Here is a 72,089-nt window from a genome sequence, read left to right as displayed (position 1 = left end):
TGGAAACATCCTGTTGCTAGCGTTTGACACGAGGAACCAAAACCAGCAGGACGTCCATTACGGTGCCGACGCCATGCAGACCTGCGTTGAGTGTGTAATCTGGTGGAGACACTTTTCAAAATCATCCTTACAGAATGAGATCAAAGTGCAGATTCAGCTTGTCTTCATCGGAGGAGCATTAATAAACTTGACAGTCTGGTCTGATGATGTTTCCTTGTTGTTCTGGCTATAGGTTGGTTGTTGATTGCGTACATGAGCAAGACTGGAAGGAAACTTAATAAACATGCAAAGCAAAGCTTTGATTTCATCCTTTTCAATTGAGTTTTGCCCATTTTTTGATGATGGCATGACAACATTTAGAAAAGTTTTCACCCCTGCTGTTCGCAAACAAACGGACGTTGCAAATATTAGAGTTTCCTTTTCGGCCAAAGTAGTCATTATGTAAACGAACATACTTTTTGTATACCCCACATTCATTGGCTCTGGCTAAGTAGTACTTCTCTTTTTGTGATGCAATGCTTTCCTGTCTTTCAGTCGGGGTTCCACTCATAATTCGTTGCCGTTTTTCTGTCTTGTTCCTGCTGCTCAAAAACATGAAAATTGTTGGCACAGTTATGACACTGTAAAATTATATTAACTGGGAAGTCCATGTATATTTATTTCTTCTCCTAACAGCAGATCCCTTACGCCTTATTGTTCACGTGAGTCCTTCTGTCAGATGCCCCGTGAATGTCTGGGCGCCGTGATTGGTTGGGCACTTGATTGACAGGTAGTGGGTGGATTTGGTGACAGTGTGAGAAGTGAGCTTATACAAATATATAGGTGGGGAGATACTGGTTAAGTTGTAAACCTGACCATCTGAAGTATATCTGAAACGCATGATTATAACAATATATTCGAGAGAAAAAGCATATTGTTTTGCCTCATTCAAATCATGCAAAAACTGTCTATCACATCTTAATATCTGAACATTTAAATATGTAAACTAAAGTGCAATCACATTTGTAAATGAATGGTGAGTGGCACCAACCTTTTACCGAGAACCGATATACTTTTCTCCAGATTGTCGCTACGTTTCTCCATTCTCTGTTATCTCTTCTCTTGTTGTCTTCTCTTTTCTTTCTTACCTAAACTATTTTTATTTTTCTTCTTCACAGGGATTCGCTCGGGCCTGGGGAATTAAGTTCAGCATTCGCTGAAGATATCTGTCGCCATCTAGCGTTGTGAATGGGTATCATGTCTAGACCCTGAATGTAAGACGACCCCCACTTTTTCAGTCTTAGTTCAATGCAAAAAACCCCGTCTTATATTCATATATAATACAGTTTTCAGTTTCCTGTTTTATTGTACTTTAAACTTGTTATCTTTGTTTTGACCTTCATTAATCATTGATTTTTCCTCACCTGTGATGATTTTTTTCCTTTTCCCCATCTCCCCTCATTACCCCTTCAGGGATGTGAACAGTGCTTTCTGCCCATTGCCAGATCATTCCTCACATGTTCTTTTTTGTTTCATCTTTCAGTATAGTTTTAGTTTACCTTGCAAGTCCCCCCCCCCCTAATTTTGCTCCGACATATTTGGGGCATCCTTCACCATCTGGGTTTTGAACCGTTTGCCTGTTTTCTCTTACTATGTTGTTCTGTTTCAATATGTGTTACTTGTTGGATGTGTGTGGTTCTTCCTCTACCAAATTGCTGATATGTATTTTTGTCTCCACCTCGTGTCTGCACTTGTGCTCTCAACTTCACCAAAGCCTAAACAGATCAATACCAAGTAGACATTATTTTTTGGGAAGAGCTCAATGTATGTTTAATATTTTGCTATATCAAACATCTCATTGTGATGTGAAGGAATGTAAATGTGTATAAAAAAACACATGAATCTTTTCTTTGAAAGATTGCCTAACGGGTTGTTTTCCAGTTCTTAGAAATATCATCTGTTATCTAGAAGCAAATTGAAAACAATGGAAATCTGGGACAGCCTGAGGCATGATGACCCAGATGTGTGATTTGTTATTATTAGAGGAAGAAAAATTACGATTACTGTACGTCCAATACTGCTGAGAAAGCGATGAGGTAGTGTGTCCCAGAGAACTACAACAACCATAGCCTTGATTGACAGCAACACAAAAATTCTAATTCTTAACAGTAACAAATTTTATCATTACCATTAATAGATCACATGATAAAAAACTTTGGAAGACCAAGAGAGAAAAACACAAGAGAAAGGAATTTCACTTGTAGCTGACTGAATGACTCAAGACCGGAGACCATGGACATGGACTGCATGTGACGCCTTAAGAAGAAACACCTGATGTCCTTTACTCAGATAAAAACAATGTGCATTAAAACTTTATAGGCTCCAGTTGTGCTGTGGTTGGAGAGATGAGCTGTAAACAAGCTAGCATGACTCAATGATTAAGTGATCATAGCATATTTGTGTAGTAAGACCAAACATTTGAATATGGCAATACTTATTTTCTGTGACAATAAATACTGTAAGTATAATGTCAGTATTTCATTTATTATTATTTGGAATATCTATACTTCATGCTATGTTTGCTTACTTTTACACATGGACCTAAAAGCCTCCACGTTTAAGACTGAGGCTCTGACAAAAATCAATGTTATTGAGCGGAGAGTGGCCTTAATTAGAACCAAAAGGCTCTAAAGACTCAAGTGTTTTAAAGCTCTACCTCGCCAGTCCTTGGCATCTGTGAGGTCAGCACAAGCTGCAGTTTGTGTGTCTTCTGCACCATTGGAGAAACATCAGTCCATACATGAACAAAATAAAACAGCAGGCATCCAGAAAATCACCAAATGGTGTTTCACTCTGTTTAAGCAACACACAATAATAATATCAATCCTCTATGCATTATGAAGATGTGACCTACATATTCAGCTTCAGTGCGAGTTATTTGAACTCAAAGGGATGCATTTGTATTCCCAACCATTAGGAAGCATGTGATAATAGTTACACAACAGGAGTTGGGATAGAAACGCGTGTAAATCAAGGAAGGTCAAATCCATTTATATTGTATGAGGTATTTGCCAAGACCGCATGCCAAAATGCGGTTGTTTACAGCGCATAGTAAATTAGATCTGGATTCGGGGAGAACGTGAGTGTTGTGTCCCTGCTGACACACGGGTATTTTTAGAGACTTTTTTATTTGATGTGTTGTGAAGCAGGGCACTTGAGGACTTTGTACCCAACAAAAGTTGGTATCTGAGGTTGCTTTGAACTTACACTCCTGTTGCCCATGCAAAAGGCGACAGATGTTTTAATATCTTGCATTAGAGAATAGTCACTTTGTCATTGTGACTTTAGTTGAAATACGTTCTAGAAGGATGGACCCTTTGGCCTGTTTACACCCTCTCTGTTCTGTAAAAGGCAAACCTGCACATGTCCAAGTTAGTTTTACTACAGGAAACGCCTCAGGTGATGCTCTCCAAGTGACCTGTGGAATTTCACTGTGATGGTACAACAACATGTTGCTCAGCTGAGTCATACCTGACTGTTACTTAATGCTGTTCAGCTAATGAAAAATTCATGTCATTCCTTTTCCAGTCTTTCCAGGGGCATACTGTGTGAAAACTGTTTGAATATCAATCACTGAGAAACGTATTGTCAGGATTGGCAGTTGCTCCTTCTCTCTCTCTCTCCTCTCCGGTGTCCCACCTGGGTCCCACCTACCTGGGCGTGGCCACTCCTAGCAGTAGAGCAGCACACCTGTCTTCCATTTTCCAGTTTCCAGACCTTCATGAGGACCAGCTTCCCACCAATCATCGCCAGTTCGTTTGTACTGCTAGTCAGTATCATCACCGTGGCTCTCGTGACTCAAACCTTGACTTGTGATAACTTTGTTCTCTCCATGTTCCTAGTTCCGGTCTGCTGCCTGTTACCTGGTCATTTTTCCAGCCTACCTACCTGCTTCAACTACCTACCTCCTGCCAACTCACCTGCTCTGCGTGGTCATCTGGTCCACCATCTCTCCACATTTGTTGAATAAATTTCTTTTTTCACTGACCTCACGTCTGCGCATTTGGGTCCTAACAATGACACGTATGTGAAAATGCAAGCCGGTGGAGTGAATTCCAATGATTATTGGAAAGAATTATTGGAGAAAATTTTTTTAGAGTAGCATTTCATTTTTGTTTTTTGGTGGCAGTCATTTACAAGTTCAAAATATATTGTATTTAGTACAGACTTTGTGTTTTTTTAGATCTGGCAATAAAGCCTATGAAGTCTGTCCATCGTGGTATTAAATTTCATCAAATAGCTTCTCCAGAAAAAACATTGCAACATCTTAGTGGAGTTTGACTCCTGATGAGTGCATGTTAGAAATCAGTGGGGAGCTTTAAAGTTTAGCAAGAAGAGGTTGGATGATTTATTAATGTAATTTTGTAGTGACCATTGCCAAAAAACAATTAAGTGAAACCATTTCATACAAGTATGTCCTTTAATGAATAAAACGTACACATATTATCTGTTTATAAAATTGCAAACAAACTTTTTTAGAGACATATTTAAATTTTGATTACTGGAAAGTTTTAAAAAGCAGAAACTACAGGCATTTTAAAAATATTGGTCAACGACATAAAATTTCTATTAAAGTAAATGAATACAGTGAATCACTCCTTTTAATATTATGATCGACATGAGAATAATTCATTTGTGCTAGCATTGAATAGCAATGATAGTTTATGTTAAATTGTTTTTTTTCTATGCTGTTATTGAGTAATGAGCATGGTAGTATTGTATCTACTCTTCTCCTCTCGGCTTTTCCCGTCATGGGTCGCCATAGCGAATCAGTTGCTTCCATCTAACCCTGTCTTCTGCATCCTCTTCTACATGAACCTCCTCTTTGGTCTTCCTCTAGGCCTCATGCCTGGCGGTTCAAAACTCAGCATCCTTCTACCAATATATTCACTATCTCTCCTCTGGACATGTCCAAACCATCTCAGTCTGGCCTCTCTGACTTTATCTCCAAAACCTCTAACATGTGCTGTCCCTCTGATGTACTCATTCCTGATCCTATCCATCCTGGTCACTCCCAGAGAGAACCTCAGCATCTTCAACTCTGTTACCTCCAGCTCTGTCTCCTGTCTTTTCCTCAGTGACACTGTCTCTAGACCAGTGGTTCTTAACCTTGTTATATATATATATATATATATATATATATATATATATATATATATATATATATATATATATATATATATATATATATATATATATATATATATATATATATATATATTATATGTTTTACTGGTGTATTTAATGAATTGTTCATTAATGTCACCTTTTTCAAAGAACATAACCAAGACAGTGCATGAACTCACATGAAATGACCTACCTGCAAATCAGTGTAACTTCTGCTGTTGTTATTGAGTGACCAGTTTAGATATGCGTGACTTCACCTTGGCAAGGGCTACTCTTATGTCAGTTTCACAGCAAAGTCTGTTTCTTTTGTTTTCCATGCAGCCAAAGGAAGTGTTCCTTTATTTTTGCTAGTGCGAGACTAGATTTGCTCAACTTGACATTGCAAATTATGCAGAACGGTGTCTCCCATCACGTTCCGTTATACAGTACATGTAAATTCACGTTGTACATATTTGTCCGACCACTTTCTTTTTTTGCTCAACATAGTTAGTATGAATTAAAATACAGTATTAAGAAAGCAATCAGATGATGTACCATCGTGACAGGCATAAATTGACTACTGTGTGCACCAAATCCCATGTAGCACAGGTAGGCTAATCGATGTAGCGTGATCACCTGCAGCCAGTGATGGCTAAGGGGAGTGTGTCATCATGAATTGACACGATGTGTCAAACATACACAGTGATTCGTGTATGTTCGGCAAAAACCCCCAACACATTGTGTCAGGTGTTTTGTCTTGACCTCCATCTCTGCCGAACCCCTGAGACCGACTCACAGAACCCATAGGGTTCGATCAAACCCAGGTTAAGAACCACTGCTCTAGACCAAACAATATCTAAAGACAATATATAAAAAGATATACAGTATGTTATGGGTGAATCTCGAATTCCCAGCACACTCCATTACCTCAAATAAACATAGAACAGTAATAGCATCCAACAAACACTGCAGCAGCAAGAAGCCCAAACCAGCACTCCAGCTTGGTTACCAGCTTTTATCCTGAACTCCCTCTCATTTCCTGATCTACTTGAGGGACTAATGTTCATATGATTTTTTTTCCAGATCGACACTTACCGTATTTATTTACAGCCAAACATAGACTAAAAAGTCAGTGTTGACCGTGAGGCCACACACACTTAGGAACCTCCTCTGACAACACAAGAACATTTAGCTCAGTTCATAACACAATTTCACATTCTTATATAAATTATTACGCAGCACAAAAAAAGCAATTCATGCCACAATTTAGCTACTTCTGAAAAACACTCTGGGCCAGCATCTTTTCACTTAAGCATCCCGTAAGAAAGAAAAATTTTAGTTTAAAAAATTCTTGTTGATAGTTTGTCACTTCAAGGGGGGCACCAAATCTTTGCGTAGCCTATGATGATGTGAGTGTTTAGATTAGAGTGCAAACTTGCTGCAGTGCAATGTGAAACCTAAGCCTTTGTTTGTAACTTAAGTTAGGAAAGTGTCTTTAATCCAGTTGTAGTCAGTGAAAGTGTTTACACTTTAGTCCTTTCAGAGACACTGGGATATTATGACAATTTCAGTCCAGAAAAGCCAAAATCAATATTTTAGTCATTTTTACTCTTAGTTCACTTGTTTCACACAAAATATCTCATTGCTATCTAATGAAAAACAGATTGGATGATTAAGAAAGCAGCCTTGGAGTCTGGTGTGTGGAATTCAATTTAAGTAACATGCAGAAGTGGAACATGTCCTGATTTTCATAATTCTTTTGAACCATGCCTGACTTCAGGTCAGCAGACCGTGCTTCTCACTCTGTCATGAACCTCGTCTGTCAAGTATTTTATTTGCTTCCCCATTTTTCTTGTCTTGTCTTCCTGTTTTATTTTGTGATCACTCACCCCTGTCCCTGTTCCAGGTTCCTGTCTGCCCTGCCACCTCCCCGTCTATGTGCACCTGATCCCTGATTGTGTCTCCTGCACTCCTGCATCTAATCACTCCCCATCAGCCCTGCATATATTTACCATTTGTGTCTTGTCTTGTCACCAGTTCGTTGATGTTCTTTGCTCACATCCCAGCCTTTTTTCACAGCCCTTGTCATAGTTTATCGTGTTTGAACCTTGCTCATTTGTTGACCTTGCCTTTTTGCCTCCGGCCTTGGATACCTCTGCCTGGTTTGACTGCCTTTGCTGTGTACACATCCTCGCTTTGAATAAACTGATTACTGGTCCTTGTCGTGCACTTGAGTCCTGCCTTCCTGTGTTATGTTCATGACACACCCTTTAAAACTTTTTTAATGTAATTTTCTCTCCATTCTCAGTTCTTTCAAGCTATTATTATGTGCTCCCTCCATCCTCCCTGCACCACCCATCTTCACAACAAATTATCATTGAACCCAAGAGTGATCAGCTGTCACCACTAAGGCCAGTGTCTGGACGACATGGGGGAATTTATCTCCCTGCTGTTTTGAGCAGAGGCCCTTTGGTCACAAAATATCCCTGAAGAGTAGAAGTGCCTTTGACTTTGACAGCTTTAATTATCACACCTCACTGACAAAAAACCTTTATCAGTTCATTTGTTTAATCTAATTGAGATAGTGCTATACACATTTTGAAGGTGTGAAGTCATAGCTATTATTTAACCTTTTTAAACTTATTTCAAACACATCTATATAAGAAATGTTTGCATCAAATTATTGCCATTAGTCATCAACTGACCATTGTGATCAGAACGTTTAAATGGTTCCCTCTGTGATTCAGAAATCTGACCAATGAGGTCTTAAGCAGCTTGAACTTATACATTTCATCATCCTAAGTGTGTGTTTTGACTCACAAGAGATTTGCTTTAATCTTTTTACTGTAAAACTAACCCACACATACTGATGCCAGTCCTATAAAGTCACCAATTGGGTAGAGTTTCTTATATTATTCCCCTTTCAGTCCAAAGTAACAGGCACACAGTTCTCAGTTTGCAGTTTAATATGTTATGGTACGATCTATCCATTAAACTTTCTGGTAAACCTAATAGTTTCAGAAGAGTGGCAAAGATTTATTTATTTTGCCAGACAAGAAACAGTACAATAGTAATCCTTGGACTCAGCAGAGAACCATGTAAGGACATAACAGTCTGAGGGAAACTGATTGAAAGCACCTGGTGGTTAAGTGCAACAAAGAGACAGGTTGTCATGCTGTTGTGGTCCAGAAAGCCATCCAGTAATCTCACAAGGTGCAGCTGAGGCCTGTCTAAATGCAGACAAGATACATATTTTAGTCTGCAAAAAATGCCAAATTTAGGGGTGGCAGTGGCTCAGTGGTAGAGCGGGCGGTAGTGCGGGTCGTCCTATGATTCAAGATCGGCGGTTCCATTCCCGCTCCCGCCCAAAAAAATACCCGGAGGTGAGCTGAGAATTGGAGTTGTCAGCTCACCTCCGGAGCACTGCCGAGGAACCCTTGAGCAAGGTGCCGTCCCCTTTACAAATTGCTCATTTGAGGCGCACCAAGAAGGAGCTGCCTGCCACTCTACCTCCCTTGCATGCCTACAGGCCCCCTTGTGTGTGGTTGTGTGTATTACAGGGGCCTGTACAGACTAATAAGCATGCGTGTGATTTGATTGACTAACAAAAAAACTAGAGTGTGCGTTCTTAATTTCCCTTCGGGGATTATAACAGTGTATACTGTTTTATATTTTAATTTAATTTTATACTGTTTATATTTTAATTTTATACTATTTATATTTTAATTTTATGCTGTTTATATTTTAGTTATAGTTTAGTATATAAGTCCTGTTAGTGCTGCATGTGTCTGTCTGTTAGTGTAGTGTATGTCTTGTGGTATGTCCTGTGATGTCAGTGTTTCTTTTTCTCCTGGTGTTTATCCAGTATTATTCGTTATGTAATGCCTGAGCAGTGGATATATCCAATTTTCTCTGGGATTAATAAAGTATCTATCTATCTATTAAATTAATTAAATTAAATTAAATTAAAATTGGCAGAAATGGAGTTGAACAGAAATACTTCAATTTGTGTTAATCAGTCTCATATGTTTTCTGACAAACACAGCATTAAGTAAGTACAGTTGCCATTGATGGGTACAATGTTATAAACAGGAACTTGTTTAGAAAAGAAATGTGCATTTACTGCTTTTATCTGATATGTTGGCTGATGTGTTATCCCAGCAGGGGAAACCCAGTAACACAATTCATTATTTTGAAGACAGGAAAGGTATAACGAAGTAAAATTTCTTAACTTTTATGCCAACAATATTTTAAATATTGGCACACTGAAAGGCAGCAAAATGATATCTACAAGTTCACAGGCTTGTTAAGTCATGCTTTTGTGCTCCCACCAATAATGCCATTTGTTAAACTTGTTCCTGATGTTCCTGTTTTGTTTGTGTAGTCTGCTGTATTAGTTGAAAGCCCTGGCTGAACATCAGCTTGCTGAGACTTGAACAGTATGCACGACAAGACACACACACATCACACACTGGACCATTGTGAGAATAATTAAGATGTATTGAAAACCTGTTTTCTTTAAACAATCTAGAACCACTGTTTCTCTCTCTCTCTCTCTCTCTCTCTCTCTCTCTCTCTCTCTCTCTCTCTCTCTCTCTCTCTCTCTGTCTGTCTCACACACATGCACGCGCGCACACACACACACACACACACACACACACACACACACACACACACACACACACACACACACACACACACACACACACACACACACACACACACACACACACACACACACACACACACACACACACACACACTAAGACAAAGGGCCATAACTTTTTTTTTGGCACTTAACCATACCAAATACCATCAAATACCACATTCACAGTAATTGACTGGCAACAACAAATTAGACTATTTTAAGGTTCTTACTGTATTGTACAATTACAGTATATTACTAAAAATAAATAATTCAAGCAAGAGGTATCTTCTTGTGAATTTAATTTATTGCAGTATGTAAACTGTTTGAATCTACAGTCTATATCTTACATAATACTCCATAATATTACAATATTAGCAATAATTACCCATGTACACACTCTTTCATAGATATAGATTTTAGTAAGCATCATGGATTAGTTTCTCCTGGTATTTCTGGTATAAATACAGAATACTGATCAGATTTGGTGTCGGCAGGGGAGCAGGATTATTTAAATCCATCAAATTATATAAATGTTGTAGATTTGCTTCACAGGACATGTGATGTATTTGACTCTCAGTGGATGAAAGTCAGTCTGATTCATAAAAAGCACAAATAAACATCAATCCAAGAGTTGTTGAGAAGCAATAGTCTGGACCACAGTGATGGACCAACCACAAGCAAACATTGACATTCCTAGAGCCATGCTGCTAATGGCACTTTAAACGAGAGCTATTGAATCACGTGTTGTTCTTCCATGTTGTAAAAATGCAGCTGTAGCTCTAAAATGTCCATTTTTGTCATTCTTGAAGGGAAAAGTATGTGCTGGTGCTTATGTATTTGTGTGTGTGTCTGTCCTGAAAGACAGCACAGGCAGGATGACCACACTTTGCGCCTGCAGTTCAAAGCAGTGGGTGTCTCAGGATTCAGTGTTTAGTTTCTGAATGTTGGAGGAACTCATAAAACCTCAGCACCCTGCAGTGTGTTACTCAACCCACTCTGCTGGTTTTCTTCATAAAGCAGCGCCGTCTGGATGTATGTACTTATTAATGCACCACAACAACCCTGCTAGCATGCCAAAAGGCAAGCCATATTTTAAATATTTTATTTACAACCCTGAAGTGTAATTCGTCATGCTAGCATTTTATATTACCTGCCAGGTAAGTAAAGATTGCTTGTGGTTGGTCATTAAAGTGATCTCAGATGTCTGCGTTTGCACTCAGCAGGACATAAAAACTCACAGGTCAAATCAAAGAGACTTTTATGGCATGCAGCAGGGGATATGTGCCATACAGTAATACTTCAATCTATCACATCAAACGCTCACATAATGTATGTATGACTCACAATTAAACAAAAAGCACTATATTATGTAAACTTCTTTAAAGGGGACAGCTGCTCATTAGACCACATAAAATTCATCCTGCTAGTTCATGCTGTTTAGACTGTTGATTGTGGTTTCCTTTTTTTCTGCACGCCCTGCTGTTGTAATATGAAGTACCTGAAATACTACTTATAAGATATGCATAGATACTAATCCCCATGTTGTGGTATAATCAACTGCAGCAGTAAATACATTTTAATGCGGAACATTTTACTTATTGCATTATAAGTGAAGCCATCATCTGGTGATTAAAGACCACAATGTACAAAGGAAGATTGATGTTTAGTCAAAGAAAACCAATGAGCACATCTATATTCACTGCTTTTTAATAATTCCAGTATCCATAAAATCAACTTTCTCAAAATTTCCACTGCTATCTAAATGCGAGGGTGGCAGCAAAGACGAGCTCAACTCTTGAATCATGTGTTGTTGCTACAGTTCAACAGGGCCCAGCATTTTAACCCCCGGGGTTCCTGCAAGCTGACTCACAGCCACGCTGACATGGAGTCATTGTCACGTCACAGCAACATCGATACATTTTTCCATAGCTTGGCAGACAAACAGCCATTGAAGCAAGAAAACTGCTGTCTGCAGACTTCAGGATATCTAGACCACGTTGAGATTCTGTGACACATCGTTTCAGGACCAGTTATCATACAATATGAATAAAGTCACCTCTCAGAAATCACCAAGTTGTTTTACTGCCTTTTATTTTATAGCAATGAAATCTAATTTATTTTTTCCGTGTGGCTCGGAGGTGTGATGGCATCGCACCAGGAGTGTACCCCACCTCTCATCCGTTTGTCCGTTGGGATAAGCTCAAACAACCCCCGTGATCCGTCACATCGGCAGCAACATTTCAGAAGACGAATGAACAAATGACTGAAATCTATTTTTTTAGTGACAAATAATGTAATGTGCTACTTGTTTTGCTTCCCATGGTTTAAAGGGTCTAATACAAAGTGGCACATTGTGAAATGAGGCTGGATTTGTGGAATTAGCCTGTAACAACTCCAAAGTGGACATTTTAACAGGCTGTGTTCTCTTAGTTAACAATCATTCATGAACTCATATAGTAGAATCCTTTTTGTTTAGGGGTACTAGAACTACATGTTAAACACAAAAGAGGTAACATTTAGACATCGAGGACACAAGTTGCTACAAGACAGTTTTGTAAGAGCTTTACTGAGTAAAGGGACTACGAAGTATTTCTTCAGCAAATAGTAATGTTACCACGATTTCACGTCAAACACAGACGGGGAAACATAAAGACTATCTGATGGACACACACACGGACACACACACACACACACACCTACACACACACACCTATACACACACCTACACACACACACCTATACACACACCTACACACACACACACACACACACACACACACACACACACACACACACACACACACACACACACACACACACACACACACACACACACACACACATTCATACTGTTTAATCTCAAAGGGGTATTACCATATACTCACTCATTTCTATACTGTTCCCGGGATATGTGCTGACTGGAATTCCAACTGGGATGTAGATGACAAGATTTACACCAACAGGTGGGATCTGACAGGTAGGGGAACCCTAAATTCCACTGTAGCAGCAAAGAAAATGTTGTTAAATACGCTTACATTTTATTACACACTGAAAATATGTACAGTGAAATTCAATGATTTACTCTGACATAATTATGACAGACTGATTCCAGCCCCGATGGACTCACTGGGAGTGTTCCGATTCAGGGGCCGCATCCTCGGAAGGCTGCATTTGTGACAGGGGTCTGCCCTATCTCAAGATTCATTGGCTACCGGTGATGTTTAGTTTTCCCCCTAAAAGTAAAAATGAATTAAATGGATTTAGCAACTGAGACAGAAGAGGAATACACTTTCAAATGGAAATACTCCAAGTTATGTAGAATGGTCATCTATAAAACTGATGGAAGATTAGCCTTGAAAAGACCTTGTGTGAAAATATAACTGACTGAATATGGGCCTGATAGGAATGATAACTCCCCTACAAGCAAATAATAAAAAAGGACCGCCTAGAAAAATTTATAATTAAAATTGTTTTAATGAAAAATGAATTACTACCCCACCTGTCCTAGTGGCCTCCAGGGATGCAGCAAGTACAGCAAAGGATGAGGACGTGGGGGAAGATGAGGAGGAAGAAAGTCAGCCAGATTAAAGAAAGAGGAGAGGAGAGGAGAGGTGGAATGGTAGAATTTTGCTCAGTCTCCTTACTAATGCCGAGACACACCTTAGGAGCTGTAGTGCATGGCACCGATCGTTCACTCCTTCTGATGAGATACCTGGTCACCTCTCAATGCCACAGCAACAGTAATGCCGTGAAATGTACACACACACACACAGACACACAAGCGCCGTTTTCCAATCAGGATTGTCCTTTCTTGATGAGAAGCCCAATTATTGGGATGACTTCAAAGCCCCTTATTGTCTTCTGTGGTTTGAACAGACCACAGGAGGGAGGAGAATCATTTGAAGCTCCACTCAAACCTTTGTAGCCCCCTTTTCATATCTCTGTAGTCCAGAACAGTCCACCAGGATCTGTCTGATGATTACACTTTGTCCCCATCAAAAATAGACCAAACTGCTATTCTGCCATTCGCCACACTTCCTTGAGTACCCCACGTTGACAACTCAGCACTGATTGGTCTTTTAGGCTGTCTAAACGGTCACTAGACCAGGCACACTAGCCGGGCACACTGAACAAACAAATGTTCCAGGTTTCGCAGCTTCCAAAAAATATACACCCCTCGCCCAGCTCAGGATCAAGGTGCACCCTGTATCTGTTCATGGCTATAGCCCCGTGTACAACCCTCCACTGGAGGTTGGCTGCCCGTTTCTCAACAGGCAGCTTGTACAGCTTGTACAGGCAATGTGGGCTATGTTAAACATCCTCCCGGCTTGACTAAACTGCCCTTCGGGGAAGAATATGGGCCATAAAACCGGGCCCACCTCGACTCCCCAACACCTCCCAATGTCCTAATGTGTGAAATCTTTACACAAATCTCATAGAGGTTTTTTGCTTCTTGAAAACTGCCAATTATGGGTGTCGTGATGGTCAGGAGTTGGTCTCATCCTTCCCTCCACTACCCAACGGCTGGGGTTATCATCACTGAAGGGAAAACGTAAATGCCTTCCTCGCTCCACTGATTACAGAGTTCCCGGTCCCTCGCAAATCTTAACGAAGGGGGTAGGATGGCACAGATTTCATCCACCACTCTCTCAACCAGTCTGATGGAGTCGATGCCACACTTCTCCCTTAGGGCATCGACTGTCGTCCCCATCAGATGCCCCAGTTTAGTGCAGCCAGCTCCCCTCAGTTAAACCCTCAAGCTAACCGATTGCAGTGTCAGTTTTTAAAAAATCATTAAAAAAGTAGAGGTTCGTCAAATAGCCACAGCCACAGTCCCGGTGTTTCAGGCTCAGTGTGGGCTATGTTAAACATCCTCCCGGCTTGAATAAAAGTTGCATAAAAGGAAGACAGCCAAGAAAGGTCTAACTCCTCCAATAGACCAGACGGTGGAGTCAAAGGAACCAGCTTGTGCCGCAGAGTCGAGGCAACCAAGTTATTAGCAACCAGAACTCTTCCCCTATATGACAGCTGGGGTAGCAACCATTTCCATCTAGACAACTTGGCGCACGCTTTCTCCTTCACTCCCTCCCAGTTCCTCCTCTGGAAGCCCTCAGTGCCCAAAAAAACACCCAAAACTTTCAGCCCCCGATTCCCCCACTTAAGCCCTTCAGGCAATGTAGGTAACACTTGATCCCTCCACTGCCCTATCAACAATGCCTCACTCTTTCCCCAATTCACCCGTGCAGATGAGGCCCTTTCATATAAGGACAGAGTATCCCTCAAATTCCGAAGATCGCCCTGTGTTGACTGTTACGAGTGGAGGTATGATATGTTATGTTTATGTTGTTTCCCCTTGGTTTGTGTTTGTGTTCACCAGATCCATCCCTTCTCAATAGGTTTCACCTGTGTGATCATTCTAAGGCCTGCACAGCTGAAACCAGTTGCTCTCCAATCAAGAACTCACCAATCATCTCTCCCCTGGTTTCTATATCAGTTCAGTTGTTTGCTTTGTGGAGGGAGGTGGCGGCTCTCATTTTTGGCTTGTGTTGTTTGTGTTGTTATCTTGTTTTCCCAGCCTTGTTACAGTTTTGTTTTGGTTTTGCTTATGACCATGTGTTTGCCTTTTTTGATGTTGATCTAATTCTGTCTTTTCTTCTCTCCTTAGATGGGGCCAGAGCCAAGAGGTAGGGGACTTAGCTAGACACCTGCAGGTCTACATCATGTTTCCCACCTCACGTAGCCAATCCTTTATTATACACACTAGCTAGAGTGCTGGCACTAACCTTTGTATTTTTTTTGGGGCACTATGGTGCCTGTTTTGTTAGGGATAGTTTGGGGGTTATTTTTGGAAGAAGTGTTTAGTTTCTTTTGAGACTCTTATTTAGTGACCAGTGCATAGCTTAGGGGGTTGGGGTTTATGTGTGTCCGTGCTCTGTCTCCCGTGGAGAAGTTTTTTTTTTTCATAAATAAATCATTGTTATTTGTAACATTCATTGTCCTTCCTCCCTCATTCGCACCCGCGCTGTCTTATGTTACGGTGGCGGCCTGACCATCAAAGGAGGGCGTAACATGACACAAAAACACAAATATCATCTGCATAAGCGGATAAAACAGGAGGACGCTCAAAACCAAGTGATCCAGGTAAAACCACTGAGCCGCCCTCGCAATCTGCACAGCAAGGGCTCTCTGGCAAGGCTGTAGAGTCGTCCTGAAATAGGACAGCTCTGTCTGATCCCTTGCTGCACAAGAATCGGCCGACTCAGCCCTTCCCCCGTCTTCAACATACACTGTGCACCATTATACAATAAACTCACCCAAGACATAAACCCATCACCAAAACCAAGAGGTTTAAGTGCAGCAAACAAATATGAATGATCTACCCTGTCGAAAGCTTTTGTCTTGATCCAGTGACACCAACACCAACCAATACCAACATTAACACCATATTCCCGACACAAATCAAAAATATCTGCCACGAGGAAAATATTGTCCATGATGCTTCTGTCAGGGACACAGTAAGTCTGGTCACGGTCCACTATTAAAGCTAAAACATCTTTTAGCAGATTGGACAGCGCTCTGGAGAGCACCTTGTAATCCGTACACAACAGAGCAACCGGTCTCCAGTTCTTAATTAAAGTCAGGTCTCCTTTCTTCGGCAGCAGAGAGAGCACTGTTCTCTGGCAGGACACAGGAAGAGACCCAGTTCTAAAACATTCAAGGATGACCCGGTGCAGATCCTGCCCAAGGATATTCCAAAAATGTTCATAGAAGTCAGATGAGAGGCCATCAATTCCTGGTACCCTTCCTTGCGCCATTTGATTAACTGCTGTAGTCAGCTCCTCCAGAGACAACTCTAGATCCAGAACAGCTTTCTCTTCCGGATTAAGTTGAGGAAGACCATCCAAGAGCTCCTCACGACTCTCGATGCTGCAATCTTCTGCGCCAAAGAAGTCCGCATAAAAGTCCATTGCGTGCCGCCTCATCTCTGCTGGATCAGTAGATAGAACACCTCCTGAAAGCTGCAGGCAGGTCATTCTCTTCCTCTGCACTACTGATCTCTCCAGGTTGAAGAAGAAAGAGCTGGAAGCATCCATTTCCTTCAGTTGAAGGAAACAGGACCAGAGGAAAGAGGAAAGAGCTGAGCTCTTGCCTCTTTTCCTGCAGCAGGCGACCTGTGTTTGGTCTTGAGTCCTGAAGTAATCTCTTCTCTAAGAATTTAATGTCCGCTTTAAGCTCTTTTACAATTGTCTTACGTTTAAAAGTCGATAAAGCTGTGTACTGTTGGCAGAACACCGGATCTGTGTCTTTCCAACCTCCCACCACAACTTTATCGAATTGAAATCGACCTTTCTCTCCCTCCATCTCTGCCAGAAAACCCGAAAACTCCTACAGAAACTCCTATCTTGCAGGAGTTTGTTGTTAAAATACCAGTAGGAATTAACCCTCCCACCTGGTGCAAGGATCAAATCTGTACAAACAAAATGATGGTCCGTGAAGCCAACAGGGGTTACTTTGCTGTCAACTAGTGAGGAGGTGACAAACTGTGAAATGTACAACCGATGTAGTCTAGCTGCTCATACCCTGTTATTTTGTGACTTTTAACCACGTATACTCTTTGGATTTCGGATGCTTAACCCTCCACATATCCACTAGATCTGCCTGGCTGATGATGCCATTCAGGTTCTTCGGGGATAGCGGATGAGGCTCTTCGCCAGTTCTATCCAGCGTAAAATCCAAAGTACAGTTAAAATCCCCCCCTAAAATTATCTGTTCTTGATGGAGCTTTCTCAGTTCCTCTTCCAGAATGTTAAAAAAGGCTATCCTATCGGTTCCCTGGTTTGGAGCGTAAATGTTCAGAAAGCAAAACACACAATTATTAATTTCTGCTCTAACCATGAGGAGCCGACCCTTCACCACCTCAGAAGAGGATAAAACCTTTATGTTGTCCTTTGGTCTAAAAAGAACACTCACACCTGCACTAAAATTACTACCGTGGCTGAGGACAAGGGACCCCTCCCACCATAAAGTCCAATCTGTTTCGTCAGCAGGAGTGGTATGAGTCTCCTGGAGAAACATCACGTCCACTCCCTTCTGAGATAAAACTTCAGACACCAAAGCTCTCTTCTGCTTATCCCTCCCTCCGTTGTTGTTTAAAGAACTGATTTTAAGGGGAGAGGAGAGGAGAGGAGAGGAGAGGAGAGGAGAGGAGAGGAGAGGAGAGGAGAGGAGAGGAGAGGAGAGGAGAGGACAGGAGGGGTTTCGGTTTCAAAGAAACATTTATTTACATTTAACTAAACATCATAAGTCACCACATCAAAAAAAACCAAAACGACCAGAAAACAATAAAAGTAAAGAGATTGATCAAAAATTAATAACCAAAGAGTTTTCTTCATCTACAGAACATAAAACCTCCCCAACACCCTATATTTGGTTAAAAACCATCAAGTTGTCCGTCATTTTGTAGCAGGAGTGTTCAACCCTTAGTCTGGTTTTTAACAGTCCCTCCATCACAGGCACAACTTCTGTGCTACCAGCTCCCCGAGTCCGGTTCCTGCGTGTAATCCAAATCGCAAGTTTGGCAGTTGCAGACAAAAAATTGAGCAACACAATAACAGGCTTACTTACCGTTGAGTATTTAGGTCCAAAGATAAACAGATCAAAAGTAAAATCATTTCCAAAACCCCGAAACCACCTTTTTAGTAAATCAAACAGTGCCAACAACCGGGCACACTGAACAAACAAATGTTCCAAGGTTTCGCAGTTTCCACAAAATATACACCCCTCCCCCAGCTCAGGATCAAGGTGCGCCCTGTATCTGTTCATGGCTATAGCCCCGTGTACAACCCTCCACTGGAGGTATGCTGCCCGTTTCTCAACAGGCAGCTTGTACAGGCTCCGCCAACTGCCCTTCGGGGAAGAATCTGGGCCAAAAAAACGGGCCCACCTCGACTCCCCAACACCTCCCAATGTCCTAATGTGCGTGATCTTTACACACATCACATAGAGGTCCTTCTTCTTTGCCTCTTTAAAACTGTCAATTATGGGTGTCGTCATGGTCAGGAGTTGGCATCCTCCTTCCCTCCACTCCCCAACGGCTGGGGTTATGGTCACCAAAGGAAAAACGTAAATGCCTTCCTCACTCCACTGATTACAGAGGTCCCGGTCCCTTGCAGATCTTCTTAATGAAGGGGGTAGGGCGGCACAGACTTCATCCACCACTCTCTTAACCAGTCTGATGGAGTTGATGCCACACTTCTCCCTTAGGACATCGACTGTCGACCCCATCAGATGCCCCAGTTTAGTGCAGCCAGCTCCTCTCAGCTTAACCGTCAAGCTAACTGACTGCAAAATGTCAGTTTTCAAAAAATCATTAAAAAATAGAGGTTCGTCAAATAGCCACAGTCCTGGTGTTTCAGGCTTAATGCGGGCTATGTTAAACATCCTCCAGGCTTGAATAAAAGTTGCATAAAAGGAAGACAGCCAAGAAAGGTCTAACTCCTCCAACAGACCAGACGGTGGAGTCAAAGGAACCAGCTTGTGCCGCAGAGTCGAGGCAACCAAGTTATTAGCAACCAGAACTCTTCCCCTATATGACAGCTGGGGTAGCAACCATTTCCATCTAGACAACTTGGCGCACGCTTTCTCCTTCACTCCCTCCCAGTTCCTCCTCTGGAAGCCCTCAGTGCCCAAAAAAACACCCAAAACTTTCAGCCCCTCATTCCCCCACTTAAGCCCCCCAGGCAATGTAGGTACCAGTTGATCCCCCCACTGTCCTATCAACAATGCCTCACTCTTTCCCCAATTCACCCGTGCAGATGAGGCCCTTTCATATAAGGACAGAGTATCCCTCAAATTCTGAACATCCCCCTGTGTTGACACAAAAACACAAACCTCATCTGCATAAGCATATAAAACAGGAGGACGCTCAAAATCGAGGGATCCAGGTATCGAAAAACCACCGAGCCGCCCTCGCAATCTGCACAGCAAGGGCTCTATGGCAAGGCCGTAGAGTTGTCCCGAAATAGGACAGCCCTGCCTGATCCCTCGCTGCACAGGAATCGGCCGACTCAGCCCTGCCCCCATCTTCAACATACACTGTGCACCATTATACAATAAACTCACCCAAGACATAAACCCACCACCAAAACCAAAAGCTTTAAGTGCAGCAAATAAATATGAATGACCTACCCTATCAAAAGCTTTTTCTTGGTCTAGTGACACAATACCAACATTAACACCATAATCCCGACACAAATCAAAAATGTCTCTCACGAGGAAAATATTGTCCATGATGCTCCTATCAGGGACACAGTAAGTCTGGTCATGGTCCACTATTAAAGCTAAAACAAATTTTAACCGATTGGACAGCGCTCTGGAGAGCACCTTGTAATCCGTACACAACAGAGCAACCGGTCTCCAGTTCTTAATTAAAGTCAGGTCCCCCTTCTTCGGCAGCAGAGAGAGCACTGCTCTCTGGCAGGACACAGGAAGAGACCCAGTTCTAAAACTGTCAAGGATGACCCCGTGCAGATCCTGCCCAAGGATATTCCAAAAATGTTTATAGAATTCAGATGAGAGGCCATCAATTCCTGGCACCTTTCCTTGCGCCATTTGATTAACTGCTGTAGTCAGCTCCTCCAGAGACAACTCTAGATCCAGAACAGCTTTCTCATCCTGACGAAGTTGAGGAAGACCATCCAAGAGCTCCTCACGACTCTCAATGCTGCAATCTTCTGCCCCGAAGAGGTCCGCATAAAAGTCCATTGCATGCTGCCTCATCTCTGCTGGATCAGTAGACAGGACACCTCCTGGAAGCTGCAGGCAGGTCATTCTCTTCTCCTGCGCTACTGATCTCTCCAGGTTGAAGAAGAAAGAGCTGGGAGCATCCATATCCTTCAGTTGAAGGAAACAGGACCGGACCAGTGCCCCCTTCACTCTTTCTTGGAGGAAAGAGCTGAGCTCCTGCCTCTTTTCCTGCAGCAGACGACCTGTGAGTGGTCTTGAGTCCTGAAGTAATCCCTTCTCTAAGAAATTAATGTCCGCTTCAAGCTCTTCTAAAATCGTCTTAAGTTTAAAAGTCTGCGACCGCGGACGCGGACGTGTTCCCCTCCGCCCCTACTGCATCATCAGCCACCACCGCAGCAGAGGCGGCGCCGCCCTCCGCGGGTAACGCGGAAGCGGACGCCCGCCGCCTGCGCGGACACAATGCACGTTTATGTCCAACATCACCACATTCAAAACATTTCATCTGCCCCGAATTAGCGTACACCATGAAGGACATGTGAGCGTGTTTCACTGTGAAGGACACCTCCAGAGACTGATCGGGTGTGTCCAGAAACATGAACACCTGCCTGCGCAGGGACTTAACGTTCTTCAGTTTAGGGCTCTTGCAACCGAATTTAATTTCAGTAAACCCACTGGCAAACTTACCGAACCGACGGAGCCCATTTTCCAACAACTCATTTGGAATAAACGGCGGGACACCTGACATGGTGATCCGCGTGGATGGTGCAGACAGTGGGGACACCTGAACAAACAGCTGATTGATGATCACACCACACTCAATCAGCTGATAGACGTTCTGGTCTTCCTTTAGGAAGACACCGACGCCTTTGTTCATCCTTGAAGCATACAAAACATTCTCATGACCCACCTGGTCTCCTACCGCCAGCAGAACATCTTCCACCGACACGGTGTTATCCGGAGGGACGATCCGTACTCCCTACTGGAGTGACGGAGGTGGCGGCTCGGCGGGCGCCATTGCGCCCTGAGAGTCCTCACAACACCAGCAAATACACATTAACGATTCCCACACCAAAAAAAATAACAATAAAGCACTTACCTGACCATGTACATAGTACAGAAGAAAAAGAAAGAGGTTCAATTAGTCCAACCACAAGGACAGAAAACCATTCAAAACACTCGCGCCACTCAATCCGCCACTCGATCCACCACTCACACACACGCTCACCGGAAACCGGAAAGAGAGGAGAGGAGAGGAGAGGAGAGGAGAGGAGAGGAGTAGGAATGATTGGGCTATTCCGTCTCTACTGGAAAAAATTATAGGATGAATGATGAACTAAATACTTGTATAATTTAGAAAGTTATAAAAGTTGCTAAAAGCTTATTTACATCTCCTTAATTATTTACATTGGTGTTTAAAAGTTCACACTGTTGACAATATTGAAGCATTAATAACAGCATTTTGCAATGTACTCATGTTTACTATAAGAACAATGTAAATACTACAGTCTAGATATTTAATAGTGACATCACAATTGAGAATTTTGATCAAGTTTGCAACAATAACAGGATCAAAACTGTTGGTATCTGTTGGAACAGTTAGTGGACTGAATCTTAGAGAGCTGAAGATTCTTATATCAGGAAGAGATGACAGAAAGATTAAAACAGTGTGAAGGTGTTGAGGTGACATTCATGACAGCAAAACCAAATTGCTGCTTCCTGTTTGGGAGCAGAGATACTGAACACCAGGGGTGAGAATGGATGTCTCACTTAACTCTAAATCCAGACATCTTCAAAGGAATAGAAAATGAAGCAGGAGTTTTCTTCTGGTTTACTTTGACATCCAGATATTAAACAGCCTTCACAAAGAGTTTGAAATGTGAGGCCATGTGCATATATGTAGCACACTGTTTACTCTCAAAAAAAAGAACAGGTACCTTCCCTGAGGCCCTTTGTTAAATAAAGACAAAACCAAGAGCCTCAAGTCCTTATCCCACTTTGTTCAGTAGCATCACAGAAAACCTAAGGGGCTGACTTGGAGGATCTGTTTAAGTTAGACTGATTTATTTCTATTCTTATTCTATGCATGTTTATTTTCTTTGCTATTTTGCAAATTAGAAAAACATGATTCAGTTCATAATAAATATTAGTTAATGGTGACTTTTAGTGTTTTCCATATTACTGGAAGTATGACATATTGGGTAACACAAAATATTTCCAGTTACCCCTGTCATGTGCACGGCTCTGCAGAAGACTCGTAATTCTAAAGATGGATAATCTTCATCTGAATAAAATACATTCTAAACGCTCTTAAAACCTCGGAACTTCAAAGAAGAACTGTATAGAATATACTTTTAATAGTTAAAGGTTAGGAATATCACCATGACCCATCTGTTCCTGATCCTCCATGAGTTGGCATGTCTGCACTACAGACATCTTCCATATTGATCAAAGGCCTTTGCACCCCTCACAAGAGATCAGGGCTCTTTGTCACCCGTAATAAAAACCTTGAAGCGCTTGAATCTTTTCAGAGACACGAGGGATCCATCCTGCACCAAATTCAGTTCCCACTGTTTGAACTTTTAATGCCTGTAGGCTTTTGTCTCGTTGTGACTGATCAAAAAGAGTTCATATGGCTTCATTTATAGTGAGCTTCAGTTGAATGTGACCTCATTTTAAGATGTTAACACATGCAGATACAACCTATACAGATTTACATACAGACTGTTTTACAAAGCTTTAGAAAAAAACTGAGAAGATGGAGTCTTTGCGATCGCTTGAGTCATATAAATACTGTCCAGCTGACATTTTGTTATTGAAGAGGTTGAAATTATGACTGCCACTGGTAGAACAACCACTTTACACCTGTTATTTACCGCTACTCTTTTTCAGTTGGGAGTGTTTTTCCTGCACTGGATTCAAATGGCATCCACATGCAGAAGAAATTCAACGGAGGCAATGCATTAATTCACTGGACTAAATCTGGAACAGGAGCCATATGTGCACATTGCATACATGAAAAATCTAATTTGTGGCCATAGAGGTAGAGCTATTGTACAGGGCTTTGTAAAGAATGCAGTGAACAATAAATGTCACAGGTGTCGCTAAATCAACCAGGAAATTAAACATCCATTCATCTTTCACAACCGTGTATCCTCTTTAGGGTTGTGTGGGGGCTGGAGCTAATCCCGGCTGGCAATGGACGATATTTATACACCCAGAACAAGTCTAGGACCAGTCCCAATGACTCATGCTAATTTAGAATCCCCAATTTTGAATGCTTTTGTAGTCTGTGAGGACGCTGAAGCACACAGAGGGATCCCAGGCAGACAGGGAACATGGAAACTCCACAAGGAAAGGCTGAATTCAAAGACCCGTGCTGTGACTGTTCTAATCAGAACACCACCGTACCATCTTTGACTTTAAACAACTTTTTGTTCTTTCATAGCATGAACATTATAGTACAACATATGGAGAAATCTTAAAGAACAATTTTCTTATGTTGTGTAAAAATTCATATGGAAGCTGTTCTCCAAGCTAAACATTAACAGACATCTTTCCTCCCGTCCTGCTAAGTCTTTTACAGACTTAGCAGGAAGAAAAAGAAAAATATGGAACATGAATATTTACCTCCATGATTTCTGCACAGGTCTTCCTTGTCTTTCATTCAATGCACTCACACACCAATCTCCATTGCAACAGAACATCTGGATCTGGAACATAGAAGGGGAAACCAACATAAGCTCATGTCTATGATGCCACTTTTAAATAAGTGTGGGCACTGTAAAGTCCTGGGTGTGAAATCTTCCATCTTCATAAGAACGAAGGCTAACATGTCTTTCCATCTGCCCACATGTGCCTCTTGACCCTGTGCACCAGTGAACATACGACTAGTATTGTTTTATGACAGGAGCGCTACCATTTCTGAGTCTCCCAACACCTGTACAATAAATCACCAGCCTATACTCCTGTTGGTGTTACATAACTCCACAGAGGTTCACTGACACCAACTACAGAACTGCCTGTGGTGGAAGGCCGACATGAAGCCGGCAGGGGTCGACACATCTTCTGCATTGGTAGGTGACATTGTCGTACGTCTGTGTCACACTGGAAAAAACTGGTAAAATGGGTTATTTCAAGCCGCAAGAGGAACATATTCTTATGCAGTGTTTAGCTTACTTCTCGCCTGTCTGTGAATTAACTGTGCCTGAAAACAGTTTAAAGAATATCTTGATATAAAAACAGTCACAAATTAAAATTTTCTGTAAACTGTAGTTTACAACAGTTTTCAATGATAAAGCTCCTAAAAATCTGCCGTCACGCAAAGTGAACATCTAGCTGGTGAACATGTAGCACAAAAATAATTACACAACACAGCACTAAAGTTCCCCATGTGAAGTTGTTTGCAATTGTGGTCCATTTTTTCTAAACAAAGCCGTAATGGAGTTCATCTTCATAGTAGTTTAGTTCCCTCTTCTGGTAGGACAGCGCTTCACTAATCTGCTTGACAATCTATCTGTCTGTCTGTCTGTCTGTCTGTCTGTCTGTCCGTCCGTCGGCCCGCCTGTCCATCAGTCTGTTCGTCTGTCTGTCTATCTATCCATCCATCACTGAACAATTCTCACATGAGTCATTCTTTCACAAAGGACAACTACCTTCAGAAATCTAACTGCATTACTGGAGTTTATCTCGAGTTAGATTTCACTTTTCCAAAAACATGGCTCTAAAATGAATAATAATGCTAATGCTACTAATAATTAAACAGTTAAGGAGTTCAAATTGGTAAAGAAATGTGTGTTACTGCACACTTTTCTTTACCAAAAGAATCATTTGTACAAACTGTTCCGAGACATGAATCACTTTACTGAATGCATATGTTGGACCTTCATGAACTGATATGGAAATTTTATGATTCAACAGCTTGGATGTAAACCAGCTGCGGTATCCATAAGAACAAAACATGAGATACACAGAGAGGAAAAAGTTCTGCGAATGCAAATTTAAATAAGGTAGTCAAAATTTGAAAGTGTTCAGTGTTAGTATGAGCTCATGAGCTCCATTCACAGCAATCACAGTCCAATCAGAGGGAGATGTCAAAGTGTCAGAGACACTTACAAACTGAAGGGAAGCTGACATCTGTGCAATAACATGAGAGGAATCACTGCTCCGTACTGCATGTTTGGTCCTAAGTGTTTCTGCCTTGTTTGTTCAGATCACACTGTGACAGAGAGACATTTACTGAGGGCAGCCCAAGTTTCAGAAAGTCCTCTTTCGTAGAGCCAAGTATTAATGCAAACTCTTTGACTCCCCGGGAGGGAGGAATGAAACAAACTCTGGCTCAAGAGCAGCACTGCTGTTATTCACCAGTTCTGTGTACGTAGATGTACGTGATCACAATGAATGGCAAAAATACATCTGAATCATCTTCTGCCTGGAGGTCCAGCTGAGGTCATGTTTCATTTCTCTGTATTTAGCTTTGACAGACACAAGAACAGGCTTTGGAACCACTGCACACATGTTTTATTAAATCAATAAGCAAACAAGTTGCGTTCACAATTATAATCATCATTAGATTTAATTACCTGTAAGTATTTGTTGATATCCTGCGGTGCACTGGTATTATGCCCGGAGTGTCCCTCACCTCACGCCCTATGCCAGCTGGGATAGGGTCCGGCTCCCCGTGACCCGCTACGGTGGATACAGCAGCAGAAAATGGATGGATGGATGGATGGATAGATTTGTTGATATTGTATTGACCTTGTACCACATCTGATTTTCTTCTGGATACGCCTCAAAATCTAAAAACCTCTTTTAAGATTAATATGAAAGACTGTACATTGAAAACTCACAACACTGCCTCTGACTATCTCAGTTAGATTGAGTATTCCATTTCAGTTGCCTGAGAAAAAATGGCACAGGTGACAAAAAAACATATTCAAAAATTATGTCAGACACCCACAGAAACGTGGTCCTCAGTCTTGCTCAAATCCTGCAAAATGGTGAACATTCATGCACACATATCCAAATTTTTAATCTCATCAACTCTTTTCCATTGTGGAAATCAAACAATTTAATTGAACTTCAACTTGAAAGTTTAGATTTCTGTTACAATAGAAGATCTACAAAACTATTTTCTTTATACATATTACGCAAGAAATTCAGTTTGGCAGAGCTGACTGTTCTGTCCTGACATCACTGTTCCCTCTCCACCCAGAGCTTTTCAGCCAAATTTTCCAAATACTGGCATGCAGTTGACAAAGAGTTCTTTTATTTCATGTTACAGTATCAATAACATAATGTCAGTAGAATGTTACTGTGACAGACGATGAGGAGACAGTCCTACATGAATCTTGGCTTTGTTGTGTTTTTTTCTGTTTTATATCAGCTGCCTTCTTTTCATGTGTTGCATGTATCAGCAGGGTTTCCTCCCCCTTTTGTCCCTTCACACTCCACTCTGACGTTTGAAATTAGAAAGGCAAAATGCATCTTTTGAAGTCAAGCCTTATTTGTGACCGTCTGCAATGTGCTAATGTTAGTACGATGGTTTTGTCTGTGCAGCAGTGATGCACTCACGTCATCACCGCAGAGACTCATGTAATCCAGAGCTGTGCTTTCTTGTGGCCTCTGAAAGCAGACAGAGCCCTAGAGACGTAACAAGTGTTTCTCTTCTGTTTTGAATTAATGAAATTGTTCCCTTGAACAAGATTGCACGCTTCCCTAATAGATGTATGTGCATAAACCAAAATCAAATAATAACTGTATCAAAGTGAAAATTAAAATTAGCCTTGTCTTGGAAGATTACTGCAATATTATAGAACACAGTTCACATATAGACACTTCATATCTAAAACAAATCTTTATATTTATGTGATGAAATTCAGGTTGAATGAGATGCTTTCTTCTAGTGAATGAGATCACATGTATCAACAAAACATACTGTTAAGCAGCGGTGCCTCTTCTAAGACCTACTGCTGGTATGACATGGCTTTCATCTCACTGGAGAGTGGTCACAGTCTAAATCCGATTACAATGGTTTCCTAGAACTCCCAAAGGCCCCATAAAGTCATCAGACCTCATTTTATGCAGGTCAGTTGCCAAATGGACGTTTATGGGTCTTTTTTTCCCTCAGTCTCTGTATACAGATGCTCATTTCATAAATATTGCAGTTCGGAAAGAGGATGAAGAGTTCTAGTCTCAATCATCCAGCGTATGACAGAGCCTGTGTTCTTCCTCCGACCAGATCAGATGGTCAAGTTTATGTCTCCATCATAGATGTTTCATCAAGCTAGTCTGAAATAAACAAAATCAGCACAACACATTTTGGATTATAAAAAAGACAGTCAAAATAACCTTAAAATGATCATGAAAATTACTTTCAAAATGCAAATTATGCTATAAAACCATCAGTTAAACTCCAGGCCACCACCTTGGGTTTATTAGATGTGTGTGTATTTCTAATTACCAGTAGTTGTTTGATTTTTGTTAGCTTTTTCATTTATTATATCATTTTTGCTTTGTCGATTGCTCGAATGTGTTCCAGTCCAGGGAATGCCAACCTAACAACTCCACGCAGCAATGAGTCTTGAGAATGTACTTGGACAGAACCACAGTCAGAAACGATTCATATTCAGGATTTGACAAAAAACAAAGGGAGGTTCTGTGCTATGTCATCTCTTGGCTCACCAAAGTACATTTCATTGTTTCCTTATTCAGTATAAAACCTGCAATGTGCAAAATATACATCTTTGTACAGTTATGCCTGCTTCTATGCCAGGACCACATATCAGATCCTAAACTGCACATTGTATTATGTTAATTGCTGGTATGACAGCATGGCATGTGTGGATTCTCAGGATTGAAGCAAGAATATTAACTCGGGTCTGCATTCAATATAACTTTGTGAATAATAGCACGATTTCATCATCAGGTCCAACTATACTTATTCAAACTAAAAGCATTGTCTGACACTTATCACGCAACAGTTATTCTAAACTGGCACAATGCATAACTAAACTCCTCTTACTGCCACCATGAACTCCTCTGGGTTGAATTAAACACACACACACACACACACACACACACACACACACACACACACACACACACACACACACACTGTGTAAGACCGTTTACATAACCTCCATTTGCTCTCTGCATCTGTAGAGGACAGGATTCCTGAATTCAAGTCAAATATGACTGCCTTCACCAGGGCTGATAAACATGACCTCACACATTGCAAGAGAAATTACAGCAGCTCCACTCCACAATACCTGCTTTTAAGTGTAAAAAGTGTGGTGCATGTGCTGCAGTGGCTACTGAGAGTCAGTATTGTAGATTATATAGTGTATTCAACACATCCTCCCATTAGGAGCCAAACCAGGAGTCCTTTGGAAGCCTTATTACCATGGTGTACCTGTTTAAACAGAGAAGACTGAGCATAAACCCAGCCTTTGCCCAGGGCTTACATAGCCTAGTTATTAAAGTGACAGGTGGTGTCACTTTTTACACTTCCTTTGAGGTAGACCCGGTAACTACAACCATGTTTAAGAAAGTGTACTGAGGGGAGTGAAAAAAAACTTTACAAGCATGTTTATAATGTTATATTTTGCAGGGTACCATTCTCCCGATCGTCAGTTCACAGGGAAAAAAGAGAATTTCACAGACGTGATTCGTTTCATTATCCTGAGGCAGCTGGTGTCAAGAAAATGCAAGGCAATCTCTGCATGCAAGATACTTCTCTGAAAAAGCATACCAACATAGCAATACCAACATAGCATTGTCAGCACCTTAAAAGTACACATAATGCATGTTGGCAGATGAGATGAGTGTAAACGCACTCCAGAGATGTTTTGGTCCAGAAAAAGAACATATTTTACCTTACATGGTTCGTTGAAGCTCTGCCGTGAATTATTGAGATAACAAACAGCACATTTTCCCTCTTGCATTCAGATATTTTGAGTCAGAGTTATGATTATAGGTTTAGATTATGTCAGATTAATAAAAAAAATTAATCCATTCCTTTACAAATGCCAAAAGTTCTCAGGACAACCTATAAAACTCTGGCTAAACAGAAACAGAAGGAATGTAATATCCTCTACAGCACACTCACATTTGACAGTGTTTTGGCTTCTCCTTTAAAAACAGCCCTTGTTAGCTGTAAAACATTTTAAAAACAATCAACATTTCTGTTTCAGAAAAGATGTTTAAGAAGAAATCGTTGAGATGGACATATAATGGTTTTGAGATTGATTAGAATCCTTCAAAGTAGGACAGACAGGACCATCTACAAAAAAATTATGATAATTCTTTTTGACTTTTCTTTAACTGTGCTCTTTTATTGTGAAATACTGAGAGCCATACATCATATGGACTTAATGATACAAGAGCAAAACAATAACTCCCCTCATTGACCTGCAATGAGAGGTTAGGGCTGAGCTTTGCTTGTCTATAGAATATCAAAAGCTAAACATACTGGAAACCAGCAGCATAGTTTGTAGTTTCCCTTCAGATACCAGAGATCAGTCCCTGGCGGATATCAGAGTGAACTGTTGATAGGAGAACGTCTCTGAATTATGTCTCTGCTGTTTGCTGTTGATGTGGTTCTTCTGACTTCATCAGGGAGGGAGGGACGTAGGTAGGCAGGCTTTGTGAAGTGAATGTTTTAGTGTGTCCACCTTAAATTACAACGTGATCAGTTCTTTGCTCATATCCTATCGGGATATCGCTCCTAAGCTTTGCCTCTCCCAAATATGGTCTCAAATAAAGATGCGAATGTCTGTAATATTAATTTTTTCTTTAGAATCATAGTCCATTAACCAGGGGGTGTTTACATAATTGGTTTATGCTCATTTTTGAATGTCAATGCAATAATCAGGAGTTGTAGTGTCAAACTACAACCTAGGCAGTCAGAGATGCAACATCCCACAACACCTCTGAATTAAAATGTCACTCCGACGTACTTTCATAGATCAAAGCACTAGCTTTGCTCTATGGTCTTACTGACACTGGCCGTCTCTCTTGTCTTTCTATCTTATTTGGTTCCTGAGTGTATGAAAATTTAAATTTGACATTGACCTTCTTTTCTCAAGGTAAAGGTTGTCATCTCATTTTCATCCCTTTTGCCGCCCGAGCAATGTGCGTTTTGTTTCATCTTACTGTCTGCAACTGTTGCAAAGATAACGGAATAACTAATGGACGGACAGACAAACGGACGAACACATGAACACTGACATTTACAATATGTCACATTTCCGCCTTATCACAAATGACTTTTTAAATCTCATAAAACCTGAGAACATTTATCCACTTAGCAGTTTCATTTCTGTTTTTTTCCTTCACATCACTCCATCTCTCTGACCTAAACTGCTGACCACACAGGCAAATAGAGCTGGACAGGGGCAGAGTATAGGATAGAGGATTGCAACTGGATCATTTTACTGCTGGTTTCCACAAAATATGATCAGCTGAGTTTTTGCAGTCTATGTAGATATAAAAAAGGCACTGGGGCGGTGTGTCTCACTGCACATCTGCACTGTGCCACAGAGGACACAAGACTAACGTGATCCAGATTCACTTTTCACTTTAATAGAGTCAGATGCTTGACCAGCTGGGCATGCTTAAAGCAAGAGATGTTGCTGCGTTTCTGTCATATTTCAACTTTTTTGTCAGATATCACATCTGCAACGACTCAACTATAATCCTGTTTTTATTTACAGTCTGGGATAATAGCTGCAAGATGGAAAAAAAATAAAGGCTTCTCTTGGAATACAGATGTAACACATACACACAATGTTGGCTGGTGATCCTCCTCTGCTATGAGAAAGCACTGCATCTGGGAATGTGTGCACAAATGCACACGAGTATGTCCATTCATTTTTACAAGATGGAATTCCCCCTTGAAACCTACTCACCTAATGATAATCACTGCAACTGGTGGTCGACTTTTATAAGATTGCTGGGATTCACTGTGGTAAATGAGTGAAGTGTCATACATGGCTGGTGTCCCAAATTTTCATTTACAGGACATCAGGTTGGGGATTTTTTTTTTGGTAACATGTCAGGATTCCCATACATCATCAGCCATATGTGATGATAATGATACTTGTCTTGATGAGCTTCAAGCAAATATGACACTAAAACGCTGCCTAAGACAACTTTCCTTATGGCCAGGAAGCAAATGGAACATGATGACTTCAAATACTCATTTGTATATGGACCCTTCCCACATAAGTTAATTGAAAAGCTTTGACATTTACTTCATAAATCAACACCATGAACCAATCCAGATTCACCTTTAAACAGAGGTGCCAGAAATACACATTTTTTTTACCCAGGTAGAATTATAGTTAGAAGAGATGCTGACAGACTCAACAGCTACACACACATCAAAGTGGAAATGTACTTGCTAGTATTAAAGTAAATTTGAAGTTGACAGGCATTTTTATAATTATACAGCTGATCTATGCAAGCCTGACTGAACCTCGTGTCATACTGATATATTATTTTAAAGGTAAAGGAAGTGTATTCACTATTACTGCCATCCACAGGCAAAGAATGTATTCAGCATATGCATTGATGGACACACTGAAAAATTGTCTTTTCAGTGTCTTATTGCCCATTTAGCCTGAAATCCGTCTTGATGTCAGGAAAGTATTTGACGACACACATAAAAAACATGACCTGAAGTAATGAGTCTTTTTTAAAACAGTTGACAGTACCGATCTTTGTGTCAAGATGAAGAGTTTAAGTTAGCATGAGTAAGTAAAACATTTAAAAATTGTTGAGAAAAGTGTGGCACTTATGAAGAATGAAGCTGAAGATATGAAGAATGTATTGGTATTTATCGTAATAATAATACATATATTTGGAAGTGCTGTATAACATGTAGGAAAGGAAGTTTAAAAGGAGTGTAAAAAAAAAGAAGTTACTTAAAAATCAAATCATGTCTTACATAATTTAAATCCAGACTTAAACTGTTGAAATCATTACCATCTCAGTCACACAGTCCTTTATTTTTTTTTTTAGGTGTTTTTGCTGCAATTTTAATGTAAGTCAGAGATTAGTTGCGAAACTTGTGATGAAAGTGCAGCTGCTTTGACTTTAAAAGAGGTAACAACCATCAATGCGATGAGTGTTGTGTCTCCTCTGGTTGCCAGGGGGAGTCATACAGCAGAGACAGGAGGTGGGAACCCGCCAGTACCATGATATCATGAGAAAGGAAGTGAGTTGGCCTAAATGTTCCTCAGCTCATGTTTATGAAGTCCTGCTGAGCTGCACACCAAGACAAAACGAGCAAATCATAACATAGCATACAACCTAACACAATTTAAAGTTTGGACTCAATATTCAGTATTCCTGATATTGAGTCAATATTGTCCTTAAGAAACTGTTTCCTCTTCAAGTCTCACAATTTGTCATTATTTGTTTAAGGCCTGTTTATCATTTTACAATTTTATTATTTGGCTTTAAAATCTCTCTACTGACCAAAAGCATCTGGGCGTGCAGTAATTCTAGCTGCATCATCTATTTGAGTTAATAAAATTATGTGACCCAATGATTTTAATATTGTCCATGCGCATCCATAGGGAGATACCTCATATTTCCTCGAAGTGTCCAACATGTTGATGGATTGCTCCTTTAAATCCAAAATATTACCTGTAGGAACTTGAAATCACCCCAATCCTGTTCCCACAAAGACAAATTGATTTGGTCATTGAGTGCTAAACATGTATTGAATTAGCAGAAGTCACAGCAGACGGACAATATTCAAACATTTCAGTCTGATTAAATGTTACATCCTAGTTTTTGTCTGTTTGCTGGTCTCATGACCAAATGTTGTTTTGTTTAAGTGCAAGACAGACAGTTCAAAGATAAGTATTTGCTCTCTGCTGGAACATCAGCTCGCTACACAGGACACACACCAAGAGAGCTCAGCGTTTAATGCTATTAGGACAGATGCAAAACAGAGTTTATGAAGCTAAGCCTTCCCATTTGTTCACTTAAGTTCAGCAAACTCGCTCTGATGTCATGTGTAGCAACAAGAACATTAACATGTAAAAATGATATCTCATATCATCTGATGTCCACGTGGTTTGGAACAGGAAAAATTGGCTGGTAATTTGTGATGACGAGGGATTTTATATTAAACTACATTTTGTTACCATGTGTTAATACATCATACATCTTTCTACATTCATAAGTTAGCCTATCAAATTATTACAGATTCATCCAAGAAAATATATTTTTCAGAAGGTGGTGAGCATCAAAAGACCACAGGAAAAATAAAAAACCTGTACTGACATCTAAGTATGGGATTTTATGTGAATATCCCAACCACACAAAGTGCATTAAGATCATTTAACCCAAAGACTGTTCCACCGTTGGTAAAACAGTCTTCAATACCACAATCGTCAATACAAACTCCTATTAAGATAATCAAGTTTTACTTTGAAGCTATTATGATAGAAAAACTCATGTTCAGATGAAATATGATCTATATATACGTCATCTCAGCACAGAAATAGAAAGAATCTCAATAAAATATCACCCAAGCACTGTGTAAACACAATCCTCATGGTCGAGCAAGCTTTGAGTGCAATCAACTTGTGACTATAGATTCAAGCTAACCACTGTTTGTATCATGCAGTTATACTTTCCTTCAAACCAAGTTTGAACCAAAGCTGAATAACAACCAACCAGTCAGAGGCCTGGTTTCACAGCAACCACAAACTGAAGCAGATTGTACTTTAATCTAATGATGAGAACCTTCGATGATATCAGGATTTGTGAAACATGTTGAATGGCTCCTTCTCACCAGTGATCAGCAGTTCTTGGTCTAGATTTGTGTATCTGGAGCTGGAGCAGGTTTAAAATAATGGAATGATGATTGAGTAACCTACAGAAGCTGTAGCTAATATACTGTATCAACCTCAGTTGTCAGTCAGGGGCTCTGCACACAGAAAAATCACACACCATTATACATTTAAGACATTTATTGATTATTGATGTAAGTCTTAGAATCCGATCAACTTGAAGCCTCATATGTACGATAGACAAAAAGTTCTTTAACTGATAGTAACTAAATACATACAGTAAACAAGTTTCATCACTGACAGCCCCCCTGAAGGCACACTAACAGTTAAAAAAATGAATAGCCCCCTAAAATGTTACTACAGATCTCTGAGAATAATTAAAGAACTTCCATCAAACAAGCTAAACACATCAGTGAATGATATAAGTATTTTTTCCACATGGAAATGTTCACTGGTATGAATTCATCAGGTTTTGTAGAATGTTTCGGTAATATATGAACATAATCTCTGGCCTGGTCGCTCATTATCGATGAGTTCGCTTTTATGACCAACCAGTCAGATAATGACCATCACTATTCTGTGCTCTCACCCACATTCTGCATATAATCCACCAGCTGCTTACAACTATGAGGCATGTTATTCCTGATTGTGTGGTCATATGTGAGGGTTGTCCCTCTGAGCTTCTCTGGTCAGACTTTGCAGCAGGGAGCTCTGGAAGGCCTCGTCACATGACTCAGGGATCAGGAACTCCAGCAACAGGTCACAAATGCAGTAGATAAGATGCCTGCACATGGCCAAACAAATGAGACTCTTAACATAGAGGATTATAGGATTAGGAAATTATTAGGATTATATATTATATTATTATAGGATTATATTAAATAATAAAATGGGAAAATACAGTAGAGGGATCCATCACACTAGTGATTGTCCAGATTGTTGTCAGCTGACCTGTACTAGCAGGAATCATCAGAACGACTTCAAGTAAATGTCATTTGGCCCAGCATCAGAGCTTTATGTGTTAAGTTTACTGTTTTCTTTTCATTTTATTGAAAACGGTCCTCAAGTAATTAGGAATTGATTGAGGTACATGATTAAAATAATGTGCTAGTTTGTTGGCAGCTGAATATATTTGTGTTTGCAGTAAATCAGTTCAATGCAGAAAATGAAATGGACAAAAATATGTCCAGTTCCAAATTGGGAGTTTGTTGACATTAAAAAAAAATTAATAGCAGGTTTGCTAGGTTGATCAACTGTTTAGTCTGAGATGTGGTAAACAATTTGTGTTATTACTTTAGTTTATAGATATGACCACATAAATCCTGTACACAACATTCATCTTGACTGACTCTTGGTGTCATAAACTCAGATGTGCGTTGACTCAACAGGTTTTAGACTCACTTGTTTATGTGATGATCCTGCAGAGATGCCAGCATAGTCTCCAAGCTCAGTCTGTACTTGTCACTTCCTAGCATGTCAGTGATGAGCTCTGCTCCAACACCAATAGTGAAAAAAGTCAATTAGGCCATCATAGCTTCAGAAGCCTTTTAAATTAAAACAGCATTTAACAAGCTTTAAAACACAACTGCAACCAGAATCTAACTGCTGCTATGTACCTGGAAGCAGTTGCATCAAACAGTCCAGACATTGCTTTTTGGTTTCCTCCCTCTCTGCGCCGCTACGCTCTGGTTGTGGTTGGGCAGGCAGCGTGCCGCCTGGCCAGACTGCCTCCTGCAGCACTTGTAGATAAATCACCCAGCAAGGTGCACTGGTAAGGTGGGCAACTCCAACATCCAACCACCTAGATGGAAATTAGTTAAGTGTTAACGACTTCTGTGAATAACTATCTTTTTATTAGTTATCAGCCAATTCTTTAAAAACAGTGCATATTCATGCAGATATGCTCCGCGTGATTTGTAGATAATGAAAGTCATACATACAGTGGGGATGAAAGAAAAAAGACATCCTAAAAATTCTTTACAGCATGGCAGCAGCAGAAACATTGTTTGCTGGCATGCTTGGTGAACCATAAAACTCCCAGAGGCACATGTCAAGTCAACATATGATGACTAGCTGACGGATTCATGACAGCAAAACACTAGAGACTTGTCAAGCAGAGTTCCAAAATAAAAAAATAATAAAAGACATCAGTTAGAGTTATAAAACATTTAGAGAAAAACTTTTCTAAAGGTAAGAACAATCAGTGATAATCTCCTGAAGATTATCTACTACAAATCAACTTGTGCCATAAAAAGAATGAAATGTTAATAGTGTTAGAGTTATACTATAGAAGGACCCAGGTCTGGGCATTCACCTGAATACACAGTTGAGTGCCACAGTTTCTACTGTTGTGAAATAGTTCTGGTCCATTTTTACATGAAAACAGAATTGACAATAGGAACCTCATATTGGATGAAAAATAAATTCCATGAGGTACAATTATGAATAAAACCCCAAAGATATGAGTTGAATTGATTATTGCAAACACAAACTTAGCTCAGAAGCAAAAAAAGAAATTCTAACCTCTCGATGAAGGTGCCAAAGAGCAGTCTGATGGTCTTCTGGATGTTCTCAGTGCAAAGCCAACTCCACTGGTCTTTCATCACCAGGCACAAAATGTTCAAAGCAACATCTGCTACGGCTGTGTCTGCAGTACACATGCACATTAAAACACATTAAGACACACTTTTCTGCACACAGCACATCAATGCAGGAATCTTACTAACCAAATGTCCAAAATAACAGAACAGTTTTGCTGCCACCAGGTGGTGATACTTTGTTACTGCATGCTGAGCAACAAGTGATCCTAAGACTTTTAGATTGCAAATAAGAGAAGACTGTTAAATATTAATTATCAAATTACAAAAATGAACCTGTCCCATGAGTCTTCAATGATGCCTTCTTGTCTTTGCTTGACTGGTTAAAGTTCTGCTTAGCTGAATCTTTCCCATTTTGCCCACATAAAAGTCTTTCCTGCTCCATGACAAAGCTCTCAAGGCCAGACAGTGACATTCCATTCAAGACCTAAAAAATTAAAATGACCAAATATAGCAAGCAATTGGTTCCCAATATGTGTTTGCTAAGTAATATATTTCAGGAACGGTAAATATGACCAAAGACTTACAGAACTGCCTTCGCTGAAGCAGTACATCACCTTGGGATGTAGTTCAGGTATATTGAGTGATGGGGAAATTTTGCTTGGAAACATAAGCCTCCTGATGAATGAGACACAAAAACAGACATACCCCAGTTTACTCAAGACCTTTCCAATTTCCAGACAAATATGTGAGAAGGAAACTCTTATATTGTATCCTTGGGGTTTGTCTGCAGTAATGTTTTACAATCCTGCAGTATAAGATTCAATGAGTTGTTGCGCATTAGAAAGGGATCAAAGAAAATAAATTGAGGCAAGAAACAAACAACACATTTTTCTTTTCCCTTGTTTATTCAGTTGTGTCTAATGAAGAAATTACCCCTTCAACTGGCTCCGAGCCACTCCCAGGCAGAATGTGATCTGGGTCATTAAACACACTGATGGTGGATTTCATCTAGAAAGAAATCCAGGACACAACTGTATGGGGCTGATCCAGAGCTCTTACCTGTACTTTCTGTTGTCAATAGCTCTTCCATCAGCCTCCAGGTCATCTATCGGACTGAGAGGCTCAGGAAGCGGGAATGCTGTCTTCAAGGTGTCTAGGGCATTCTCCATCATCTGCAAAGAAGAAGTGTTGATTTTGTTCCCTTTTCCACAGAGCTAAGTGAGCCGGTTCCACTTGATTTTTTTATGCTAAGCTATTTGGTTGCTGCTGTCTTCCTCTTTATAATTAGCATCAGTCTGATGTCACTCTTCCTATCTAACTCAGGAGGGGAATAATGGCATTTCTCCTCCTGGTGTTTGTGTCTGATGCCTGTTTGCTGTGTACTTTCAAAAAGATCACCTGCAGCTGTTTATCCTGCACACTTGCAGTCACTCTTCAGTCGAAAGAAGTTGTACTTAACTCTCATCTCATCCTCCATTCAGTACCGAGTCATTCAGTCACTCATGTCATACAAAAGTGTTGTCCTGCATGGTCCATAGCAGGGCTCGAAATGAACTTTTTTTCTTGGTAGCACTGGTGCTCCCAAATTTAGAAGTTAGTAGCACCAGCAAAGACTTTAGGGCAGGATGCAGGACACCCTCTTTTTTCCTTCCTTGCTCCTCTAAGTACATGTCTGTGCTCATAATGCATGCAGAGAATCAGCTGATTCTCCCACCTTAGCTAAGATGTAGTCTTCACTTCAGTTTAGCCACACCAGCCACCTGCGCTGCATTGCCAGAGTCAGCTAATGACACTATTCTCAACGCATGCAATGGGCCAGCTGCCATCTGATTCCCACACCAACAGACACAGGAAAAGACCCACAACTCAGGTCAAGACCCACAACTCGGAAGATCGAGTCAGAAAAAGGACGAAAAAATCTTTTCACCAGCTACTTCCAACACGAAAGACGCTTTATGTCTTGGCAGAGTAGATCAGTGATGTAATGTTGGACTGATTAGTTATGCCTTTTTTGCAGGGTGCCCTGTATTTATTGTTAATCATTATGTTGTAAATTTCTTAATTAACGATGTTTAATTGACTTCATAGCTACTAAGAATTCATTCAATAGCAACTAAATCTACCCAACTTCAGGGTAGATTTGGTAGTTGAATTGAATCATATGTTAATAGCCATTTTCCTCCAATAGACCCTGAAAATGCCTCAGCCAGGTTTTGTGATCAAATAGTTTGGAAACACTTTTGTACTCACTACGCTTTTTTCTTGTTTGTGTCCCAGATCCTTCGAGTCAGGCCTCTAAGAACATCTGACTATCCATCCAATCCATCCATCAGTCTGCTCTACATTCAGTCTGCCTGAATACATCACCGAGCATCCCCTGCTCTATGAAATGACGTTAACCAAGTAGCCAAACCCATATCCACTCTGGTGTTTGCGAAAACGTAAACTAAATTGTTCATCTTTGAGCTGTTACACTACAAAAATTCAATTTAAATATATAATACTTCTAGCAATCACTCTAACTTCTCAACATCTGTAGGTTGTTAATTCTTTCTCACCTTATCAATCCTTGACTTTACAAAAGGCTTTCTTCCAAAATATGTCAAAGTCGCGTTGAGAGCCAGGAATTCCTGCATGTCCTCACTGTTGGATGTCTCTGGTATGTTGCTGAGTTGCTATAAAAAAAAACTAATTATGAAATGGAAAAATAATTTTCCCAGTGAAGTTTTGAAACGTACTTTACCTACTTTTAGGTATAAATCCAGTTGGTTTTTACGAGCTTCAACTTTGTCACTGTCTGTATTGCCAAAAGGCAGGTCAAGGAACATTTTCTTTGGGCCTTTGACATCTGAAATCCACAATATTTACATGCAATGACACACAATGGAAAACTAAAGTTAATTGTCTTGCAGAACAGGGTAATGTCTTACTCTTTATTACTTTCTTGACTTCAGGCTTCTCCTCTAAACGTGTTTGCAAGTTCAGGAACTCGCTATATCTCCGGTTGACACTATGACAGGATGTAAGTTGCAGACCACCTCCGATTTCTGTGTCAGCCACTGTCTCAAACTGTAAACAAAGCATGGAGGGCGGTGTTTGATTACCAATAATACAGCAGGTGAAATTGAAAAAAGTATCGCATATGTCCTCATTCTTCTCAGTAAATATATTCCTAAAGGTGCTACTGACATGAACATTTCAATAGATGTGGGTTGCAACTCACACATGCACAGAAATCAAACCTCAGATATCCTAAAATGAAGTAATGTGTAGTAAAAGGGAACGACCTGGGTAAAATGTATTGAAGAAATGAAAGTGCAGAAAGTCAAGGCATGCCAAGACTCAAGCTGAAAGAAAAGCAACCCTGCCCTTTGTATGTGCAAATTAATATCCAATTGTTCATTTCCACCTGGTCTATGAAAAGTTGTCTCATTGCCAAGATGTCACACAAGTAAAATCTCAAGCAAAGAGCTCTCTAAAGACCTTCACAACCTTATTGTTCAAACATGTTGATAGCAATGGTTACAGAAGGATTTCTAAACTTTTGATAGTTCCAGTGTGCACTGTTGAGGGCATAATCTAAACATAAAAACAACACAGGTTGCCATAAACTGGCCATGCTTGTGCTCATCACAAGATTTCTGACTGGGGAGTTAAAGGAATTATCCCAAGAGTTGTCCAAGAGCCCTAGATCACTTCTGGAGACCTTAAAAAAGGCCAGGAATTAGAGGGTACAATTGTTTCAAAGAAAACAAGAAACTCCTCAACTGAATGTTGAGTTTCACACTCACCATGCAAGACTCCACTACAAAAAAAAACCCTGTGGTGAATCTTGTTTAAAGTTTGTTGCCAACATCTAGATAAGCCTGTGAAATACTGGGAGAATTTATTCTTGTCAGATGATCAAAATTTTTAATTTTTTGGATGCCATAATAATGCACACCATGTTTGGTGGTCAAATGGCACTGCATATCACCCCAACAGTGAAGTTTGGAGGTGGGAACATCATGGTGAGTGAGTGTTCTTCAGCATACGGCACTGGAAAACTTCATATAACTAAGGAAGGATGAATAAAAAAAAGTATAGACACATTCTTGATAAAAATTGGCTGCCAACTTCTAGGATGACAAAGATGACATTTTAGCAAGGCAATTACCCCAAACACATGGACAAGGCAACTCTCGCTTGTTTCTGATGAAAATAAACCTGACTTAAAATCCTTAAGAAAATCTATAGGAAGAACTACTGTATATATCATGTTCAAAGAACAGGCCCACACAACCCTCCAGATTTGAAGATTCGTCATGTGAAAGAAAGATCCAATCTGATAACTGAGTAATGCAGGCAAGTTTTTCTCCATGCATGAGGTGTCTTGAAGGTGTTATTACCAACTAATGCTTTTGTACAAAGTCCTAAATAAATTTACGTAATTTAATTTATGCACATGTAAGGTTGGAGTTATTTCCATGTGTGGATTGCATGTGCTGTTACCAACATCTGGAGAAAATTTTATGTCTGTAGCACCTTTAGAAATATATTTGCTAAGAAGACTGGCGACATGTTCAATATGCATTTTGCACACTATACGTATGTATTCAAGTAACATTTAAACATAAAATAATATAGGAAGTGGTATGACCTTTACAGTGTAGAGAGTATAGGGATGTGCACCTGTGCCACGCTGCTCCATTGCAGTGACAGTACCAGAAATTTGCACATTCTTGATGTTCACAGATGCAGTCTGGCTGTTGGGGGTATCGAAGTTGGAGGGGCTCAGACAAAGTCTTCCTGGAGGACTATTAGGCAATGTTTCTTGGGCTATGCCGGCTGGCCACTGGCAGTCCTCCGGCATCACCAACTTTGGCCCGAGATGTTTCAAATGACCAAAGCAACCAAAGGTTTGGTCATTCTTTATATTGGCCATGTTACAAAAGTTTGTTGAAGGACCACAATCACAAAAACCCCAGGTCAGGTCATCTTCTGAGTCTGATTGAATTAGAGAATCCATTGAAATCATTTTGGGCTTTAATGGGTGGGAGTATTGGTCTGATGTGAGTAAACAGCAATTTATTTTGCATGGTGTCAGCAAACCATCATGACAGCCTTCTACTTTCCCAGCAGATGTCAGGCTAACCATACTGATTTGTGAAGAATCCCTCTCACACAGAATACTCTGGCTCTGTAGGTCGTCAAGGTCAGAGGTGCTTCTGCTGGTGAGGGCAACTTGGTCAGAAGACAATGACTTGCATGTAGTCCACGACTCTTTCTCAATCTGCCATTTGTATAGCGTCTCTACAGGAAGCTGATCCACGTCTGTTTCCTGTGGTTCTCGGGACCTATTGATTATATCTACAATGGTCTGGTTGAGCCAGTCAGGATCAGATACTCTGCTTATGAGTGGCAAAAGCACATTGGACGTGATGAGCTCTGAAACCATGTAACCGCCAGTCCTGGTTTCCATTTGAGGGTACGGAACAAGCAAACGCAAGACAAGGTTAACTAGAGCTCTTGAGTAGCTGAGCTCAGCAGATGTGTTGCTCACAGCAGGGTGGGGGTCGTCTACTTCACTGTAGAGCTGCCAGAGGCTAACGCTCCCCTGTTGCCTTGACTGAATTTCTCTTGCCATCATATAGCTCTGTAGATGACAGCCATACATCTCGAGCAGCCGTTGAACCAATGCTTTTCGGTCCACAAGCCGTGCACGTTCTTTAAGCTCCATCACTGAATCCAACATTGAACTGCACACTGCTTGTTCAAACTCCCCCTCCACCTCTGGTAGAAGACTACGATACCATGAGGACACAAAATCACGCATTGCCTTGTGGACAGCACTGTGAATCTCATGGTTCAATCTCCGCTCATGTTCAGGGGAATACAGAGATGGGCTAACTTTACCAAGAGGCAAAAAATGTTCCAAGTGAAGAAGGCTGTTTGCATCCAGTAAAGCCCGGGACCCAAGCCAACCCCCAAGAACCACCAAGAGACTGGTGAAGATGCATAGGAGCCAAACATTCACAAGGAGATGGAAGAGGAGAAGCCATGCCAGAAGAGCTCCGAGTCCTAACATCCTCGGCTGCCCAAGTAACTCTGATAAAGTCCATTGATTGGAGATCTTTATGGAAGGCATTAAAGCCAGGAGATCAAATATATCCTGTTGAAAAAATAGAACGAAAAATAAGGTTTATAGATTGCTCGCTGTCTAAATAACCAGTCTACCCAGCATGGATACTATCCTACTTATTCTAGTTTAAAAAATACAATTCAAAAAACAAAAGCAATTTATTTAAATGAGCAGTAATTTTAGCCTGAATTAACTGGGGGAGAAAATCACCCAAAATTCAAATCTTATCTTCTGTGAAATGTAATAATAATCACATTAAACATTATTAATGGACTACAGTACATGTACTGTATACTCCAGTACTTCTTTTTCTTCTTTTCCTTTCGGCTTTTCCCTTCAGGGGTTGCAACAGCGAATCAGTTGCCTCCATCTAACCCTGTCTTCTGCATCCTCTTCTCTCGCACCAACTACATTCATGTCCTCTTTCACTACATCCATAAACCTCCACTTCGGTCTTCCTCTAGGCCTCCTGCCTGGCAGTTCAAAACTCAGCATCCTTCTACCAATATATTCACTATCTCTCCTCTGGACATGTCCAAACCATCTCAGTCTGGCCTCTCTGACTTTATCTCCAAAAACTCTAACATGTGCTGTCCCTCTGATGTACTCATTCCTGATCCTATCCTTCCTGGTCACTCCCAAAGAGAACCTAAGCATCTTCATCTCTGCTGTCTCCAGCTCTGTCTCCTGTCTTTTCCTCAGTGACACTGTCTCTAGACCAAACAACACGCTGGTCTCACCACAGTTTTGTACACCTTACCTTTCATTTTAGCTGAAACTCTTCTATCACACATCCCACCCCACTTTCCTCCACCCGTACCATCCTGCCTGTACATGCTTCTTCACCTGTTTTCCACACTCTCCATTGCTCTGGACTGTTCACCTTAAGTACTTAAAATCCTCCACCTTCTTGATATCTTCTCCCTGTAACCTCACTCTTCCACTTGGGTCCCTCTCATTCACACACATGTACTCTGTCTTACTGCGGCTAACCTTCATTCCTCTCCTTTCCAGGACAAACCTCCACCTCTCGCTTCTCCTCCACCTGTTCCCTGCTCTCACTGCAGATAACAATGTCATCTGCAAACGTCATAGTCCATGGAGATTCCTGTCTAACCTCGTCTGTCAGCCTGTTCATCACCATAGCAAACAAGAAGGGGCTCAGAGCTGCTTCGCTCTAACATACTTCTCTGCCACTCCAGACGTCCTCATACAATACCACAGTTCCTCTCTGGGCACCCTGTCATAAGCTTTCTCCAGATCTACAAAAACACTGCAGCTCCGCCTGGCTTTATCTGTACTTCTCTATCAACATCCTCAAAGCAAATACTGCATCTGTAGTACTCTTTTTTGGCATGAAACCATACTGCTGCTCACAAATGCTGACTTCTGCCCTTAGTCTAGCTTCCATTACTCCATTTGTTCATTGTATGGCTCATCAGCTTTATTCCTCTGTAGTTGACACAACTCTGCACATCTCCTTTGTTCTTAAAAATGGGCACCAGCACAATTCTCATCCATTCCTCTGGCATCTTGTCACTATCTAAGATCCTGTTGAAATACAACCCAGTCAGAAACTCTACTGCCACCTCTCCTAGACACTTCCAAGCCTCTGCAGGTATATCATCAGGGCCAACTGCCTTTCCACTCTTCATCCTCTTCAATGCCCTCCTCACTTCATCCTGACTGATCTTTGCTACTTCCTGGTCTACAACAGTCACCTCTTCTAGTCTTTGTTCTCTCTAATTTTCCACGTTCATCAACTCTTCAAAGTACTCTTTCCATCTTCCCATCACACTACTGGCTCCTGTCAATAGAATTTCATCCCTATCCTTAATCACCCTAACCTGCTGCACGTCCTTCCCATCTCTGTCTCTCTGTTTTGCCAGCCTGTATAGATCAGTCTCTCCCTCCTTACTGTCCAACCTAGCATACAAGTCATCATAAGCCCTTTGTTTGGCCTTTGCTACCTCTACCTTCACATTACGCTGCATCTCCCTGTACTCCTGTCTACTCCCCTCAGTCCTCTCAGTGTCCCACTTCCTCTTAGCTAACCTCTTTCTCTGTATACACTCCTGTACCTCCTCAACCCACCACCAAGTCTCCTTATCTACTTTTTTCCCAGATGACACACCAAGTACTCTCCTACCTGTCTCCCTGATCACATTAGCTGTAGTTGTCCAGTCATCTGGAAGCACCCCCAGACCACCCAGAGACTGTCTTAACTCCATCCTAAAAGTCATGCAACACTCTTCCCTTTTCAGCTTCCACCATTTTGTCCTCCGCTCTGTCTTTGTCCTCTTCATCTTCCTCACCACCAGTCACCCTACACACCACCATCCTATGCTGTTTGGCCACACTCTCACCTACCACTACTTTACAGTCACTGATCTCCTTCAGATTACACGGTCTACATAAGATGTAGTCTACCTGTGTGATCCTACCTACACTCTTATAGGTCACCCTATGTTCCTGCCTCTTCTGGAAGAAAGTATTCACTATAGCCATTTCCGTTCTTTTTGCAAAGTCAACTACCATCTGTCCTTCTGCGTTCCTCCCCTGGATACCAAACCTGCCCATCACCTCCTCATCACCTCTGTTACCTGCACCAACATGTCCTTTGAAGTCTGCACCAATAACAACTCTCTCACTTCTAGGTATGCCCTACATCACTTCATCAAAGTCCAACCAGAATTTCCTTCTCCACTAGCTCACATTCTACCTGTGGAGCATACCCACTAACAACACTGAACATCACACCTACTCTTTTTACCTCCAGGACATTCCTAACAAAGTCCCCCTTCAAGATAACTCCTACTCCATTTCTCTTCTTGTCTACACCATGATAGAACAACTTGAACCCTGCTCCTAAACTTCTAGCCTTGGTCTCCTGGACACACAGTATGTCTACCTTTCTCCTCTGCATCATGTCAACCAACTTTTCCTGTCATAGTTCCAACATTCAATGTCCCTACTCTCAGTCCTATACTCTTCTCTCTTTTCTTACGGGCACACCGGCGCCCTTTAGGTAAACAGCGCCGATGGCGGTTGTTGTTAACACAGGCCTCCACCGATCCAGTATGGAAGTCATAGGTCTGATTCGCATGTTTGATTTGGCAAAAGTTTTACGCTGGATGCCATTCTTGATGCAACCCTCTGTATTTATCCGGGCTTTGGACCGGCACCATAAGACACTGGCTTGTGTCCTCTTGCGGCTACATTCTGTATACTCCGGTACCATCAGTGTTAATAAAATGATAGCAATTGCAAAGTAATTAAAATGCAACAATCTTATAAATACATATATTCCTCCGAGTTTTAACAAATTAAGAGACAGTGAAACTGATATTACCTGTGAGGCTCTTCACACTCCGAATACAGGCTGCATAAGGAGTCCTCCTCCGCTTTAATCCCTTAATCAAGATTATCTGGATCAGTCGCCGAGTCAAGATGGACACACATGGCCCTTACGACCAGTGGGGTAGCTCTTAAGAGTCTGCTGGACCTGCCAGCAGACTGTAATATATATATATATATATATATATATATATATATATATATATATATATATATATTGGGTCACTGTCACTGCCCCAAGTGCTCCTACTACCACGGAGACCACATTAACCTTGACCTTCCACATCTGATATATATACATATACAGTTGCATATACAGAGCACCAGGCTCTAGTGTTGAAGCATTCAAGGAATGGATAGAAGATTTTTTTTCTAAAAGCTAACCAAAACGTTTTCATCTGTCGTGACTGTAACATTGACTTGTTATATCCAAATCAGAACCAAATAATTGATGACTTCATCAATACAATGTACAGCATGAGTTTATATCCAACAATCACCAGACCTAGTAGAATCACCACCCACTGTCCTACTCTAATTGACAACATATTCACCAATGATATAGAAAATAATACAGTAAGCGGACTATTAATAAATGATATCAGTGACCACCTACCAATTTTTACAATTTATAATAATAGCCAGCAGAGAAATCACCCAGAGGAGAGACTAAAATACAGGCGAATGAGGACAGAGGAAACCATGAATACATTTAAGAATGACTTATTGGCACAAAATTGGGAGAATGTATATAATGAAAAAGACATTGATAGTGCATATGAAACTTTTATAAAAATATTCACATCATTATATAGTAAAAATTGTCCAATAAAACAAAGTGACAGATATCAAAAGTACAAAGATCAACCATGGTTCACAAAGGGATTACAAAACGCCTGCAAAAAAACAACAACACTATATAGAGGGTTCATTAAAAGATGAACGAAAGAGGCAGAAAATAAATACAAAAAATATAAAAAGTTAACTAATATTATAAGGGTGTGTAGAAAGGAATATTACAGCACAATATTATGTAATAACAAAAACAACATTAAAGGAATGTGGGACATATTAAACAGTATTATTAAAAATGGTACTAAACAACAGAGCTACCCTCAATATTTTGTTGAAAATAACACGAAGATGGATAATATGGATGATGTTGTCAACAGTTTTAACAGTTTTTTTGTAAATGTTGGACCAAAAATGGCAGATGAAATCCGAGATCCATGTTTAGATGAGAAGCGGAGTGACAACCTTATAGAAAGGAATCCCAGTTCAATGTTCCTCACAGCAGTGGAAGGAAATGAAATAATAGATATTGTAAATAAATGTAAAAGTAAAACATCTACGGATTTAAATTAAATTGATAAGAAAGTTGTAAAAAAGGTCATTGAGGGGATTTCAGAACCACTAACATACATCTGCAACTTATCATTCCAGACTGGTAAATTTCCTAACAATGAAAATAGCTAAAGTTGTACCGCTGTATAAAACTGGGGATAGACACCACTTCACAAATTACAGGCCTGTTTCCTTGCTTCCACAATTCTACAAAATCCTACAAAAACTGTTCAACAATAGACTAGATAAATTCATCAATAAATATAAATTACTCTCTGACAGTCAATATGGATTTAGAGCAAACAGTTCAACATCAATGCCATAGATCATAAACGGCACTCTATTGGAATATTCATAGATCTCAAAAAAGCTTTAAACTGTTTATTCTTTATATAAATGATATATGCAAAGTTTCAAAGGTATTAAAATTAGTATTATTTGCAGATGATGCTAGCATTTTTTGTTCTGGGGGGGGGATTGCACAAACTAATGGTGAGGGTCACTGATGAAATACGCAAATTAAAAATGTGGTTTGACAGGAACAAATTATCATTAAATCTAAGTAAGACCAAAATATATTCAGCAACTGCAATAAGAACTTTCAATATTGCTACAAGCAAGTGGTTTTCACTGGGTACAGGGAGAGGGAAGGGGTCTAACAATCGGGTGTTTTCTATCAATTCTATTTGTAACTTATTATTCTGTTTATTGTCTTTCCATGTATATATGCTTAGTACTTCATTTGTTTATTTATTTTTTGTACTTGGGGAATTAATGTCAATGGAGAAGTGAAGACGGGGGATTCAATAAGCTTATGCTTCCTCCTACTACTTTTCGAGCATGTTTTGTGTTCATTCATTCATCTTCCAACCTGCTTAATCTGATAACGAGGTCGCGGGGTAGCCAGTGCCTATCCTGGCAGTCTCAGGGCGTGAGGCGGGGGACACTCCAGGCACGACGCCAGTGTACCACATAGTGTACCACAGCCACATAGAAACAAACAATAATTCACACACACACTCACTCCTATGGTCAATTTGGGACCGGCCAATCAACCTGAAGCGCATGCTTTTGGAGGCGGAAGAAGCCGGAGAGAACCCACGCAGACACGGGGAGAGCATACGAACTCCGCACAGAGCGGGACTCGAACCCGGGTCCTCCGTGTTGTGAGGCAGCAGCGCTAACCACTGCGCCACCGTGCCGCCCATGTTTTGTATCATTAATATTACTGTTGTTGTCATTCTGCGCACATGTTCGAAATAAAAGCATTCATTCATTCATATATATCTGCCCATCACTGATAAATTCACCATTAAAACCCGTACTACGTGTTAAAGAACACAGGTAAGGCTCCTCTCAGTAATAGCCACAACATGATAGAGAGGCGCTACACTTGGAACCAAACTGACTGACCAGAAGGCGTTTCGCGGCAATTTATGACACAGACCTGATGAGCGATGCACTGCCGCTTATTAACTAATTCCTGCACATCTGAAAGAAAGAAGCCTCTGTTACACCCGAGGGGGGAGTGAAGGGGGGGGGGGGGCGGTGACAGTAAGGGGTGTGATATACTGTAGATTCTTCACCGGGATTAATTAAAAGATTTGGATATATCTTCCGTCACAGTTAGGAGAATGAATTGTTTGTTGCGAATGTGATTGAGATACGTCTTGCGTCAAAAATTAAATGAACAACCTGCCCTCTTTTCTATACGTTCCAGGCTGGTGGTGTTGTCGCTGCGTTACGTAATCAGCTTATGCAACAGGACTCTGCTTGGGATTGGTTGCTCGCCAGTGGCCAGCATAAGGGCCACAAGGAGTCGGACAGCCGCGGTCGCATCATAAACGCAGTCCAGCATCATGTCATCTGTAATCCCCCAGAATTCAGGTGAGCCGCGTCTTTTTTTTAATGAATGTGGAACTATACAGAGACAGCAGAGCCACTCGCATGTTTAATAAGAAAGAATTCGCCTACAGCACATTTATTGCAGGATGACCGAAAATTTCACATTAGGCTGTTACGATGCGCATTTCATATGTTGAGATATTTTACAAAGATTTTTTTAAAGACTGTTCCATATACAATGTGAAAAGACTTGCTGATCCGGACTGACGGGGCACTGTTCACATCTCAAACACCCCTGTGTCAAGTTTTATTCTCGCACTTGACAGTTTTGTCAAGTGTTGTTAAAGTTTTTGTAACTGGCTCTTTACTAATTGAAGTTACTATCCTATTAGAACTATTAATCTGTCATGAATGTCATACAGCTATAATAGCAAGGTGTCAGACGAACTGAACATGCTTGAAATAACTTCAACATCAGTAACCGGTGTGTGTGTGTGTGTGTGGGGGGGGGTAATGTTTTTCATTTGTCAGTCCTTCTCATCCCCATGAATGCAATACTTCAGGAAGTCTTTTTAAGACTGGACATGGTTGTCCATTTGTAACCAAAGTGTTGTTGTGACCTCTTAAAAAAATCTTTGGTTATCACTGACTGCATTGATGTCAATAGATGTCACCCACTGACTGTGGGTGCGTGATGTGTGACTGACAGATAAAGATCAATATGTCTTCATATGTGTTCCCTTCAGATGACGTCAAGTTTGTTGACAATGTTAAGACAAAAGAATGCATGATGTCAAAAGTCATAGGATTGGAGACGATTGCGCCTCTGGTCCGCTCTGTAGAAGAGACTCCTGAGCCAATCTCCACTGAAATACAAGGCAATATTCCCTCCTGGATCAAAGGGAACCTTCTACGAAACGGCCCCGGGAAGTTTGAGTTTGGAAGCACACAGTGAGTTGGGAACTCACCATTGCATGAGAAACAAATAAGTGTCTGAATAAGTTTTACATCTGTTTCAACACAGGTACAACCATTGGTTTGATGGGATGGCCATGTTGCACCAGTTCAAAATCAATAAAGGTCAGGTGACGTACATGAGTCGGTTTCTGCACAGTGACGCCTACAAGAACAATCGTGAGCACAATCGTATTGTGATGTCAGAGTTTGGTACCCTCGCCATGCCAGACCCCTGCAAAAACGTTTTCCAACGCTTCTTGTCTCGCTTTGAGATGCTTCGTGAGTACATCTATTTTTTATTGAGTCACAGCTCAAACATACAAAATCAACAATGTATCAACCAGTGTATATTTAAAAATTTACATCCTGCAACGACATACCCTCCAAGCGTATGTCGACCCTCCAAACTTTTTCCCCCAGTGATATCTGGTTTTTGTCCAAAACCATGATGTTGTTTATTTTGCCATCTTCCTTGATCCGTGCTTATTGATGAAGAATGTAAATCTATTGCGCTTGGTACTTTCTCTCCTTTTTTAGAAATGTTAGACTTACAGCACACATACATATATCAACCTCCTATCTCTGCTGATGTATATAATATATATAGATTAACACAAAACATATACTTGTTTCAACACACACATTCCTTTGTGTCATGAACACATGTGCACACCACATTGATGTGTATGTCTGTCTGGCAGGATCCTGTTACTCCTCAAGTATGTTGGGGGTCAAACGTTGATATGTTCCAGCTGTAAGCCAGATGCATGTAAAACTCTCCAGAACACAGAATTCAGTAAAAAGTTTCTGTGATGCATTAGTTTGATAGGAATTTTTGTATTGTTCTGATTCAAACAAATCTTTGTGAATTGATTTTGTCCACCTATAATTCATAGCTTTCAAGTCCATTTAATTAATCCCCAACTTCACCCTCTTTGTCTGGCTAGTTTATGTGCATTCACACTACTAATTGTCAAAATGCAATACTGACAGTAAACTGCGAGTGTGTCATCTTTTGAATGACATACTTGGATGGTGGGTGAACTGCGGCACCCCTGACAAAATCAGATGGTCATGTGACTGAGAAAGTTGAGACTGAATAAGAAATGACAGAATTTAGAATCAAACTCTGGTGCTAAGACCCATTTATACAATCACTTGCTGCTGATTATGTCAGAACACTTTGCGTTGTCTTTCATTGTTCTACTTATTATTCTGAGCGCTGGACTGTGGCTCATCATTGGGTGACCTGAAGGCCAAAGGGGATCGTGAGACACACCCTGCAAAATCTCATCCTCGATTAACTTTTGTCACAACAGTGAGGCATGATTGTAGTTCTACAAGCTCGTAGTCTACAAAGAAGGAAAATATACTACTATATACAATACAAATAGACTGTACATGTATGTACAATATGTACTGTATATAATATGTATTTATTCAGTGTATCTGGAAAGTATTCAGAGTTTCACTTTTTGCACAATTTGTTATCGCATCATTCCAAAATGAAGTGTATTGCTATTTTTCCTCAGTTGTACAACAACTCCCAACAAAGACAATGTAAAAAACCTTTTTTGAAATTTTTGCAGGTTTATTTGTGGTACAGCAGTACATAGTTATGTCTTTTGTTTTAAATAAATTTTGCAAATACAGTAATTCCTCGTTACTCGTGGTTAATGCATTCCAGGTCCAACGTGAAAAATGAAATTCCGTGGTATAACAACAAACTAACCCTGTCCTCTGCATCCTTTTCTCTCACACAACTACCTTCATGTCCTCTTTCAGTATATCCATAAACCTCCTCTTTGGTCTTCCTCTAGGCCCCCTGCCTGGCAGTTCAAAACTCAGTGAATATATTGGTAGAAGGATGCTATCTCTCCTCTGAACATGGCCAAATCATCTCAGTCTGGCCTCTGACTATCTCCAAAACCTCTAACATGTGCTGTCCCTCTGATGTACTCATGCCTGATCCTATCCATCCTGGTCACTCACAAAAAGAGAACCTCAACATCTTCATCTCTGATATTATTAAACCCCCTTGTATCCAATTTATATCTAATTTTTCATGTGTCTGGGAATACACACAAGCTTTCTGAGCACACTGAGGACCATCAGGTGTGCACGCTGTGGACACACACCAGTATCACACTTGTTCAAAACCTTTGATTATATCAGGTTCTAGTGGAATGAAAAAGTCTGGGCACCCCTGATCATTTTAAAGATTTTCTTTTTATAGTGTTAATCGGACTTCATTTCACTTCTCAAACATCGCTGTGTTTGTCTGCTATATAATGTATTTAACTGAAGTTGCTGATCTGAACATTTATAAAGGAAAATCTTAAATAACTCCTCCGAGAGCTGCCTCCTTATCATGGTGGGGGAGTTTGAGTGCCCGAATGATCCTAGGAGCTATTTTGTCAGGGGCTTTATGCTTTATCCTGCTAGGGTTTCCCTTGGCAAACAGGTCCTGGGTGACGGGCCAAGCAAACAGTAGTAGAAAAACCCCTATGGCAAGAAAACATCAGGGACCGTGATGTTGCCCAGCATGGCGTAACCGGGGCCCCACCCTGGAGCAGGGTCCAGGGTTGGTGCTCATATGCGAGCGCCTGGTGACCGGGCCTCTGCCCACGGGGCCTGGCCGGGCTCAGCCTGAAAGGACGACGTGGGCCCAACCTCCAGTGGACTCACCACCCGCTGAGGAAACCGTAGTGGAAGGGTGCAGTATGAATTGGGTGGCAGTCGTCAGCATGGGGCTCAACGACCCAATCCCCAGACAAAGAGTCTAGCTCTAGGGACATGGAATGTCAACTTGCTGGGGGAAAGGAGCCAGAGCTTGTGAGGGAGGTTGAAAGGTACTGACTAGATATAGTCGGGCTCACCTCCACCCACAGCTTGGGCTCAGGAACCCAAACACTTGAGAGGGGCTGGACTCTCCACTCTTCTGGTGTTGCCCAAGGTGAGAGGCGGGCTGGTGTGGGCTTGCTTATAGCCCCACAGCTCAGCCGTCATATGTTGGAGTTCACCCTGGTGAACGAGAGGGTCGCGTGCCTGAGCCTTCGGGTTGGAGACAGCTGTCTCACTGTCGTTTCAGCCCACAGGCCAGATGGCAGTGCGGAATACAAGGCCTTCTTGGAGTCCCTGGGAGGGATTCTGAATAGTGCTCTGGGGACTCCATTGTTCTCCTTGGGGACTTCAACGCCCACGTGGGCAATGACAGTGAGGCCTAGAAAAGGGCGATTCAGATGAACGGCCTCCCTGATCTGAACACGAGGCTTCTTCTTCTTTTCCTTTCAGCTTGTCCCTTCAGGAGTCGCCACAGAAAATCAATTGCCTCTATCTAACCCTGTCTTCTGCATCCTCTTCTCTCACACCAACTACATTCATGTCCTCTCTCACTACGTCCATAAACCTCCTCTTTGGTCTTCCTCTAGGCCTCCTGCCTGGCAGTTCAAAACTCGGCACCCTATTCACTATCCTCTGGACATGTCTAAACCATCTCAGTCTGGCCTCTCTGACGTTATCTCCAAAACCTCTAACATATGCTGTCCCTCTGATGTACTCATTCCTGATCCTATCCTTCCTGGTCACTCCCAAAGAGAACCTCAGCATCTTCATCTCTGCTACCTCCAGCTCTGTCTCCTGTCTTTTCCTCAGTGACACTGTCTCTAGACCAAACAACATCGCTGGTCTCACCACAGTTCTGTACACCTTTCCATTCATTTCAGCTGAAACTCTTCTATCACACATCCCACCTGACACTTTTCTTCACCCGTACCATCCTGCCTGTACATGCTTCTTCACCTGTTTTCCACACTTGCCATTGCTCTGGACTGTTGACCCTCAGTGCTTAAAATCCTCCACCTTCTTCATCTCTTCTCCCTGTAACCTCACTCTTCTACTTGGGTCCCTCTCATTCACACACATGTACTTAGTCTTACTGCGACTAACCTTCATTCCTTTCCAGGACAAACCTCCACCTCTAGCTTCTCTTCCACCTGTTCCTTCTTCTCACTACAGATCACAATGTCAACTGCAAACATCATAGTCCATGGAGATTCCTGTCTAACCTCGTCTGTCAGCCTGTCCATCACCATAGCAAACAGGAAGGGGCTCAGAGCTGATCCCTGATGCAGTCCCACGTCCACCTTGAACTCCTCTGTCACACCTACAGCACACCTCACCTCTGCCTTACAGTCCTCATACATGTCCTGCACCACTCTAACATACTTCTCTTCCACTCCAGACTTCCTGATACGATCCAGACTTCCTCATACAATGGTGTTCTGTCATAGAGTGGTGTTCTGTTATTGGACTTCTGTGCTAGTCACAGTTTGGCCATGACAAACACCTAGTTCAACCACAGGGATGTCTGTAAGTGCATTTATCATTAGGACACCCTAGGCTGGAGGTTGATGATCGACTTTGTTGTCGTATCATCATTGTCGTATCCGATTCCGTCTGTTGGACACTCAGGTGAAGAGAGGGGCAGAGCTGTCAACCGATCACCCCCTGGTGGTGAGCAGGATCTGCTGGCAGAGCAGGGGGCTGGACAGACTCGGCGGGCCCAAACATGTTTTGAGAGTCTGTTGGGAACGTCTGGCAGAACCCTCTGTCAGTGAGGTCTTCTACTCCCACCTCTGGGAGCGCTTCTCTCAGATCCCGCAGGAGGCTGGGGACATTGAGTCAGAGTGGACCATGTTCTCCACCTCCATTGTTGAAGCGGCTCATCGTAGCTGTGGTCACAAGGTCTCTGGTGCCTGTCGCAGCGGTAACCCCTGAACCTGGTGGTGCACAGCAGAAGTAAGGGATACCGTCAAGCTGAAGAAGTTCTATCAAATCTTGTTGAGTTGTAAGACTCCGGAGGAAGCAATAGGTACAGGCAGGCCAGGCGTATTGCAGCTCGAATAGTCGCGGATCTTAACCTGGATCTTCAGCATGAACTTCTTCAGCTTGACGGTATCCCTCATCCCACTCGCGTCACAGTCAGCTGCAAACCGTCCAAGTGCATGCTGAAGATCCAGGTTTAATGAGGCCAACAGTACAACAACGTCCTGCAATACGCCTGGCCTGCCTGTACCTGTTGTTTCGTCCGGAGTCTTACAACTCAACAAGATTTGATAGAACTTCTTCAGCTTGACGGTATACCTCATACCACTCGCGTCACAGTCAGCTGCAAACCGTCCCAGTGCATGCTGAAGATCCAGGTTTAATGAGGCCAACAGGACAACAGCGTCCACAAAAAGCAGAAATGAAATCCTTTGGTCCCCAAACCGGACTCCCTCCGGCCTAGGAATTCTGTCCATAAAAATTATAAACAGAACCGGTCATAGAGGGCAGCCCTGCCGCAGTAAAGTGCACCTGGAACAGGTCTGACTTACTGCCGGCAATGCGAACAAAGCTCTGGCTTCAGTCATACAGGGACTGACACCCCTCAACAAAGGGCCGCAAGCCCCATACTCCTGAAGCACTCCCCACAAGATACCATGAGGGACACGATGGAATGCCTTCTCCAGATCCACAAAACACATTTGGACTGGTTGGGCAAACTCCCATGAACCCTTGAGCACTCGATGGAGAGTGTAGAGCCAGTGTACCGAGACCGGGACGAAAAGCGCATTGTTCCTCCTGAATCAGTGGTTCGACTATAGGTCTAATCCTCCTCTCCAGTACCCTGGGGTTGACTTTCCCTGGGAGGCTAAGGAGTGTGATCACCCAATAGGTGGAACACAGCCTCAGGTCCCCCTTTTTGAAAAGGACCACCGCCCCGGTCTGCCAATCCAGAGATACTGTCCCCGACTGCCATGCGATGTTACAGTCAACCATGACAGTCCCTGCACATCCAGAGACTTGAGGTACTCAGGGCGAATCTCATCCACCCCCGGTGCTTTTCCACCGAGGAGTTTGGCAATCACCTCTGTGACTTCAGCTTGGGTGATGGATGAGTCCACCTCTGAGACCTCAGCCTATGCTTCCTCTGTGTAAGACATGGCAGTGGGACTGAGGAGATCCTTGAAGTCTTCTTTCCACCGCCCGACAATATCCTCAGTCGTGGTCAGTAGCTCTGTCTCTACTGTAAACAGTGTTGGCTGTGCACCGCTTTTCCCTCCTGAGGTGTCGAATGGTTTGCCAGAATTTCTTTGAGGCTGACCAATAGTCTTCCTCCATGGCCTCCCCGAACTCCTCCCAGACCCGAGTTTTTGCCTCCGCGACTATTCGAGCTGCAATACGCCTGGCCTGCCTGTACCTGTTGTTTCCTCTTACAACTTACAACTCAACAAGATTTGATAGAACTTCTTCAGCTTGACGGTATCCCTCATCCCACTCGCGTCACAGTCAGTTGCAAACCATCCCAGTGCATGCTGAAGATCCAGGTTTAATGAGGCCAACAGGACAACAACGTCCTGCAATACACCTGGCCTGCCTGTACCTGTTGTTTCCTCCGGAGTCTTACAACTCAACAAGATTTGATAGAACCTCTTCAGCTTGACGGTATACCTCATCCCACTCGCGTCACAGTCAGCTGCAAACCGTCCCAGTGCATGCTGAAGATCCAGGTTTAGAACTTCTTCAGCTTGACGGTATCCCTCATCCCACTCGCGTCACAGTCAGTTGCAAACCGTCACGGTTATCGACTGGCCATGGTTATCGACCGGAAAAGGGCGGTGAGCCCTCTTTGGGTCAGTGGAGAGTCTTTGCTCCAAGTGGTGGAGTTTAAGTATCTTGGGGTCTTGGGCACGAGTGGGGGAAGGATGGAACGTGAGATTGACAGACAGATTGGTGCAGCTTCTGCAGTGATAGCATCGCTGTATAGGTCTGTCGTGGTGAAGGAGCTGAGTCGCAAGATGAAGCTCTCGATTTACCTGTAAATCTACGTTCCTACTCTCACCTATGGTCATGAGCTTTGGGCCATGACCGAAAGGAGAAGATCCCGGACACAAGCGACTGAAATGAGTTTCCTCCGTAGAGTGGCTGGGCGCAGCCTTGGAGATAAGGTGAGGAGCTCAGTCACCAGGGAGGAGCTCGGAGTAGAGCCGCTGCTCCTTCGCCTCGAGCGGAGCCAGCTGAGGTGGCCCAGGCATCTGTTCTGGATACCTCCTGGACGCCTCCCTGGGGAGGTGTTCCGGGAATGTCGTACCGGGAGACCTCGAGGAAGATCTAGGACACGCAGGAGGGAGTGTGTCTCTCACCTGGCCTGGGAACGCCTCAGGCTCCCCACGGAGAAGCTGGACGAAGTGTCTGGGAAGAGGGAAGTATGGGCATCCCTGCTAAGACTGTTGCCTCCGCAACCTGGCCCCAGATATAAGCAGTTGAAGATGGATGGATGAAATCCTACATGATCAGGGGTGCCCAAACTTTTTCATACCACTGCACGTGGCTTATTAAAAGAATGAAATTACAGCAGCAATTTCCATCAGTTTACTTTTAATGAGTGATTTGGCCCACTTGAAATCAAAGACAAAGATCTTGTTTATGAGATGTAGTTTGTTATATGTGAGGGTCCTGCTTTAGCCATGGGAAGTGTGCTGCTTTGGCCTAGGTGAAGTCCAGTTGTGGCCTGGCTTAGGGTCCTGTTCTAGAAGAAGTGGTACAAATTCATCTTTCACACATAACATTTAGTTAACATTAAAACATTCACATTTTGCGCAATGATGTGTACGGTTGCTTATGATGCAGAATACATTCCTGTATCTCTTGGTCTGTAAAATATCTAATCTTTTTTATTAGCATTTCCTCTACCCATAAATTATCTAGTAGTAACAGCATTTAATGATTAATATCAATAAATAAAAAATCTTATTAAACGTTATTAGAATTTGCACAAATCTGGCTTAAATTTTAACTTATTTTCCACGTGGTTTCACACTTTGTCCAAGTTAATGGCTTCGTCTGCTGCTTGCATTGAACTTTTTCAAAGAAAAAAATCCCAGTCTCACCGCCTGTTTTCTGTTTGAATATACTCAGACAGCCATTCCACCTTAAAAGAACCGCATTTCTCTTTTACTTTGGCTTCGTGAGTGGATGTGTCACTGTCCGTTCATTTCCAGTCGTCAACGGGCTTACCTGTATGGCGTGTATAGCACAGTGCACAAGCAGGACTGTCAATTGACTGCGTAGCATATCGTGTGTACCTTATCGTATCATTGGCTGGACACCTGTCACTCACTGAGTTCCAATGCACAATGGTACAGAAAACAATATTATTGGTGTAATTAGATTAAGTCTAATATTTCATATTATTTAATAAGTATCGAATTTTATTTTATGCACTGCTTAGATTTTCTTGTGCGCCGAGACTGTGCGAGGGAACACTGCTTATATCATTATGACATTTTCCCACACTCTTAAAGACTGTTTAAAGCACTTTTGTATCAAAGAAAAGTTGTAGGAGGAACCGTGAGTCGGAATGCAGTGCACACACGGATGCTATCAGCCAATAGCATGCACGTAAGGTGTCACTTGACTACCTATTAAAAATCCACGATGTAATGAAGCTGTGCATCTTTAAGTGCAAATACACAAGAGATTACTCTATATAAACTTTTTTTCTCACTTGTCGTTGTTGGGTATTGTGTGTAAAGTTTAGGGGGAAAAAAATAATTTTGGAATGAGACTGTTACAGCAATGTGTATGTGTGTATGTGTGTGTGTTATAAATAAATATAAAATCACTACTGACTGGCAATTTTAAAATTTGTTAGGTGAATACCTTTTATGTAATCAGACATGTGTAGGACTATATGCACACATGAGTTATTGCCAGGGGATCAGATGTGTCCTGAATGTTTTGCTTTCCAACTTTTCACTTCAGTCTAACTGTAGTTCAGGTTGCAGCATTGTTCTGTGAGCTTTTTTTTATGAGAGTTTACTACATATGTAATATAATATGGTAGAATACTTTGGGTTTTCTGTCATTGTCCTACTTTATTCTAAGAACTGGACTGTGGCTCACCATCTGGTGGCCTGAAGGCTAAAGGAGACCGTGAGACTCTTCTATCCACCCTACAAAGCCATTTGACATAATAGGAATACTCTCATCTTTTATTAACTTTTGTCACTACAGCGTGAGGAAATATTGTATTTTAAAGGAAGGAATATATACAACTATACTATACTGCAGTAATATATAGATGTTAGATTATGTGCGTGTATACATGTACATATACGTATGTATATTTAAATGTGTTTTTTTTTAAGCTGAATACCCAGGAGCTAGTCAGATGTGTGTTGGACTGTTTACCTTCAGAGCAGGAATGCACACATGTGTTACGAGCAGACATGTCCAGAATGTTTTGCATTCCAACTGGACTTTTGAGACTAACTACAATCCACATTTCATAGAATTGTTTACCAACCTGCCTGTGTAATGGGGAACACATTCATTTCACAAAGCCTGAGTAATCCCTTGTTTTTCTTTGTTGCAGAGCCGACTGACAATGCACTTGTGAGCTTTGTGAAATACAAAGGTGACTACTATGTCAGCACGGAGACAAATTTCATGCACAAGGTGAACCCAGAGAACCTTGAAACATTGGAAAAGGTAATGTCCTACTCTTCATGAAGAGCCTAAATTAATGCAGTTTCATGCATTATATACAGTAACATGTAGGGGTTTTCTTTCTTCTGTCTGGTGCAGTTATATCAGAAGTGTCAGCACAATTTAAATTTTCTATTATGTGTTCAAGGTGGACTGGACTAAGTTCATTGCTGTTAATGGAGCCACTGCCCATCCACACTATGACCCTGATGGTACTGCCTACAATATAGGCAATTCCTATGGGGCCAAAGGTTAGTGTCATGAGACCCACAGCTACATAAACCAACATCTGAATTATGTTTCCTTCATAATAAAAACGAATCACTGAATACCATCGCTCAAAAGCATGTCAACTTTTCCCATGGAGGTGCCAATGTGTGTTAAAGATAAACCCAGGTGCATAAATGTTTCAGGAGCCATGTACAACATCATCAGAGTACCTCCTGAGAAGACAAATGCCCCCGACACCCTGCAAGGAGCCAAAATACTCTGTTCTATTCTACCCAAAGACAAGTCTCACCCCTCCTATTACCACAGCTTCGGTAAGCCGCTGTTCATCAGTGATGTCTGGACCCTATATCACGGGATCCAGTGATTGGCTTTGTCGCTCTTAGTGACGAAGCCCATTAACACACCCCTCCTGCTTTCAGCCATGACAGAGAACTATGTGGTGTTCATTGAGCAGCCAATTAAGATGGATCTGCTGAAGATAGTCACATGCAAGCTGAGGGGGAAGGCTCTAAGCGAGGGCATTTACTGGGATCCAAAGCAGGAAACAGTCTTCCACATCATAGACAAGCATACTGGCACGGTGAGATGTGGCCTCTGATGGTTAGGGGCAAGGATTTATCTATTAGTAGAAAGCAGGAGTCTAAATGCTTTTCTGTGCTGCAGGTCAGTCCTGTGAAATACCACACCAAAGCCATCTCAGTTTTCCATCAGATCAATGCCTTCGAGGAGGATGGATTTTTGATGCTGGACATGTGTTGCTCTGATGATGGGCAAACCATCAATAACTACCTCATCCAGAACTTACGCAAGTCAGGGGAAGCACTGGATGAGGTCAGCAAAGAATTATTTCTGTACATGTATTTGTATGAAAGAGCCACCATAGAAACTATGTCCCATTATTCGTCCACAATCATTTTTAAAATTTTCCAAAATTATTTTTTGTCTCATGATACCAAAAGTTAAGAGGAACTCCAAAAATATTCATTAGTTTTTTTTGTGCACCTCCCAGGTTTACAACGACCTGAGCAGGGCTTTCCCTCGACGCTTTGTTCTGCCCCTTCATGTAACCAGTGACACCCCAGTCAGCCAAAACCTGAACACTCGGCCCTCCAGTAAGGCAACATGTGTCCAAATCAGCAAAGATAAGGTGAGTTGGAAACCGGGCTGCATATAACCTCTTTAATGTCTGATTTTATTCTTGTATATACGGTAGGTAGTCTTCAAGTTACAAACATCCAACTTACGAACATTCGTAGATACAAACACCCGTGTGCTGAAATATCTGACTACTGCAGTTCCCCTTTCTGCCGCAACCCCCACCGAGCAGCACCGTTGCAGCCTTGCGTTTCCAACACTTATCTCTTCCATTTCATTCTTGTATAGGTTGCTGTGGGTATCTCAGTCAGGATTTGTACCCCCTTGGATACTTTACCATTTATCATGGCTGATGGAGCAAAAGTTTGTGCTAGTGCTAGGCAAAAAGCATAAGGCATGTCTGTGGTAGTGGTAAGAAATGCAGCAATCTCTCCGATGGCTACTCTACCTCTCCTCTCTCCCTCCTGTTATTTATTATACAGTGACATGACATTATTTGGTTTTAATGGTTTTCTAGTGATTTTACGGGTCTAATATTAGTGGTGGACAGACAAAAAGTCGAGTGAAACGATGTAAATTTGAATTTTAAAAACCAACATAATCAAGAATGACTTCCCTCAAAATAAGGTATGCCGAGGTGTACATGTATTTTATTTTTTGATCAACCTCTTGGAACCACTTGTGTTTGTAGGTTGAGGACTACATGTATTCCCAAATTGGAAAATGGACATGCTAATATTCCACAAAATTAACTACTCAATGTAACAAGGCAGTCAGAATCTGCAACATCCATCCATTCATCCATTTTCTGCTGCTCTATCTGCCGCAGCGGGTCACGGGGAGCTATCCTAGCTGGCATAGGGCGTGAGGCGGGGGACACTCCGGGCACGACGCCAGTGTGCCGCGGAGCCACACACAAAGACGGAAGGACACACACACATTCACTCACTCCTACGGGCAATTTGGGACCGGCCAATTAACTTGAAGCCCATGTTTTTGGAGGTGGGGGGAAAACGGAGATCCTGGAGAGAACCCACGCAGACACGGGGAGAACATGCAAACTCCGCACAGAGCAGGGCTCAAACTCGGACCCCCCGTGTTGTGCGGCGACAGCGCTACCCACTGCGCCACCGTGCCATCCCCCGCGACATCCCTGAATTCAAAATTTTACCGTGAACTACACATTTTTGTTCCTCTGGCTTCCTAAAAATGTTGCTTTTTGTTTTGTGATTATAACTCATCAGGTTTCAGAGATGTGTACCTAAAAAGTTATAAAAGTGAAAATTTGACCTTGACCTAGTTATTCAAGGTTAAGGTTGTGATCTAATTTTCATACCCTTGCCTCCCGGATTAGAATGCCTTTTGTTTCATCTATCTCATCCGGTTCCTGAGATGTGTGCAAAAAAATGTACAAAAGTTGAAATGTGACCTTAACTTACTTTTATCAAGGTCATCATCTCATTTTCATCCTCATTTTCAGTAATGCACTTTTTATTTCTTCTTTCTATCCGCAACAGTTGTGAAGATATTTGGTGGATGGACGGACGGACAGATGGACGAAAACACAAATACTGACAATTACTATACATCACCACTTCGTGGGATATAACAATAGTTGCATTGTTAAATAATAGAAGTTATCATAATTTGTCAGTCACTGAGAATATCATTATCATCAGGTTGCAGCAGTTGCAGCATGCATTCCCATATACTCCTGATATTTCTAACCAGCATTAAGTTCATATCTTGTCTGTCATTCTATGAACAATTCAGCAGATCAGAATTGTAAGTATTCAGCTGATGAAACCGGTAGTTCAGCACAGAAATGGCTAACGTGATATTGCCAATAAAAATCTATGAATAGAGCAAATTTCCTCCACTTCACATTATAATCTGAAGCCGGTGCCCAGTAAACTCATGGCTATCACATCATTAAGGACGATGGAAAATCCCCTCTTTGTCAACAGGTGTTCTGTCAACATGAGGATCTCCATGGAGATGACCTTTACAAGCATGGTGGCCTAGAATTCCCCCAGATCAACTATGAGAGATTCAACACACGACCATACCGTTATTTCTATGGCTGTGGCTTTAGACATCTGTTGGGAGACTCTCTGCTAAAGATGGACCTGATGGATAAGACCCTTAAGGTGGGTGTCTGTATTGTTTTTTTTTTAAATTTTATGTACTGATTATGATCCCTGCAGGGAAATTAGCGGCACATTCTAGTTAATTTTGATGTTTTTCATCATTCATATATATATATATATATATATATATATATATATATATATATATATATATATATATATATGTGTGTGTGTGTGTGTGTGTGTGTGTGTGTGTACAGGCCCTGAACAAACAAACACACACAGGGGGCCTGAACGCATGCAAAGGAGGTAGAGTGGCAGGCAGCTCCTTTGTAGTGGGCCCAAGTGAGCAACTTGTAAGGGGGACGGCGCCTTGCTCAAGGGTGCTTTGGCAGTGCTCCAGAGGTGAGCTGACACCTCCCAATGTCAGCTCACCTCCAGGTGTTGTTTTGGTCGGGAGCGGGAATCAAACCACTGATCTTGAATCATTTGATGACCCGCTCTACTGCACGCTCTACCACTGAGCCACTGCTGCATCAACTTGCATACAAAGTTGTCACCTACTTAATAAAATGGCAAAAAATAAAGCTACAATTCTGCAACTTCTTGACTACAACTGAGATCAAGTATACATTGATACTCGTTTGACAGAGGAACAGAGGTAGGATTCAAGACATCTGTTCCCAGAAGTTATTTATAATTAAATAACCCTCTACAATATTTTGATTTCTCTAGAATTGTACTTTTGACAGCTTTAAAGGTCCAAGCAAAAACTTTAATTTCAGCCACATTTGCTAAAGATTGAGAAACAGCACTCCTGGAAGGAAATTTATCCATCCTTCCCCCACATTTCAAATGCTTACAAAAAATCATGTCAAGTTTAATTTCTCCAAGCCCCCTCCAGGATCCCTACAAAAGTAAAGAGTTGGTCTGTTGTTCTGAGACCAGGATGTAATCCACATTGTTCCTCCTTAACCTGAGGTTCAACAATCGGCCGAACCTTCCTTTCCAGCACCTTGAACAAAATTTTCCCAGCAAGACTTGTGAGTGTAATGCCCCTGTAGTTGGCACACACACTCTGGTCCCCCTTTTAAAAAGAGGAACCACCACCACCACTCTTTCAGTACTGTCACAGACTTCCACGCAATATTAAAGGTGGTTATCCATGACAGCCCCTCAACATCCATGGCCTTCAGCATTTCAGGGTGAATCGTATCAAGACCTGGGGCTTTGTCAATGTGAAGTTGCTTCATGGTGACAAAGCTGACTTCACCCAGAGAGATTGATTTTGTTGCCCCATCATCCCCCAGCTTTACCTCTTTCCCTGGTGTCCCCTGGGCTTATCCTGGGCACCGTGGTGGTGACGGTTGCTGGCCCCTCTTGATCTCTGGGTCTGCATGATCTTCGTGCCGCCGGTGGTTCTTCAGGTGATACCTTCTGGATGGCCCTGGCTGCCCAGGGTTGGGGGTTCTCCGCTGGCCTGGCCCTGCTGGGTCCTGGTAGCCACTCTGGGCATTGGTTTCCATCACACATGCATGTTTGTTCAGGGCTTACCAGCTCCTGCTGAGTCCCGTTGTTGAGAGCTGTTGGGTCCCATCAGAACGTGATGAGTCTCGATTTGGATGTCACACTAATCTAATGCCCTCTATCTTCCGTCCTCTGGTGGCCTATTCTATAATATCAGGACCTCCACTAGTCTGGTGTTTTATACCATTGGGTATTACAGTGTCGGTTCAGAGAGATAACTCTGTTTTCTTTCATTCTAATGGCACTGCCTGTCTGTCCTCTCCCCTGTTGTTGTCATCTCTCCCTGTGTCCTCCTTTACCCCTTAACTCAGAGGTGCAACACTTCCCTCTTTGGCTCGTAATAGAAAATTCTAATAAAGATTGACAACTTAGTTCCCAGAGAGGTTTGGTAATGGTCACATGCACACAATAAAATACATATTTTAAAAAATTGCTGTAAGCAGAAAAAAAAAGAAAAACGGAGAGCGGATCAGTTGGGATAGTTGGATTTAAAAATTTTGTTGTCCACTTGTGCATGATGACATTAAAGGAATTCTGTTTAGGAGTCCATCATAGTGTTCCTTCCACAGACTGGCAACCTCCTCAGGTGAGGTCAACAGCGTTCCATCCTTGCTGTATACAGCTTGGATGTTCCCCCGTTTCCCCCTTCTGAGATGTCGGACAGGTTTCCAGAAAAACTTTTGGTACTGTCCAAAAGTCCTTCTCCATGGTCTCTCCAATCCTCTCCCACCCCCTTTGTTTTGCCTGCATCACAGCCGAATGTGCAGACCTTCTGGCCCGTCAGTACCCTGAAACTGCCTCAGGAGTCCCCATGGACAATATGCCCTTTAGGACCTCCTCCTTCAGTCGGACGGCTTCCCTGACCACTATAGTCCACCACGGTGTTCGATGGTTACTGCCCCTTGAGGCAGGCACCCAAGACCTTGAGACCACAGCTCTCAGCTGCAGCTTCAGCAATGGAAGCTTTGAAAATCGACCAGTCAGGTTCGATGTCCCCAGCCTCCACAAGGATACAAGAGAAGCTCCTTCAGAGGTGGGAGTTGAAGGCGTCACGGACAGTCCTCCTCCAGATGTTCCCCGTTTACCTGCACTACTTGTTTGGGCTTACCAGAACCTCTATCCAGAGGTTTCCCCAGACAACGGACCCAGCACACCACTAGGTGGTGATCAGTCGACAGCTCTGCCGCTGTCTTCACCCAATTGTCCAAAACGCATGGTATAACGTCAGATGATACGATCACAAGATTGATCACTGACCACTAACCTAGAGTGTTCTGGTACCATGTACTTATGAACATCCTTATGTCCGAAAATGGAGATAATTACGGACAATCCATGACTAGCGCAGAAGTGCACAATATAATGCTGCTTATGTTTAGAGGTTTAGGGTTAAAACTCCAAAACAGCAGTGCTCAGCCAGGGGCTTGTGAGTATCCCCACACCCGCCTTGTGCCATAAGCTTGACAGAACTCTGGAGAACAAGGTCCAACCCCTGTCCAGGAGTTTGGATCCAGAACCGAGATTAAGCATGGAGGTAGAAAGAAGAAAGTCCACTATATTATCCCTCAATGGGGAAATTGTCTGTCTCACTCTACACTACAGTTGCATGCAGTTACATATGGGTTAGGTCATGCATATGTAACACCCGTTCAGAATTTAGTGCATTAAAATATGAGAACTTACTGGATGTTGGGCCAATGCGGAGGTTCGACTACTGGAGCAGGAGGTGTAATAAATGAGACAACTCAGTCAGTGTGGGTAGATGACATGTATTAAAATTTTATAAACTTAATCGGTCATCTATGCCAATAAATCAGAACAACATACAAAATCACATTTCATAATTAAAGAAAATGGGCCCGAAAATCAATAAAATAATAAACAAAACACACATACACATACCCCGGGGTTCTGTATCTTTCTTTCAGGAATTGAACTCCAAAGTCTTTGTCCATCCAAAGAAAATTGATAAATCCTAAATCAATCAGTTCCGAATCAGATCCTGGTACAGTGGCTCGCCGTCTTTGGATTGGACACTACGTTGAATCTGGAATCCGAAAAGGCGACGGTGTGGCGCCAGCATCAATCAGCGGTCTCCGTAGATTCCCGTGATGGAAAACAGTTCAGAAAATGCCAAGTCTTGATAAGCCCACAAAACTTGTCAAAACTTTCTCTCTCCCTCTAATGTTCCGGCGTGGTGCACGGGAACATCTTTATTCTCTATTTTCCTTCTTTCTTATCCTTCTCTCCGCCGTCTCTCTCCTCACTCTCTCGCGCTGTCTCCCTTCTTCCTTCACGCGCTCACCCGGCGGAAGTCACCTGCGCCGCTTTCGCGGGCCTTTTTTCAAAATAAAAGTCATTGACTTCCCTTTTCACAATAATATTGCTAAACGCAATTCTAATGCATGTCTAAATTGAAGTACTACTTTTAGTAATAGATTACCGCTTAGTACAGTAACCCTTTATACTGACAGGGTTACACATACATACATAGTTTACAGGCCACTGAATACAACACACTAGGGGCCTGTAGGCATGCAATTAGTAACATCAAACAGTAGGGGAAGGCAGAGTGACGGATCGCGCATGGGGGATCGTGCCCAAAACGAGCAGCTTGTAGGGGGGACAGCGCCTTGGTCAAGGGCGCCTAAGCAGTAGCTGGGAGGTGAGTTGACACCACCCACTGTCAGCTCACACTCCGGTGGATGTCCTGGTGGGAGCGGGACTCGAATCACCAATGGCTGGGTGATCTGTCTTCAAGACGTCTACTCTACCTCTGAGCCACTGCTCCCCCACCAGTTCCAACTGGTAACTCTCCACCTCGAACACAAGCTATGATTCCTTCCCCTACAGTGAGGTGACATTTCAACCAGTCTGTTTTGTGGACTTGGAGAAGGCATACGATCGGGTCCCCAGGGGCACACTGTGGGAGTTATTGTGGCGCATGGGATGAAGGGGCCTTTCCTCAGGGCCATACAATCCCTGTATGCCCAAGGTGAGACTTGTGTTTTTGTTCTTGGCAGTAAGCAGTCTTGTTCCAAGTGACAGTTGGCCTTTGCATGGGCTGAGCTTTGTCACCAATCCTGTCCATGAAAATCATAGGACAGGATATCGAGGCGTACTCTTATTGAGGAGTGTTTAGTTTGGTGGACTGAGGATCACATCACTGCTTTTTGCAGATGATGTGGTCCTGTTTGCATCATCAGCCTGTGACCTGCAACACTCACTGGTCCGGTTTATATTCGACTGTGAAACAATTGGAATGAGGATAGCAAATCCAAATATGAGGCCATGGTCCATAAAGGTGTTCAAGTATCACAGAATCTTGTTCACGAGTGAGCGAAAAGTGGAATGTGAGATTGGACGGAGAATGGGGCAGTAGGAGGAGCATTTCAGTCGCTTTACCAGATTGTTGAAACAAAGAGGGAGCTCAGCCAAGAGGCAAAGCTTTCAATCTCCCGTTCAGTCTTTGTACCTACCCTCACCTATGGTCATGAGCGATGGGTAATGACCGAAAGAACGAGATTGTATATACAAGCGACCAAAATGGGTTTTCTCAGGCGGGTGTGTCACAGATAGGTTGAGAAACAGTGCTATTTGTGAGGGGCTTAGAGTAGAGCCGCAGCTCCTTTGCATGGAAAAGAGTCAGTTGAGGGGGTTTGGTCATCTGGTAGGGATACCTCCAGGGTTCCTGGGAGGGAGGTGTTCCTGGGATGTCCAGCTGAGAGGAGACCTCGGGGCAGAACCAGGACCAGGTGGAGGATAACATCTCAACACTGGCTTGACAACACCTTGGGATCCCCTAGTCAGAGCTACAGATGAGCAGATGAAGATGGATGGATACATGGATGGAAGTTTAATTTCTTCTTTCAGTAGAATGAAACACATGTCAGACAGATGGCGGTTATTATTGCTTTGCAGGGTTGCAGTCACGTTCACAATCCCCTCCACTTTTGCATTTTTTTGCTAAGCTAATAAGCTGCTAGTAGTAGCTTGACATTTACCTTTGCAGTAATTGCTATCTTCTTATCTGCTTGATGAAGAGAAAGTAAGCTTATTTTCCCAAATATCAAACAAAATTTAAAAAAGGATTTTTTTTTTCCTTGTATGAAAGTGAAATTTACTTCCGACTACATTATTGATATGTTCTTTCCCAGGTCTGGTACCAGAGTGGTTTCTATCCATCAGAACCCGCCTTTGTGCCATCACCTGATGCCACAGAGGAAGACGATGGTGTTGTCCTCTCTGTGGTTCTCACTCCCTCCCAGGTGAGATGTTTCTCTTTACAAGAAGCATCGAGGAGACACATGATGTGGGATGATTCTCAAGGTTTTGTAGTAACGTCGCTGAGCATGAGTCTGCATCCACCAGACACTTAATCCATTATGAATTCAATGAGGAAGAGGAGCACATTCTTAAATTATTCAGGGTGGAATTTCCTCGCTTAATAATTGAGAGGTATTTTAATGAAATAGAAAAAAATCTTTCAAGGACAAGTAAAATATCAGAACAATATTAGTGTTAGTGGTGCATTAATCTGAACAGTAAGTCACATGAAGTCTGCCTGAAGACAATTATTACATATGATTACCTAATGTTTACAAATATTTGTGAGAAATGCAATACAGTCCCAAAGATAAGGACTGTTTGCAGGCTATCGAAAACATGATATTGATGAGACGTGCAGAAGAGCACAAACCACCCAGTTAAAATCAAACACTATCTTGATGGTTTGATGGAGTCAGTAAGGACTACATCAGTGCAGACTGAGTGTGTGCCATTTCATTAAAAGGTAATTCCAAAATAATTAACAAGTCTTAATTTGACTTTTTGAAATTTATTTATCCTTGCTTATATTTGGCTGTGGCCTTCATTTGTGCTTTTCCAAATATGTTTGTGTCTTTTCAGGGTGTAGTGGATAAACCACTTTGTCAATTGATGGGAATTTATGTTGATGAGCACAAAGGAAGCCCTACTTTTTTGTCATTAGCTATTACTGCCATCAGTCTGATAAAACTCTATGTGGTTGACTTTTCTCTCCAGGATAAAGGAACGTTTCTCCTGGCTTTGGATGCCAAGACATTTGAAGAGTTGGGAAGAGCCTATGTGTCTGTTAACATGGCCTATGGCTTCCACGGTGCTTTCAACGCGTCTTCATAAGCATGCTTCTAAAATGTCAGCAAATATGAAATGAATTAATCACTAAAGCCAATATAATCTTATGACATTAAGATGCTGCTGGAGTATAAATGCTGACTTATAGCTGATGAGGTTTCAGTGTGACAGTAACATTTTATTGAACATTAAACACTTAGTAAAATGAAACATACTCTTAATTCTCTAGTTATACTGCATGTTTTGTATCAACATGAAACTATCTAAACTGTTATATGAAGAAAAGTAGTTATTGCGTTAGTGTGGACATCTCAAACTATTCTTTCCAGTTTGCAAGATGCTTGATGCCTTTATGCCTTTGCCAACCCTATGCCTTTTCAGTATAAATTTGTTAGTGTGTGTCTATCAGTTTTGCTGTAGAATGTGTATGTCAAAGCAGAAAAACACCAGTGTTTTATGGACACTCTCTCTCTCTATTGCTTAAAAGTTTTAGAACACCCCAATTTTTCCAGTTGTATAGAATTTTTAAGTTTATTGAACAGCTTGAAATGGTACAAAGGAACCTGGTGAACTGTCAGACATAAAAAAAACAAACTGAAATTATGTACGTACAAAAAGGTGAACAAGAAATAGGTTAACTTAAAACAGTCCTGTAGTAAGGGAGGTTGATCAAGCTTAGAGGGTGGTGCTGACAATTCCAATAGGTCCCTACTTGTCTTAATTACTTATAAGCCCCTCAATCTGCATAAAAGTAAATGTTGGAACACACTTTGGTATTATACCATTATGAGCATTATTTTGACAGTATTCCACTGCAGAAAGTAGTGTTACTATAGAAATGTCAAGGAAAAGGCAATTAACACATAGAAGAGAGGCAGACCATCATAACCCTTAAAAATAAAGAAATTGCCAAAAAAGTCAAGGTGTCAGTAAATACTGTGTCCTTCACCATCAAAAAGCAAACGCTGGTGTAAATGCTGGCAGGAAGGGGTCTGGTAGAACCAAAGCCACAACAGCCAGGAGTTGTGTTTCTGAGAGTCAACAGCTTGGGTGATAGGCAACTCACAGGACAACAACTTCAAGCACAGCTCAACAGCAGTCGTAGGGAGAAAGTCCCTATGACTTTTCTCTTCAACTGTGAAGAGAAAACTGCGAGTTGCAGGTTTGATGGGTCAAGTCGCAGCAAGAAAGCCACTGCTGAGACTTCAGAATAAGAAAAAGAGGCTCACCTGTGCCGTAAAGCACTGGCAGTGGGGTACTGAAGACTGGAAGAAGGTACTCTGGACTGATGAATCAAAACCTGAAATCTTTGGTTCATCTCGTAAGACTTACAGTAATGTTCATAATAAAAGCAGGGTGTCTAAAATGTGACGAAACCTTAAAATTCTTTAAATAATTTTTCATTTGAATGCCTACCCTTGCATTCTATTTTCAAAGCAAGAAAAGTGGTAAAAGTCATTGCATATGATAATACAGAGTCAATGTTAAAAAAAATAGCAGTGCTGAGTTCAATCATTGATTATGTGAAAAAAAGGTGATATACAGGTTGCCCTCAGTTAAGGATCAAGACAACTGGTGCTGTGGATGCTGACTGCATTTGTCCTTGAAAAACAAAGAAAAATGGGTCATTCAAGGCACTGTTCAGAAGAAGAGAAGAGAAGAGAAGAGAAGAAGAGCGTAATTGAGGAGTTAGCAAAACAGGGGAAAACCTATAAAGTAGTGCAAAAAAAGATGTTAAACGCTTTAAAATGGAGGCCAAATCCAGAAAGTTGAGGAAGAAAAAGAAAACCTACTCACATGGATTTGAGAATAACCAAAATGGCAAAGGTTCAGCCAACGTTCATCTCCAGGAGGATCAGAGAAGATTTGAGGTGGTCTCCGAGTACTGTAACAATCACATGACCTCTATGTTAAGCCAAGGTACGAGCAAGAAGCCCCTGCAAAGTCCCATTGTTAAAAGACAGGAATCTGCTGAAGAACACATCC

The 72,089-nt window shown here is 41.8% G+C and overlaps 2 protein-coding genes and 1 long non-coding RNA gene across 4 annotated transcripts; 2 read left to right on the top strand and 1 right to left on the bottom strand.

Annotated features, from left to right (window-relative positions):
* Nucleotides 1-30,257: 30,257 nt before the first annotated feature.
* Nucleotides 30,258-39,359, top strand: LOC137605673 (uncharacterized). Its single transcript, XR_011037770.1, has 3 exons — nucleotides 30,258-30,309; nucleotides 37,969-38,105; nucleotides 39,165-39,359. It is a non-coding gene; the product is annotated as an uncharacterized lncRNA (long non-coding RNA).
* Nucleotides 34,525-46,413, bottom strand: snx19a (sorting nexin 19a). Of its 2 annotated transcripts, none has more exons than XM_068330340.1 (12): nucleotides 46,361-46,413; nucleotides 41,527-43,038; nucleotides 39,818-39,956; nucleotides 39,635-39,735; nucleotides 39,446-39,562; nucleotides 37,947-38,059; nucleotides 37,472-37,562; nucleotides 37,221-37,371; nucleotides 36,871-36,994; nucleotides 35,964-36,148; nucleotides 35,749-35,836; nucleotides 34,525-35,131 (listed from the first exon to the last, which is right to left on the bottom strand). In XM_068330340.1, the coding sequence occupies exons 2-12, from the start codon at nucleotides 43,012-43,014 to the stop codon at nucleotides 35,002-35,004; spliced, it is 2,727 nt and encodes a 908-aa protein (XP_068186441.1). In that variant the 5' UTR covers nucleotides 43,015-43,038; nucleotides 46,361-46,413; the 3' UTR covers nucleotides 34,525-35,001. The 2 variants fall into 2 exon arrangements, with proteins under 2 accessions (XP_068186441.1, XP_068186442.1); XM_068330341.1 differs by having other exon boundaries at nucleotides 37,502-37,562.
* A 2,891-nt stretch (nucleotides 46,414-49,304) lies between these two features.
* Nucleotides 49,305-71,869, top strand: bco2a (beta-carotene oxygenase 2a). The gene is made up of 13 exons (XM_068330342.1): nucleotides 49,305-49,334; nucleotides 49,430-49,596; nucleotides 50,301-50,505; nucleotides 50,579-50,790; nucleotides 59,933-60,048; nucleotides 60,194-60,296; nucleotides 60,459-60,587; nucleotides 60,696-60,856; nucleotides 60,940-61,107; nucleotides 61,286-61,423; nucleotides 63,339-63,521; nucleotides 69,146-69,256; nucleotides 70,032-71,869. The coding sequence occupies exons 2-13, from the start codon at nucleotides 49,569-49,571 to the stop codon at nucleotides 70,146-70,148; spliced, it is 1,671 nt and encodes a 556-aa protein (XP_068186443.1). The 5' UTR covers nucleotides 49,305-49,334; nucleotides 49,430-49,568; the 3' UTR covers nucleotides 70,149-71,869.
* The last annotated feature ends 220 nt before the right edge of the window (nucleotides 71,870-72,089 follow it).

The sequence above is a fragment of the Antennarius striatus genome, chromosome 13 (genome assembly GCF_040054535.1).
Source record: "Antennarius striatus isolate MH-2024 chromosome 13, ASM4005453v1, whole genome shotgun sequence".
Lineage (NCBI taxonomy): Eukaryota > Metazoa > Chordata > Actinopteri > Lophiiformes > Antennariidae > Antennarius > Antennarius striatus.
This window is presented reverse-complemented; position numbering and strand designations above follow the sequence as displayed.

What these genes read in the sequence shown, in the direction of transcription:
- snx19a (XM_068330340.1), bottom strand. Translation starts at nt 43,014, where the DNA reads ATGCCTTCCATAAAGATCTCCAATCAATGGACTTTATCAGAGTTACTT. An exon ending in ATACTCTCTACACTGTAAAG is followed by an intron (nt 39,957 to 41,526) that starts GTCATACCACTT and finishes CTTTGTTTACAG; the next exon opens with TTTGAGACAGTGGCTGACAC. An exon ending in TAAAGTCAAGGATTGATAAG is followed by an intron (nt 38,060 to 39,445) that starts GTGAGAAAGAAT and finishes TCTTCTTTGCAG; the next exon opens with ATGATGGAGAATGCCCTAGA.
- bco2a (XM_068330342.1), top strand. Translation starts at nt 49,569, where the DNA reads ATGTCATCTGTAATCCCCCAGAATTCAG. An exon ending in TTTGAGTTTGGAAGCACACA is followed by an intron (nt 50,506 to 50,578) that starts GTGAGTTGGGAA and finishes GTTTCAACACAG; the next exon opens with GTACAACCATTGGTTTGATG. An exon ending in CAGGGGAAGCACTGGATGAG is followed by an intron (nt 61,108 to 61,285) that starts GTCAGCAAAGAA and finishes TGCACCTCCCAG; the next exon opens with GTTTACAACGACCTGAGCAG.